The sequence below is a fragment of the Nipponia nippon genome, unplaced genomic scaffold, assembly GCF_047370975.1.
Source record: "Nipponia nippon isolate SJK-2023a ecotype South Korea unplaced genomic scaffold, ASM4737097v1 scaffold_22, whole genome shotgun sequence".
NCBI lineage: Eukaryota > Metazoa > Chordata > Aves > Pelecaniformes > Threskiornithidae > Nipponia > Nipponia nippon.
The window spans coordinates 5,975,128-6,043,488 of NW_028262339.1; the positions used below are offsets into that span (position 1 = coordinate 5,975,128).

Sequence of the window (68,361 nt, forward strand, 5' to 3'; positions counted from 1 at the left end):
TTTGCTTGTGACTGTTACTCTGTTTCTCACTGGAGACTTGAATGCATGTTCTCTTTTTCAGCAAAATGAATGCAACAGTTCACTAACAGAAGTTTGCTTTGGAGAAGACATTTCTTTCACAGTAAATCTTAAACTTTTGTTTTTAAATGCCAGGGATTTAAAATTGGATGTGTACAAAGTACTGAAGTGACTATCTGTCATTTATATTGAATGCATTTATGGTATGTCCACTGTTAGAAAAATTTGCAACTGGCCTGTGCCAACTGAGGAGAGAGGCTAAGACGCAAAATATAGAATTACAAGGTTAAATATTTATTCATGCACAAGAGGTATCCCAGCCAAATTGGGGCACCCCTAATGTGGTTTTACATAGGGTTTTTATACCCTTCAAGTGTACAGGTACAATATGAATTGACCAATCACTAATTAATACATACTACCAATCATAGTAAAACTTCACAAAGCAACTATATTTCTGCTGCGTCATCATCTATCAGCATCCTTGCTGCTTGTCTATTGATCCAGACGTCCCTGGAGTCAGTCCTGCAATAGTTACTTATCTATTCAAGGATATGTTAGAGGGGCTAAGGTGCTAGCATTATCTTGGTTGTCCAGGGGTATCTTTTATCCTTCATGGACAGCTCTAAGATTCCAAGAAGTGAAGTCCCTTTCTCCATGGCCGGACTGTCCTTCTGGTCCTTGCAATGAGCTGGTGTCCTTTAGTTTGCTTACTCAAGCATGACTAATCAGTATACAATGTGAACTAACTATATATATATTAACAAAGTTAACACATTTTCGTGCTACAAAGACTGATTGGCATAATATTTAGGGAGGAAATTTTTCATAACACCACGAAAGCTGAGTTGTTTGTTTCCAATTTTTATCTGAAAATCAGTTATACTAGACACATCCATAATCATAAATATCAGGACTTTCTCAGTTGAATGACTAAACCAACCAATTTTGTTTTCCCTATCTAAAATCCTTCAGAATTTGATGGGGAAAAATCTCATTGCAGGACTCACCACAGTGAACTGCCATTTTGCTGTTTAGACTGTGACTTGACAGTGTCATATTTTGAAAATAATTTTCTTAAAAACATAACATTTCTATGCACACACAGACATACAGGCATGTACATATTTAGTCGAGAAATGTACAATACCTCCCACTAATACTGATTGTACATTTGATCAATCATTTAAAATCAGTGAAATTTAAGAGATGCTGCTGGTTAACCCCTCCGCAATAAATCTACCTGTATTCATACAGCATCTATCAATACATATCAAAAGCTTTCTCATTACTTCCAAAAAATTAAATCAATTGACATATTATGAAGACCATTCATTTTTTACAAATAGTTTTTGTTTATTCTAAGAAAAATAAGTACAAGTGGGAACATTTATTACCCTGAATACAGATGTTGAAAATAGCAGATTTGAGACATCTATTATCATACATATCAGCCATCTGGTATTCTTATTAACATATCTTTAATCCAATTAGACATAACGGCATTGAAATATTTAATAAATAATTCACATTTTATCAGCTTTCTTAATGATTCCCTAAGCAATGCATATTTTGTAATCTTTCTTAACAGATCATACTATGAATTCATCTATTTGCAATATAAAAGTGTTACACAGTTTAAAGGTAATGTATATTGAATAATATCCTAATTAACAAGAGAAAGGTTAAATGCTTCTGGGTAAAACAATCCATAAACTTATACTTTCTTCATACCTCCCACTAAACATTTGCAAAGGAAGTTGTGAAACTTTTTATGTTTTGTATTCATTTACTAGTGTAATAAAAATAATCTTTCTATTGGGTATTTTAAACCCTAGAGTGATTAATGTCCATTAAAACAACAACAACACAAAATGACTAGGTAATGAGGTACATAAAAGATGTGCTTTACAGAAAATTACAGAAAATAGTGCATACTTATCAAAATATGCACTGAGACACTGTTCACAAATATACAGATAAGCTAATATTTATATACATTCTCTTGTAGAGTTAAAAATTTACAATTTTCCATTTATTGGAATTATTTCTTTCTTTATGTCCCATTATTAAATAGCCTTAAATCAGGTGCACTGCACTGATAGGCATGATATTGCAGCACTGTGAATGTCATCATGTTATATGATTCTGTTTTATTCACCTTGACTTTTATCTGTGGAACCCTATGCATATGGAACCCCATAAAGCAGGCAGCATACAATATCTTACAGGCTTCTAGCACATGAGTTACTACAGATGTAATCCTCTGTAAATTCAACCAAAATATCAATTTTTCTCTTTGCTTTACCTTATCTTTCTTTTATTTTTTATCCTGGTATATGATCCAGCACTCCCCATCATTAATGTAAAAAAGCTTGTAGGACTCCACAAACTGGACGCAACCAAAATCTTTAGCTCCTTGAGTAATTGCACCAGTGACTTTTGTAGGAACAAGCAGGTCAATCTATAAAAAGGAAAACGGAAATAAAACAAAACACAGGAGAAAAGAATTAGAACAGTTTCTGTTCACAGTCTGACTGCATATCACACAAAAGCAAAATGGTGCATCATGTCACACATGATTAGCAGACAGTATTTGGAAGAGAGCAGGAAAACCCAGGGTTGAGAATCCCCTTAACACAGGGTGAGTGAGGACCCAATCCAAGTGGTGGCTTTGCACAGCTTTGGAACTGTGACCACTGCAGGGTGCAGTTCACCAGTTCACTTTGGTTAGGGAAGGAATTAGGATTAATTAGGGAGGATCATGCAGTACTTTCCTCCAGCATTGCTCTTCCAGCTCAGATGCAGACACAGTATACAATAACTTTCTTTTTTCTTCTCCAAGCTCCAAGTCAATGTTACATAATAAATAATTTTGCTTTTGTTTTCTGTTTGTTACTTACTATTCATACTACCTTATGGCATAACAGTACTAATCTCGTACCATTTTTTGCTGTGCTAGGTGCTGCACACATTCCCAACAAAAGGGCATTCTTTGTTGCAAAGAATTTTTAACCCAAAAGTGTTCCCATCTGCTCCTAATAATAACACAATAAGCCAGAGGTTGAGTCCTCCATGGCCTTTTCAATTCCTTTACAATAACAGCAGCTGTGCTTTACTAACTCATTAAAAACACTTGTGATCACACTTCTTTTTATACTGAACTTTTATTGTCTCTTTTCCTCTTTAAGCGTCTATTTCTTTTTCTACCTCTAAAGCTCTTTTTCATTCCCTGAGTTTTTGAGTTCTTTATTTTGTAATCTTAGCACAAGATTCTTAAAAATGCAAGGCAGAAAACCTAAAATGTAATAAAATATAGGCATTCAAGTGGCTTTCACATGGATCAGTTGTATGTAATTAGTGTTGTGTTTCTTGGGGACTCATCTGCACAGTTATCTTGAATTAGAACTCAACGCTGAACGTAACAGATCTGTGCTAGACTCCTTGGATTGAAGTGGAATTTTGGGAAGCTGAGGCCCTCAGAACAGGCCAGATTTTGACTGGAATCTGGGGAAAACCAGAAGAACAGATGTGATACAGAGCACAAGAAATGAACCATAAGAAAAGAAGAAAAAATAAACAAGGAAAAGAAGTCATCTAGCCCAAGCTGATGCTTCTGAAAGGTGGACACTATAAATAAGAAAACACAGAAAACTGTGAGAGTACATTTGTAAGAAAAAAAGGAAAATAATGACTCCTGTCATGGTTTAACCCTGGTAGGCAGCTAAGCCACACAGAGCTGCTGGCTCACTCCCCCAACATTGGGATGGGGGAGAAAATCAGAAGGATAAAAGTGAGAAAACTCATGGGTTGGGATAAAGACAGTTTAATAGGTAAAGCAAAAGCTGTATACACAAGCAAAGCAAAATAAGGAATTCATTCACTAGTTCCCATTGGCAGGCAGGTATTCAGCCATCCCCAGGAAAGCAGCGCTCCATCACGCGTAATGGTTACTTGGGAAGACAAATGCCATCACTCCGAATGTCCCCCCTTCCTCCTTCTTTCCCCCAGCTTTTATTGCTGAGCATGACATCATATGGTATGGAATATCCCTTTGGTCAGTTTGGGTCAGCTGTCCCAGCTGTGTCCCCTCCCAACTTCTTGTGCACCCCCAGACTACTCACTGGCAGGGCAGTCTGAGAAGCAAAAAGGCCTTGATGCTGTGTAAGCACCATTCAGCAGTAACTGAAACATCCCTGTATTATCAACACTGTTTTAATCACAAATCCAAAACATAGCACCATCTGAGCTAATATGAAGAAAATTACTCTATCCCAGCCAAAACCAGTACAACTCCATAGACCAATCAGACAAGGAAGACTGATGATCCCTGCCCCTACATTTAAAGGAGGATAGCAAATAATGAGTAGCAAATCCTTTTAAGAAAAAGAATAAATTAGAGGCTTCAGTATTGAGATAGTATGACAGTAAATGCAAAATTACATTGTTCACTGACGATCCAAGGGTTTTCGATCTGCCAGAATGAACTAATTTATCATCATCCGACGGCTGGAATGTTGCTCAGAGGAGCACCCCAGAATCTAAGGGGAGTATCTTTGGGAGGCAAAACTCTGTTTTCTCTTTAGTCAATGGAGAAAGAGAGACACTTAAAAAATGATCATTCAGAGCAGGGGTCTATTATAGATGCTCTCAGGCACTGTTTGAAAGATGAGAGGAAGACTTGCTTCCACAGCCTAAGTTGGCCTCTGTGAATTGAATGCTGCTAATTAGGTAGTAGAAAGATATGTTACATGTTTTAAAAATCTGGGTATATTATTGCTACTGTTGCTTTTTATTTATTAACTGAGAAAAAAATTGTGGGGAACTGCATTTAGAAAAAAACTCAAATTATTGAAACAGATTGCCGAGACCATGCTAATTCTGATCACTCTGGCACCAAGAGGAAGGCTCCTGCTCTACCCAAGAGCATACAATTGAAAAATAGGTTCACCACCCTCAAAGTTGAAGAGGAGCCAGATGTGCCCACAAGCAAAGGACCTGGTCCACCTAACCCCAAACTATGCAAGACTACCAACAAGTCATTGTAATTGGTGACTCCCTGCTGCAGGGGATGGAGGAACACATCTGTTGGCCCTACCAACCATCTAGAGAGGTTTGCTGCCTGCCGGGGGCCTGGATCTGGGATGTTGTGGAGGGACTGCTGAGGCTTGTCTGGCCCTCTGAGTACTACCCCCTGCTGTTATGCCATGTGAGCACAAAGGATACTGCCAGGGGAAACCTGGACAGTATCAAAAGTGACTACAAAGCTCTGGGGGCCAGTAGTCAAGGGCATGGGGGCCCAGGTGGTATTCTCCTCAATCCTGTTGGTGATGGGAAAGGGTGTGAGGAGAAAGGCACTAATAGAACAAGTTAATAATCGGCTGCGGAACTGGTGTTGGTGGCAGGGTTTTGGGTTCTATGACCATGGGACCCTGTTTGCAGACCAGCGTCTGCTTGGGAGAGATGGGATCCACCTTACTAAGCAGGGAAAAACTGTTTTTCACCAATAGGATGGCTGACATAATTAGGAGGGCTTTAAAATAGGAAAGACAAGGGAGGGAGAGGGCAATCAGCAGTCCTGTGAGGGAACGATGAACAGGTTTGCTGAGCAAAGGGCATGGGGTGGTGTGACGGGAAGGAATCACAAAGTCACCAAAATGGGGGAAGGGTTACCTCCAACACCTGCATGTGGGCAAGGAGGTGCCTACAAGGCACCATTGTGGAGAAATCCCCCAAAGCCTCTCCAAGAACTCAACATGCTGTGGTGCCTCTCTTAAGTGCCTGTATACTAATGCATGCAATATGGGGAATAAACATGATAAGTTAGAGGTCTGCATGCAGTTGCAGGGCTATAATCTTGTTGGGATAGCAAAGACATGGTCAGATGGCTCCCATGACTGGAGTGTTGCAATGGAGGGACACAAGCTCTTTAGGAAGGACAGGGAGGGAAGATGAGGAGGGGGAGTTGCCCTTTATGTGAGAGAGCAGCTGGAGTGCATGGAGTGCATCTCCCTGGGGATGGATGAGGATCCAACAGAGAGCTTATGGGTAAGGATTAAAGAGAGAAGAGGCAAAAGTGACAATTATACTGGGTGTCTGCTTATAGGCCGCCTGACCAGGAAGAACAAGTGGATGAGGCCCTCTACAGACAGATAGGAGCAGCCTCACATTCACAGGCCCTGGTCCTCATGGGGGACTTCAACCACCCCGATATCTGCTGGAGGGACAACACAGCAGGACCTGGTTTGAGGCAATTCCAGACATGAGTACAGACTGGGAGAAGAACTCATTGAGAGCAGCCACGCAGAGAAGGACTTGAGGGTCCTGGTGGACGAAAAGCTGGATATGAGCCAGCAATGTGCACTAGCAGCCCAGAAAGCCAACCTTATCCTGGGCTGCATCAAAAGAAGCATGGCCAGCAGGTTGAGGGAGGTGATTCTCCCCCTCTACTCTGCCCTCGTGAGACCCCACCTGGAGTACTGCATCCAGCTCTGGAGCCCTCAGCACAAGAAAGATGTGGACCTTTTAGAACGGATCCAGAGGAGGGCCACAAAGATGATCAGAGGGCTGGAGCACCTCTGCTATGAAGACAGGCTGAGAGAGTTGGGGTTGTTCAGCCTGGAGAAGAGAAGGCTCCGGGGAGACCTTATTGCGGCCTTCCAATACTTAAAGGGGGCTTACATAAAAGAGGGGGAGAGACTCTTTATAAGGGCAGATAGTGATAGGACAAGGGGGAATGGTTTCAAACTGAAAGAGGGGAGATTTAGATTAGATGTTAGGAAAAAATTCTTTACTCAAAGGGCGGTGAGGCACTGGAACAGGTTGCCCAGAGAGGTTGTGGACGCCCCGTCCCTGGCAGTGTTCAAGGCCAGGTTGGACGGGACCCTGAGCAACCTGGTCTAGTGGGTGGTGTCCCTGCCCAGGGGGATTGGTGTTAGATGATCTTTAAGGTCCCTTCCATCCCAAGCCATTCTATGATTCTATGATTCTATGATTCTATGATTCTATGATTCTATGATAAGTAATCCAGGAAGGTTCCTGGAGTACACTGATGATAACTTCCTCACCCAAGTGATAGAGGAGCCAAGGAGGAGAGGTGCTCTGCTGGACCTCATACTCACCAACAAGGAGGGGCTCGTTGGGGATGTGAAGGTCAAAGGCAGCCTTGGCTGCAGTGACCATGAGATGGCAGAGTTCAGGATCCTGAGGGCAGGGAGCAGGGCAAAAAGCAAGCTCACAACTCTGGACTTCAGAAGAGCAGACTTTGGCCTCTTCAAAGATCTGCTCGGAAGAGTCCTGTGGGATAAGGCCCTGGAGGGAAGAGGGGCCCAAGAAAGCTGGTTAATATTCAAAGATCACCTCCTCCAAGCCCAAGAGAGCTCCATCCCAATGAATAAGAAGTCAGGCAAAAATGCCAGGAGGCCTGCTTGGATGAGCAAGGAGCTCCTGGCCAAACTCAAACACAAAAAGGGAGCATACAGAGGGTGGAAGCAAGGACAGGTAGCCTGGGAGGGATACAGAAACATTGTCCGAGCACCCAGAGATGATATTAGGAAAGCTAAAGCCAGAATGGAATTGAATCTGTCCAGGGATGTCAAAGGCAACAAGAAGGACTTCTCTGAGTACATAGGTGACAAAAGGAAGACTAGGGGAAAATGTGGGTCCATTGCTGAATGAGACACAGGGCATGGAAAAGGCTGAGGTACTGAATGCCTTCTTTGCTTCAGTCTTTACTAGCAAGACTGGCCTTCAGGAATCCCAGGTGCCAGGGACCAGGGGGAAAGGTTGGAGCAAGGAAGATGTACCCTCAGTGGCAGAGGATCAGGTCAAGGAATACTTAAGCCAACTGGACATACATAAGTCCATGGGCCCTGATGGGATGCACCCATGAGTGCTGAGGGAGCTGGCAGATGTCATTGTGAGGCCACTCTCGATAATCTTTGATTGATCATGGTGACTGGGAGAAGTGCCTGAAGACTAGAGGAAAGCAAATACCCTCATCTTCAAGAAGGGCAAGGAGGAGGACCCAGGGAACTACAGGCCAGTCAGCCTCACCTCAATCCCTGGGAAGGTGATGGAGCAGCTAATCCTGGAAACCATTTCCAGGCACATGAAGGATGAAAAAATCATCAGGAGTAATCAGCATGGATTCAAAAAGAGGAAGTCATGCTTAACCAACTTGATAAACTTCTAGGATGAAGAGACTGGCCTTGTAAATGAGGGGAGAGCAGTGGATATTGCCTACCTGGACTTCAGGAAGGCTTTCGACACTGTATTCCATAAGATCCTCATAGGAAAGCTGTTGAAGTATGTGCTGGATGAGCAGTGAGGTGGATTGAAAACTGGCTGAACGGCCGGGCCCAGAGGGTGGTGATCAGTGGCACGAAGTCAAGTTGGAGGCTAGTAACTAGGGGTCAATACTGGGTCCAATCCTGTTTAACAGCTTCATTAATGATCTGAATGATGGGGCAGAGTGTACCCTCAGCAAATTTGCTGTTGAAAGAAAACAGGGAGGAGTGACTGATACGCCAGAGGGTTGTGCTGCCATCCAGAGGGACCTGGACAGGCAGGAGAAATGGGCTGAGAGGAACCTCATGCAGTTCAACAAGGGGAAGGGCAAAGTCTTGCACCTTGGGAGGAACAAACCCAGGCACCAAAGCTGGAAAGCAGCTTGGCAGAAAAGGACCTGGGGGTCCTGGTGGACACCAAGTTGAACATGAGCCAGCAATGTGCCTTTGTGTCCTGGGTTTGCGTGGCAAGGTTTTGGTAGGGGGGGACTACAGGAGTGGCTTTTGTGAGAAGATGCTAGAAGCTTCCCCGATGTCTGATAAATGAGGGGAGAGCAGTGGATATTGTCTACCTGGAATTCAGGAAGGCTTTCAACACTGTCTCCCATAAGATCCTCATAGGAAAGCTGTTGAAGTGTATGGGCTGGATGAGCATACAGTGAAGGGAATTGAAAACTGGCTGAATGGCCAGGCCCAGAGAGTGGTGATCAGCAGCACCAAGTCTAGTTGGAGGCCAGTGACTAGCGGTGTACCCCAGGGGTCAATACTGGAACCAGTCCTGTTTAACAGCTTCATTAATGACCTGGATGCTGGGGCAGAATGTACCCTCAGCAAATCTGCTGATGACACAAAACTGGGAGGAGTGGCTGATACGCCAGAGGGTCATGCTGCCATCCAGAGAGATCTCGAGAGGCAGGAGAAACGGTCTGACAGGAACCTCATGTAGTTCAACAAGGGGAAGTGCCAAGTCCTGCACCTGAGGAGGAACAACTCCATGCCTCAGTATATGCTGGGGGCCAGCCAGCTGGAAAGTAGCTTTGCAGAAAAAGGACTTGGGGGGGGGTCCTGGTGGACACCAAGTTGAACATGAGCCAGCAATGTGCCCTTGCTGCAAAGAAGGCTAATAGTATCCTGGGCTTCATTAGGAAGAGTGTTGCCAGCAGGTCAAGGGAAGGGATCGATCCTCTCTTCTCAGCACTGGTGAGACCACACATGGAGTCCTGTGTCCAGTTCTGGAGTCCTCAGTACAAGAAAGAGATGGTGTCCTGGTTTCAGCTGAGATAGAGTTAGTTTTCTTCTTAGTAGCTGGTAGAGCGCTGTGTTTTGGATTTAGGATGAGAATAATGTTGATAACACACTGATGTTTTGGTTCTTGCTGAGCAGAGTTTACACTAGTCAAGGAATTTTCAGCTTCTTGTGCTCTGCCAGGTGCATAAGAAGCTGGGAGGGAGCATAGCTAGGACAGCTGACCCAGACTGGCCAAAGGGCTATTCCATACCATATGATGTCATGCTCAGTATATAAGCTGGGGGAAGAAGAAGGAAGGGGGGGACATTGGGAGTGATGGCGTTTGTCTTCCCAAGTAACCGTTATGCGTGATGGAGCCCTGCTTTCCTGGGGATGGCTGAACACCTGCCTGCCAATGGGAAGTAGTGAATGAATTCCTTGCTTTGCTTTGCTTGTGCGTGCAGCTTTTGCTTTACCCATTAAACTGTCTTTATGTCAACCCATGAGTTTTTCCACTTTTACTCTTCTGATTCTCTCCCCCATCCCACCGGTGGAGGGGAGTGAGCGAGTGGCTGTGTGGTGCTTAGTTGCTGGCTGGGGTTAAACCACGACAGATGGACATACTGGAGAGAGTCCAATGAAGGGCCATGCAGAAGATATGCACCTCACATATGAGGAAAGGCTGAGACGGCTGGGACTGTTTAGCTTGGAGAAGAGAAGGCTCGGAGGGGAACTCATCAATGTGTACAAATACCTGAAGGGAGGGTGCAAAAAAGACAGAGCCAGGCTCTTCTCAGTGGTGTTCAGTGACAGGAGCAGAGGCAATGTGCACAAGCTGAAAGAAAGGAGGATCTGTCTGAACAGCAGGAAACCCTTTTTTACTGTGAGGGAGCACTGGAAAAGGTTGCCTAGAGAGGTTGTAGAGTCTCCCACCTTGGAGATATTAAAAAATCTTCTAGACATGGTCCTGGGCAACTTGCTCTAGGTGGCCCTGCTTGAGAAGGGGGGTTGCACAAGATGACCTCCAGAGGTGTGACTGTTCACTAAACTCCTGCTCAGATTTTGGCAAACCCAGCTCATGCTAAGGCCTGATGTATGCTGGGAGCAGCGCCATTAGGTCAAATTGAGAGCACCATGTAGCAGGACAGGTAGCCAGAAAGAGCTAAAAGGCCATTATGCAGCAATGTGGTAGCAAGGTCCTTCGATCTGCCATTTCAGTGGAGGTAGAGGATGGATAACCATGCAGCAGCAAAGACACAAGGGTTACTGATGTGTTAGAAACCACGGAAGCACCCGAGAATGGTCACGTAGGAATTAGGGCTTCTCAAAAAGGTGGCAGGAGCAATAGCCCAACTGAAGTGCATCTACGCCAATGCATGCAGCATGGGCAACAAACAGGAGTTGGAAGCTGTTGTGCAGCAGGAAAACTGTGATGTAGTTGCCATCATGGAAACATGGTGGGATGACTCGCACAACTGGAGTGCTGCAATGGACAGCTATAAACTCTTCAGAAGGGATAGGCAAGGAAGGAGAGGTGGTGGGGTAGCCTTGTATGTTAGGGAGTGTTTTGACTGTCTAGAGCTCGATGATGGTGATGAAAGGGTCGAGTGTTTATGGGTAAGAATCAGGGGAAAGGCCAGCAAGGGAGATATCATGGTGGGAGTCCGTTACAGACCACCCAACCGGGATGAAGAGGCAGACGAAGTATTCTATAAGCAGTTGGGAGAAGTCTCACGATCGCTAGCCCTTGTTCTCGTGGGGGACTTCAACTTACCAGATGCCTGCTGGAAATACAATATGGCACAGAGGACACAGTCTAAGAGGTTCCTGTAGTGCGTGGAAGATAACTTCCTGACACAGCTGGTGAGGGAGCCAACTAGGGAAGGTGCCCCACTGGACTTGTTGTTTGTGAACAGAGAAGACCTGGTGGGTAATGTGATGGTTGGAGGCCGTCTTGGGCGTAGCCATCATGAAATGATAGAGTTTTTGATTCTTGGAGAAGTAAGGAGGGGGGTCAGCAGAGCTGCTACCTTGGATTTCCGGAGGGCAGAGTTTGGCCTGTTTAGGGGCCTGGTTGACAGAGTCCCTTGGGAGGCAGTCCTGAAGGGCAAAGGAGTCCAGGAAGGCTGGATGTTATTCAAGAAGGAAGTCTCAAAGGCGCAGGAGCAGGCCGTCCCCATGTGCCAAAAGATGAGCTGACGGGAGAGAAGACCGGCCTGGCTGAACAGAGAGCTTTGGCTGGAACTCAGGAATAAAAGGAGAGTTTAAGACCTTTGGAAGAAGGGACAGGAAACTCAGGAGGACTACAAAGATGCTGTGAAGGTTATGCAGGGAGAAAATTAGAAGGGCCAAAGCCCAACTAGAACTTAATCTGACTACTGTCGTAACAGACAGTAAAAAATGTTTCGATAGATACATTAATAACAAAAGGAGGGCTAAGGAGAATCTCCATCCTTCATTGGATGCAGGGGGAAACATAGTGACAAAGGATGAGGAAAAGGCTGAGGTACTTATGCCTTCTTTGCCTCAGTCTTTAATAGTCAGACCAGTTGTTCTCAGGGTACCCATCGTCCTGATCTGGAAGACAGGGACGGGGAGCAGAATGAAGCCCCCATAATCCAAGGGGAAATGGTTAGCCACCCGCTACACCACGTAGACACACACAAGTCTATGGGGCTGGATGGGATCCACCCAAGTATATTGAGGGAGTTGGTGGAAGTGCTCACCAAGCCACTTTCCATCATTTATCGGCACTCCTGGTCAACCGGGGAGGTCCCAGATGACTGGAGGCTAGCAAATGTGATGCCCATCTGCAAGAAGGGCCGGAAGGAGGATGTAATCATTCCTCCCTCCTCATCTCATTGTTTCAGTTCCTCCTTATCACATCCTGCTTTCAGTCTGTCAGGCTTTACAACCCAGGAGATGCTACTATTGAGACCTTTGACATGCAGACTCCTTTATCTTACAAATTTTATACCTTACAAACTTAACACAAAAGGACAAAAAGGGGCCTGATCTTTTACTAAATTGTTTAAGTCTTTGGTATCAAGCTTACCCAAAAAGCTTTTGAAGGGAATGCAATGGGAAAAGAGACTGACCCCCACCTCACTACAACCTCCCTTCAGGTAGATGTAGAGAGCTACAAGGTCTCCCGTGAACCCCAGTTCCCTCAGCCACTCCTGATAAGTCTTGTACTGTAGACCCTTCACGAGCTTCGTTGCTCTTCTCTGGACATGCTCCAGCACCTCGATGTCCTTCTTGTAGTGAGGGGCCCAAAACTGAACACAGTACTCGAGGTGCGGCCTCACCAGTGCTGAGTACAGGGGCACTATCACCTCCCTGGTCCTCCTGGCCCACACTATTCCTGATACAAGCCAGGATGCCATTGGCCTTCTTGGCCACGTGGGCACACTGCTGGCTCATATTCAGCCGGCAGTCCACCACCACCACCAGGTCCTATTCCTCCAGGCAGCTCTCCGGCCACTCTTCCCCTAGCCTCTAGCGATGCATGGGGTTGTTGTGACCCAAGTGCAGGACCCAGAACTTAGCCTTGTTGAAACTCATACAGTTGGCCTCGGCTCATCGATCCAGCCTGTACAGATCCCTCTGTAGACCCTTCCTACCCTCCAGCAGATCGACACTTCCACCCAAATTGGTGTCGTCTGCAAACTTCCTGAGGGTGCACTCAATCCCCTCATCCAGATCATCAATGAAGATATTGAACAGGACCAGCCCCAACACTGAGCCCTGGGGAACACCACTTGTGACTGGCCGTGAACTAGATTTAACTCCATTCACCATAACTCTTTGGGCCTGGCCATCCAGACAGTTTTAACCCAGCGCAGAGTGCACTTATCCAAGCCGTGAGCAGCCAGCTTCTCCAGGAGACTGCTGTGGGAAATGGTGTCAAAGGCCTTACCAAAGTCCAGGTAGACAACATCCACAGCCTTCCCCTCATCCACTAAGCAGGTCACCTTGTCATAGAAGGAGACCAGGTTGCTCAAGCAGACCTGCCTTTCATAAACCCATGCTGACTGGGCCTGATCCCCTGGTTGTCCTGTATGTGCCACGTGATGGCACTCAGGATGATCTGCTCCATAATCTTCCCCGGCACCGAGGTCAGGCTGACAGGCCTGTAGTTCCCCAGATCCTCCTTCCGTCCCTTCTTGCAGATAGGCATCACATTTGCTAGCCTCCAGTCATCTGGGACCTCCCCGGTTGACCAGGACTGCTGATAAATGATGGAAAGTGGCTTGGTGAGCACTTCCACCAACTCCCTCAATATACTTGGGTGGATCCCATCCAGCCCCATAGACTTGTGTGTGTCTATGTGGTGTAGCGGGTGGCTAACCATTTCCCCTTGGATTATGGGGGCTTCATTCTGCTCCCCGTCCCTGTCTTCCAGATCAGGACGATGGGTACCCTGAGAACAACTGGTCTGACTATTAAAGACTGAGGCAAAGAAGGCATAAGTACCTCAGCCTTTTCCTCATCCTTTGTCACTATGTTTCCCCCTGCATCCAATGAAGGATGGAGATTCTCCTTAGCCCTCCTTTTGTTATTAATGTATCTATCGAAACATTTTTTATTGTCTGTTACGACAGTAGTCAGATTAAGTTCTAGTTGGGCTTTGGCCCTTCTAATTTTCTCCCTGCATAACCTCACAGCATCTTTGTAGTCCTCCTGAGTTTCCTGTCCCTTCTTCCAAAGGTCTTAAACTCTCCTTTTATTCCTGAGTTCCAGCCAAAACTCTCTGTTCAGCCAGGTCGGTCTTCTCTCCCATCAGCTCATCTTTCGGCACATGGGGACAGCCTGCTCCTGCGCCTTTGAGACTTTCTTCTTGAATAACATCCAGCCTTCCTGGACTCCTTTGCCCTTCAGGACTGCCTCCCAAGGGACTCTGTCAACCAGGCTCCTAAACAGGCCAAACTCTGCCCTCTGGAAATCCAAGGTAGCAGCTCTGCTGACCCCCCTCCTTACTTCTCCAAGAATCAAAAACTCTATCGTTTTGTGATCGCTATGCCCAAGACAGCCTCCAACCTTCTCTATTCACAAACAACAAGTCCAGTGGGGCACCTTCCTTAGTTGGCTCCCTCACCAGCTGTGTCAGGAAGTTATCTTCCACGCACTACAAGAACCTCTTAGACTGTGTCCTCTGTGCCATATTGTATTTCCAGCAGGCATCTGGTAAGTTGAAGTCCCCCACGAGAACAAGGGCTAGCGATCTTGAGACTAGTAAATATGTGACACTTAACTAGTGTATTGATATCTCACCTTTTGGAAAGATTCTGTTTCTTAACGAAGTCAATAGAATATGTATTCCATATTTTGACAGTAATGAATCAACAAATCATTTTCTGAAGATAATTGTGCTAAATGTATTCTGGACAAATGCTTCCCACAAATGTCACTGAGGAGTAAAATGCACTTTGCCTGTATTTTTTCCACACAAATAGCTCTTTTTACTTTGCTTGTAATAATGTAATTCCTACACCTTGGAGGTATATAATCACATTTTAATGCCCCTCATTAGAGCAGCATTAGAGAGTGTGGGGCTTTAAAATGTGATTATATACCTCCAAGGTATATAGTACATCAGTATTTTATTGTTCTATTATATTACTTTCCAAACTAACTGCTTTTTATTGCCTTATTACCATTTTTATTATTCCTAATATAAAAAGTGTACTGTATTTTCTTAAGTGCCACCATCTGAAGTCTTAAAACTCAGATTCTAACTTGTAGGTTTCCATTTGTTTTCTATTCTATTCTATTCTATTCTATTCTATTCTATTCTATTCTATTCTATTCGATCAAAATCTGATTATGTATGTAGTTCCATCCTGAAATGCAGTTATCTTTAGCTTAATATCTCACAAGTATGCACATTGGCATGGCTACTCCACATTCAAACTCTTTTTGAAAGCCTTGCCGCTTTTTAACATGCTTTAAAACAATGCTCTGTCAAGCCTTGTTTCATTTTGAGCTAATGAACCCTGAAGATTTGTTAGACAATTTATGGGAATGGAGAAACCAAGGGCAAGTATTGTTGGATCTGCACAGAGACCCTCTATTCTGAGTTTATGACAGGAGGCACAGCTAGGCACATATGGAGTTGCTGGAAAGAAGAATACAGAAGGAAGACTGCACTCTACTTAAGGTAAGGGAGCACAAAGCTTTAAAATCAGCTCATGTTCAGTATTATGAAAGGTCGAAGGGTAAGATCTTTCACTAAAGATATACTATGGTCTGCTATGGTACTGTTACAAAACTCACAATTGGCCCATGCAACTGGGGAGAGAGGACAGGACGCAAAGTATAGAACTGCAAAGGTAAATATCTATTCATGCACATAAGGTGTCCCAGCCAAACTTGGCACACCCCAAGGGATTTTTCTTTAGGGGTTTTATACCTTATCCTACAAGGGTATGATATGAATCATCCAACTACCTACTAATGCATAGTCATCAGCCATCAGCATCCTTGTGGCTTATCTGTTAATCTAGATGTTTCCGTTGTTGACTTCTGTAAAGTCATCAGGCATCAGCAACTCATGTTTCTCTTATATATGGATCCTTCAGTTTATTTTGCGAGAAGAGAGGTTTCCTTATCTTAGTAGGTGATGGGTCTTGGGTCTTGAGATAATGATGCAACAATTATATGCTAATAACATTTCTAGCTCCTAGTGACAGTGTGGTCTCAATAATTTATATCACAGTACTGAAATATAGTATGATGAGGTGGGGACTCAGTATTTTTCTGTTTTATTACATCTGAAGATGTAATTTTTACAGGAACTCTGTCCTCTTCGTGCTGCTGCTATATTTTCTGACATCTAGTGGTAATAAGTGTAAACTACTAAAACGCGATTAATGAGCATACCACTTTACTAGCAATAAGTTCTTAGCGGAGGAATGAAGCCAATCCTATGGTTGAGACAGAATGCATTTAATTGCTAATCCTCTGAAAAATGACAGTGAAGGTTTTAAGAAGATAGTATAATAGGTATTTTTGCTCCCGTAACATCCTTCACTTGGGGAAGAACAAGAAAGGGCTGTCCATGACCTTCATATATAAAAGCTCCGTGGGATAGGAATGAGTTTATTTGGTAACATAACTCTGATGCTGAATAACAGAACATTTAGAGAAAACAATAGATATGATGGGAAAGGGGTTAAGTAGTGACATGAGAAATTTTTCTGCTGATACAGTGTTAGTCAAGTTTATAAGGGTGACTGAAAGTTGCAGAAGGACATCATGAGACTGGGCGGTGAAATGACAAAAATTTAATTGTAGATCAGTATAAAGTAATGCAGATGGGGAACAACTAAATACCATGTGCTCTCTCTCTTTCTTTTACTCACTCACAGTACAGAAAACATCATGATGCTGTTTCATAAATCCACATTTTGGCCACACCTTTGATAGCGTTTGAACTTTTGGTCCCCTTAATATATCTCAGAGGTACAACAGAACTGAGAAAGCTTCATCAAGGGTAAAAAGGATGATCAATGTATGGAATATCTTCCATGTGATAACTGAACTGAGCTGGTTAGGACTCTTCAACCTAGAAAAGGTACAACTGAAGATGAATATGATAGAGGTTGATAAAATCAAGAGTTTGTGGAGAAGGTGGATGGGAAGTTTTATTGAATGCAAGAAGCCGAAATGAAGCTGAGAGGATCCAGGCTCAAAACAAATGACAATCATGAGTGAGAGCTCTGTAACTCCTTACTAACGTGTTGTGGATGCAAAAAGTTTCCATGGATTTAAGGAGAGACTTGCCAAATAATTTAGAGATCCAGAAAGGTTACAAAGTAGGACTATGTTAGTTGGATATTACCTAAGCTAAGTCCTAATTTCTGAGATGCTGGAAGGGGTTTGCGGGAAAGTCATAGAATCATAGAATCATAGAATGGGTTGGGTTGGAAGGGACCTTTAAAGGTCATCTAGTCCAAACCCCCCTGCCATGGACAGGGACATCTTTCACTAGATCAGGTTGCTCAAAGCCCCATCCAACCTGACCCTGAACACTGCCAATGACAAGGCATCCACAACTGCTCTGGGAAATTTCTTCAAGTGTCTTACCACACTCATCATAAAAAAAATTTCTTCCTTATAGCTAATCTAAATCTGCCCTCTTTCTGTTTAAAACCGTTTTCCCTTGTCCTGTCACTTACAGGCCCTATTAAAAAGTCTGTCCCCATCTTTCTTGTAGGCCCCCTTTAAGTACTGAAAGGCTGCAATAAGGTCTCCCTGTAGCCTTCTCTTCTCCAAGCTGAACAACCCCAACTGTCTCAGCCTTTCCTCATAGGAGAGGTGTTCTAGCCCTCTGATCATTTTTGTTGCCCTCCTCTGGAACTGCTCCAACAGGTCCATGTCTTTCCTGTACTGAGGACTCCGGAGCTGGATGCAGTACTCCAGGTGGGGTCCCACCAGAGCAGAGTAGAGGGGCAGAATCACCTCCCTCGACCTGCTGGCCATGCTTCTTTTGATGCAGCCCAGGATATGATTGGCTTTCTGGGCTGCAAGTGCACATTGCTGGCTCATGTCCAGTTTTTCATCCACCAGTACTCCCAAGTCCTTTTCTCCTCAGGGCTGCTCTCAATCCTTTCATCCCCCAGCCTGTATTATTACTGGGGACTGCCTGAACCCAGGTGCAGGACCTTGCACTTGGCCTTGTTGAACTTCATGAGATTTGCATGGGCCCACTCCTCAAGCCTGTCAAGGTCCCTCTGGATGGCAGCCCTTCCCTCAAGCGAATCAGCTTGGTGTCATCTGCAAACTTGCTGCAGGTGCACTTGATCCCGCTGTCTATGTCATTAATGAAGATATTAAATAGTATTGGTCCCAGTGTGGACCTTTGAGGGACACCACTCATCACTGGTTTCCACTTGGACATTGAGCCATTGACTGCAATGCTTTGGATACAGCCATCCAGCCAGTTCCTTGTCCATCTAACAGTCCATTTCTCAAACCTATATCTCTCCAATTTAGTGGCACGAATGTTGTGGGGGACCATATCAAAGGCCTTACAGAAGTCTAGATAAAGGACATCAGTATCTCTTCCCTTGTCCACTGATACAGTTACTCCATCACAGAAGGCCACTAGATTATTCAGGCATGATTTGCCCTTGGTGAAGCCATATTGGCTGGCTGGTAGGTCCCAGGGTCCTCATTTTTACCCTTTTTAAAAATGGGTGGGATATTCTTTTTTTCCAGTCCCTGGGGATTTTGCCTGACTGCCATGACTTCTGAAATATGGTGGATAGTGGCTTGGCAACTACAGAAGCCAATTCCCTCAGGACCCTGGCATGCATCTCATCGGGTCCCATAGACTTGTGTATGTTCAGGTTCCTCAGGTGGTCTCAAAACTGATCTTCTCCTACAATGGGAGGGACTTCATTCCCCAGTCCCCATCTTGAGTTTCAGGGGCTTGAGAGATATGGGAAGAGAGATTACTATTGAAAACTGAGACAAAAAAAATTCTTGAGTACCTCGGCCTTCTCCATGTTGGTTGTCACTAGTTCTCCTGCCTTATTTATTGGGGGGGATACATTTTCTTTAATCTTCCTTTTCTTACTAACGTACTTGTAGAAGCCCTTTTTATTATTCTTTGCATCCCTCACCAAATTCAGGTCCAACTGTGCCTTAGCTTTCCTAATCCCATCCTTACACATCCGGGCAGCATCCTAATATTCTTCCCATGATACATGTCCCTGGTTCCACTGCCTGTGCATTTCCCTCTTGTGTTTCAGTTTGACCAGGAGGTCCTTACTGAGCCATGCCAGTCTCCTGCCTTCCTTGCCTGATTTCTTATGCATGTGAATCGAGAGCTCTTGTGCTCTAAGAAAAATGTCTTTAAATAGCTGCCGGCTCTGTTCAGCTCCTTTATCCCTGTGGGCAGTTTCCCAGGGGGTCCCATTCACTATTTCCTTAAACTGAAAGTTCAGTCTCCTAAAATTCAGGGGCCTAACTCTACTCTTCACCTGGCCCATATGCCTCAAGTCTTGGTTTTGGCCAGGATAGAGTTCATTTTCTTCCTAGTAGCTGGTATAGTGCTGTGTTTTGGATTTAGGATGAGAATAATGTTGATAACACACTGATGTTTTGGTTCTTGCTGAGCAGAGTTTACACTAGTCAAGGACTTTTCAGCTTCCCATGCTCTGCCAGGTGCACAAGAAGCTGGGAGGGAGCACAGCCAGGAGAGCTGACCCAGACTGGCCAAAGGGCTTTTCCATACCATATGATGTCATGCTCAGTATATTGTATATTCTTTTATTATTATTATTTCCTCTTCCTCTGCTTTCCTATTAAAACTGTCTTTATCTCAACCCATGGGTTTTACTTTTTTTTTTCCTGATTCTCTCCCCCATCCCACTGGGGGGGGGCAGGGAGGGTGAGTGTGTAGCTGTGTGGTGCTTAGTTGCCGACTGGGGTTAAACCACAACAACTGAATTCCACCAGGGCATGATCACTGCAGCTCAGGCTGCCACCAATCTTGACACCCCTAATTAGTTCTTCTGTGATGGTGAGCAACAGGTCCAGTAACATTTCTCCTGTGGTCAGGCTGTCTATCACTGGGATTAAGAAATTATCCTCAACACTCTCCGAGAGTCTCCTGGACTGCTTGCAGCTTGCTGTGCTGCTTTTCCAGCAGATGTCAGGGTGGTTGAAGTCCCCCAGCAGGATCAGGGCCTGCGACCGTGATGCTTCCTGTAGTTGAAGTAAGAATTCTTCTTCAACAGGCTCCCCTTGATCAGGCAGCCTGTAGTAAACACCAACCACGAGGTTTCCTTTGTTGGCTTGGCCCCTAATTTTTACCCATAAGCTCTCAACTTGTTCATCACTGTTTTTCAAAGACAGCTCTGTGCAGTCAATCCATTCTTTTACATAGAGGGTAACCCCCCCACCCCTCCTTCTTTGCCTGTCCCTTCTGAACAGTTTATAGCCATCGATTGCAGTGCTCCAGTCATGTGATTCATCCCATCACATTTCAGTGACAGTCATTAGATCATAGCTTTCTAGCTGCCCAGTGGCTTCCAGCTCCTCCTGCTTGTTACCCATGCTAAGTGCATTGGTATAGAGGCACTTCAGCTGGGCTATGGACCTTGACACCTTTTTGGAGGAACACACCCTAATTCCTTTGAGGCATTGCACAGGTATTTCCCTGTTGGTTCCTAATGCATCAGCAGCTCCTGACTCTTCTCTATTGCCCAAAACTCCATCCCCTTCCCCTGCTAAGTCTAGTTTAAAGCTCTCCTTATAAGTCTGGCCAGCTTGTTGGCAAAGACCCTCTTGCCTCACTTGGTCAGGTGAATCCCATCAGCTCCTAATGGGCCTGGCTTCTCAAAAATAGATCCATGATCATAGAAGCCAAAACCTTGAGTATGGCACCAGCCATGCAGCCGAGCATTCACCTCTTCAATTCATCTCCTCCTTCCTAAACCTCTTCCTCTGGGAGGATAGAGAAGAACACCACCTGTGCTCCAGATGCTTTTATCATTGCTCCGAGGGACATATAGTCTCTTTTTATGGTTCTAAGTTGCCTTGTCACAGTATCATTGGACCCTATGTAGGAGCGGATGATAATCTGTAGGGTTCACCAGGCTTGGCAGCCTTTCGGTGACATCATGGATGTGAGCTCCTGGTAGGCAGCAGACTTCTCTAGAGAAGTTGTCTGGACAGCAAATGGGCGCTTCAGTGCTTCTCAGTTAAGGAATCTTCAATTACTAATACTTTACATGCTTTTCTGGTGGCACTAGTTCTAATGCAGGTGGGTGGTTGGATCAACTTTGCATGGTCAGCTTTTCCTGGATCCTATCTGTTACTCATGTGCTCTTCATTCACGTGCTCTTCATTCTCCACCCCCAGAGCATCATATCTGTTATGCAGGGGCACTTTAGGGGAAGGGGGAAGGTTCTTCCTTCTGCCCTGAGCAGACACAAGGGTCCAGTCTCCTTCATCTCATGAGTTACTTGTATCAGCCAGCTCAAAGTTGAATTCAGGCTTACCTTCCCCTTGCGCAGCCTTAAGGCCAGGCTGGCGCTCAGCCTGGGACAGCATGCAATATCACATATCAATCTCCCAATCATATTCCTGGATACTGCGCTGTTGGTTGAGCTCCTCTTGTAACATAGCTACTTGTTTGAAGAGTTCTTCTAGCTGGGCACACTTGCAGCTATGACATCCACTGCTGCTTTCAGGTGTTAGGAGGACTTCCAGGTGCTGGACCTCCATGCAACCTGAGGTCTGGACAGCTATTTCAGTCCTTGCGAGGTCTGTTTGGGTGGAGATGTCAACATAGCTAGGCTGTAGTGCTTCCATTTGGGTTTCAGCTTCAGCCTTGCAGTTGCAGTGGGTGGACACAATTTTCTCTCAGCAGGTCAATCTCTCCTTTTAGTTCTCAGAAAAAAGGCCCACTTACTTATAAAATGGTAATTCTTTTGAGAAATGTTGTTCTTCTAATTCTAGTTCCCTGGAGACCTCAAACTTCCGGGTAGGTTTGCACAGCCACCAGCTGGCTGGGGTGACCATCGGGGCTGCAGACTAAGCCTGTGGGTGAGCAGAGCAGGCAGGAACCCAACAACGAGCAGAGTGCACTGCCCTTTGCGCATGCCCCTTCACGCGAACTGCCGCGTAAACTGCCAATGCCGCTCCAAATCGACGCCACTCCCTGTTTGCGTACCCTGATCGCTGGCGCTCCCTAGGGTCCGGTTATATGTGGCTTCCTGCGGTTAGAATTGGTCGCAGGGATCGCCAGCACCGCCCCACTCCCGCCTGTCCCTCTCTCGAGACCTGGTGGCTGGTACCTCCACACACACAGCCTAAGGGTGCCAGGGTCCCAGAAACCCCCTTCAGACGCTCCTAGGGGCCTCACTGCTGTTGCCGCTGCTGCCACTGCTGCTAGCGTCAGCTTCCTGCCGGTATCATATATTCTGTCCCCATTTTTACTCTTCTTTCAGCATCCACTTACAAATTGGTGGAAAACAAAACACTGGCCTGGATGAATCCTTGATATGAGCCAGACATTCTTCTGTTATAAGACTACTAGAACAGAGAAACAAGGCTTAAATCCTGGTTAATGTTAGGAAATACATTGTTATAACCTGTACTTTGGCTTAAAGCAATACGTACATGCGGATTATCTGAATAATGGAAGTTTTACATCATATATCTGGGTAACATATCTGGGTAATTTTTTGGTTTTATAGAAATGTTTCAAAGAGTAGCTAACAGTGAACGCATTTTTCATAATTTCAATTAGCATGTTTTCAGTCAGTACTTTTATGTAAAACTTAGTAGTTCAGGATTAGCACAGGCTTTATTATGAAGATGGAAATGGTACATAAACTGTGTACCGACTTTCAACACTGATGAATTTCATCCTTACAGAAAAAAAATTTCTTTTGTGCTCACGCATCTTGCTTCTTTTTATAATATGACTTCTTCTTACAGGATACTTAGATTGAACATTATAGATTATATTATGATAAGATATTTTTATGTATCTTTAAAAAAACCCAAACAAACGGAACGGAAAATTAAAAAATGGTACCACAGTTATTGATGATTCTTACGCTTGCCCAGATAAACTGTGCATCATTTCATACTCCACAGGAAAAAAAATTCTGACCTTTTACTGCTGTAAAGATGCATATTGTTCAGCCTTGAGAAAAGGAGGCTTAGAGGTGATCTCACCACCATGTACCAGTACTTAAAGGGTAGTTACAAAGAAGATGGTGACTCCCTTTTTACAAGGAGTCACATGGTGAGGACAGGGGATAAACCAGGCTTCCTAGGGGTGGCATGCCTGTGTTGGAGAAGAGATCAATAGCCCAAATGAAGTGCATTTACACCAATGCACGCAGCATGGGCAACAAACAGGAGGAGCTAGAAGCCATTGCGTGGCAGGAAAACTACGATGCGGTCGCCATCACGGAAACATGGTGGGATGACTCACACAACTGGAGTGCTGCAATAGATGGCTACAAGCTCTTTAGAAGGGACAGGCAAGGAAGGAGAGGTGGTGGGGTAGCCTTGTACGTCAGGGAGTGTTTTGACTGTCTAGAACTCATCGACGGTAATGATAAGGTTGAGTGCTTATGGGTAAAGATCAGGGGGAAGGCTAATGAGGCAGATATCCTGGTGGGAGTCTGTTATAGACCACCCAACCAGGATGAGGAAACAGATGAAGTATTCTACAAGCGGTTGGCTGAAGTCTCACAATCTCTAGCCCTTGTTCTCGTGGGAGACTTCAACTTACCAGATATCTGCTGGAGATACAACACAGCAGAGAGAAAGCAGTCTCAGAGGTTCCTGGAGTGTGTGGGAGATGATAACTTCCTGACGCAGCTGGTAAGCGAGCCAACCAGGGGAGGTGCCCTGCTGGACCTGCTGTTTACGAACAGAGAAGGCCTGGTGGGTGATGTGGTGGTCAGAGGCTGTCTTGGGCACAGCGACCATGAAATGATAGAGTTTTTGATTCTCGTAGAAGTAAGGAGGGAGGTCAGCAGAACTGCCACCTTGGACTTCCGGAGGGCAGACTTTGGACTGTTTAGGAGCCTGGTTGACAGAGTCCCTTGGGAGGCAGTCCTGAAGGGCAAAGGAGTCCAGGAAGGCTGGATGTTATTCAAGAAGGAAGTCTCAAAGGCGCAGGAGCAGGCCATCCCCATGTGCCGAAAGACGATCAGGTGGGGAAGAAGACTGGCCTGGCTGAACAGAGAGCTTCACCTGGAACTCAGGAAAAAAAAGAGAGCCTACCATCTTTGGAAGAAGGGGCAGGCAACTCAGGAAGAGTACAAGGATATTGTTAGGTTATGCAGGGAGAAAATTAGAAAGGCGAAGGCCCAGCTAGAACTTAAACTGGCCACCGCTGTTAAAGACAACAAAAAATGTTTTTACAAATATATCAGTGACAAAAGGAGGGCCAGGGAGAATCTCCATCCTTTGTTGGATGTGGAGGGAAACATTGCCACAAAGGATGAGAAGGCTGAGGTACTTAATGCCTTCTTTGCCTCAGTCTTTAATAGTCAGACTGGTCATCCTCGGGGTTTTCAGGCCCCTGAGCTGGGAGATGGAGATAGGATGCAGAATGAAGCCCCAGTTGTCGAAGAGGTGGCAGTCACTGACCTGCTCCTCCACCTGAATGCCCACAAGTCCATGGGGCCAGACGGGATCCACCCAAGGGTACTGAGGGAGCTGGCAGAGGAGCTTGCCAAGCCACTTTCCATCATTTACCAGCAGTCCTGGTCAACCGGGGAGGTCCCAGATGACTGGAGGCTAGCAAATGTGATGCCTATCTGCAAGAAGGGACGGAAGGAGGATCTGGGGAACTACAGGCCTGTCAGCCTGACCTCGGTGCCGGGGAAGATTATGGAGCAGATCATCCTGAGTGCCATCACGTGGCACATACAGGACAACCAGGGGATCAGGCCCAGTCAGCATGGGTTTATGAAAGGCAGGTCTGCTTGAGCAACCTGGTCTCCTTCTATGACAAGGTGACCTGCTTAGTGGATGAGGGGAAGGCTGTGGATGTTGTCTACCTGGACTTTGGTAAGGCCTTTGACACCATTTCCCACAGCAGTCTCCTGGAGAAGCTGGCTGCTCACGGCTTGGATAAGTGCACTCTGCGCTGGGTTAAAACTGTCTGGATGGCCAGGCCCAAAGAGTTATGGTGAATGGAGTTAAATCTAGTTCACGGCCAGTCACAAGTGGTGTTCCCCAGGGCTCAGTGTTGGGGCTGGTCCTGTTCAACATCTTCACTGATGATCTGGATGAGGGGATTGAGTGCACCCTGAGGAAGTTTGCAGATGACACCAATTTGGGTGGAAGTGTCGATCTGCTGGAGGGTAGGAAGGCGCTGTAGAGGGATCTGGACAGGCTGGATCGTTGGGCCGGGGCCAACTGTATGAGATTCAACAAGGCTAAGTTCTGGGTCCTGCACTTGGGTCACAACAACCCCATGCAACGCTACAGGCTTGGGGAAGAGTGGCTGGAGAGCTGCCTGGCAGAAAAGGACCTGGGGGTGTTGGTCGACAGCCGGCTGAACATGAGCCAGCAGTGTGCCCAGGTGGCCAAGAGGGCCAATGGCATCCTGGCTTGTATCAAGAATAGTGTGGCCAGCAGGATCAGGGAGGCGATAGTGCCCCTGTACTCAGCACTGGTGAGGCCGCACCTCGAATACTGTGTTCGGTTTTGGCTCCCTCACTACAAGAAGGACATCGAGGTGCTGGAGCGTGTCCAGAGAAGGGCAACGAAGCTGGTGAAGGGTCTAGAGCACAAGTCTTATGAGGAGAGGCTGAGGGAGCTGGGGTTGTTTAGCCTGGAGAAGAGGAGGCTGAGGGGAGACCTTATTGCTCTCTACAACTAGCTGCAAGGAGGTTGTAGCGAGGTGGGGGTCGGTCTCTTCTCCCTAGTAACAAGTGATAGGATGAGAGGAAATGGCCTCAAGCTGCGCCAGGGGAGGTTTAGATTGGATATTAGGAAAAACATCTTCACCGAAAGGGTAGTCAGGCACTGGAACAGGCTGCCCAGGAAAGTGGTACAATCACAGTCCCTGGAAGTATTCCAAAAAAGTGTGGATGTGGTGCTTAGGGACATGGTTTAGAGGTAGACCAGGCAGTTAGGTTAACAGGTTGGACTTGATGATCTCAGAGGTCCTTTCCAACCTTAACGATTCTATGATTCTATGATTCTAAGTTACTCCCAGGGAGATTCTGACTGGACACGAGAGGAAAATTTTTCACAATGAGAACAGTCAATCATTGGAATAATCTCCTCAGGGAAGTGTTTGACTCCGCTACACTGAACACATTTAAGACTCAGCTGGATAAGGTGCTGGGCCATCTCATCTAGACTGTGCTCTTGCCTAGAAAGGTTGGACCAGGTGATCCCTGAGGTCCCTTCCAACCTGGTATTGTCTGATTCTATGATTCTGTGATGATTCTATGATATTCACAAATATTCTCAACTGCCAGGATTTGCAAATATTGCACTCTGACCCTTTCTCCTTTCTCAGCCCTGAAATTGTGTGTCTGCTGAATAGATCTTGATTTACTGTTAGATTGTTGTGTGCTGAGTGTCTCTTCCCTGTAAATGGGACATGTATGCCAATCTGTAGCTTATGGATGGACAGAATGTCCAAATAGGCGTCTTAATGTTTGCAATTAAAAGCAAGTTATATAGTAGGTGTTTAAAGATGTTTCATATTGATGTTGTCAGATACAAGCATTTAAATAAGTGGTCTGACTTTCTACAAGTGCTGAACAAATTCCATCTGCCATTGACCATGCTGCATTTAGACAGGAAAGGGGTTTTTTTGTTTGTTTTGCTGGGATTTTTTAAGCCGCTTGGACAAAGTACTCATCTATATACTCATGCTTGACCTTTACCTCGTTTTAGCACTACTTTCTCTGAGCAGGCAGTTTTTCTTCCTGATTTCGTATGCTCTTTGGGATACTTTTTCTCATCCTCGGTTTGAAGTTGGAAGGTGTCATAGCATGTTTTGGGTATATTTTAAGCATAAATCCTGCAGATGCTTAGGAACCTAAGTATTCAAGGTATAATTATCGTACTATTTGAACCCCACAGAATATATTTAATGTTAATTTAGCAGAAATATTCAGGATAGGAAAGGTTTTCACGGAATCATTTTTAATTGGTATTTTAATTTTTTTCTTATTTCTTCTTTTCTTATAATTGACTCAGATTTTTGATCCTAGTGACTTTGTTAGATCTTCTGTCAATTGTCAATAACAAATTTTGCCCTTGCTTTTACTTACATTGCAGCATAGGAGGCAACTTCCAAACATGGATACTGAAATTAATGGATTCCTCACATCTGATGATGAATTTTAAAATATTAAATTACAGTTCAAGAAATTATTATAATTCAGATAGGATTTGAAAAGAATATTTATTGTTTTCTTTTAGCTTCACTTATTTTACTTTGAAAGTTTAAAAGATTAATTTAAAACACCATAATATTGTTTATGTAACAATAGTACTATTAAGACTGAAGATTATCTAAGTATCTCTTTTTGTCTTCTTTCTCTTTAACAAATATGGGTTTGCTTACTAATTCTGAACATGCTTTATCATGCTGCCAGGAAAGAAGGTTTGATTACATATATTTTTGGAATGTATTATTTGATTTGAATAATTGAATAATTGAGAAGAATGCATATTTATTGTCTATAAATCAGTTTTTCAGTGACATAGAGTGGAAATTGGTCAAAACCGAGTCTTGGTTAGGTATCCAATTACAGTACAACACCATTTACAGTGTCCAAGGATATTCTTTTGTGTGAGGGCTTGAATCACCTACTTGCACAAACATTTCTTTCTATACAGCAATAGGGACAGTCAAAAAAGCAAGACTAAAGTTCATGGAAGCCTGTCTCTTGGCTTCTTTGGGAAATTTTGATCAAGTTACTGTGAATGTTAAGATAAGTAAATGAAAGAGTGAATGCACATGCAAGGTAGAGAGAAATAAGAAATCAGCCGATAGCCGAGAAGTAGTGAAAGCTCTTTTTTGCTTGTCTGAATTTTTTTTCAGTGACTTGAAGTCAAACTATAGGAAAACTTCAAACAAAAGGAGGAAAAGGTCAGGTGGTGTTAGAGGAAGAGAAAATATAACATTCCATTTATGAATATACATCAGTCTTCAAAGGCAGCTTTTAAAATATTTCTGGGTTGCTTGAATGTGCCAGTCAGTCACAACTTGCTGGATTAGGTTTTGCTGTATCACAAGTATGTGGGAGAAACAAATTGTTTATCCTGACTGTGCTGGAGATGCATTTAAAAATATTACTTCACCAAAATTTTTCCCTCAACTTCCAAACTAACACCTATTCTATATCCTAGAAAAATCACTCCCCTTCTCCACTTGTGTCAATATTAGAAGTTTCAACTTACTTGCATTAACAAAAAAAAAGTATGCACTTACCCTGCTGGTAAGACTATTTTTATACAGCTGTTTAGGATGAGGATCATACAAAAGAACTAGATTTCTATTCTTGTAGGTTAGCTTGTTTTTTAAAATACCCTAGTAAGATACAGTGCATATGCTTGCAATTAACAATAGATTTTTGTAGCAGTATGAACAATGATTTTTTTTTTCCTAAGGAGAAAAACAATACTGTGTAAAAATGAATTTCAGAAAGTGGTCCTCATGTTGTATCTCCAAAAAAATTCTTGCTTTTTATTAGTAATAAACTAGTATCTTTCTGTTTTACAAATTTGCCCTGGCACAAGTGTTAGTGTCAGCAAAATTAACATTAGTCTAACCAGAAGTACTATACTGCTAAAAATTAATTCCACAGGACATGTAATTTACTTACCTCAAAAAAGTGAAATGCAAAAAGACAAGTGCAATAAGATGTGACTTGGGAATTACTGCAGGAACCCATGTAACTGGGACAAATGGAAAACACAGTAAAAAATAATTATTGGTTGACTTCATTGGATGGTTGCAGCTGATGATGTGGAATATGGCAAAACACAGTTCGTTCTTCTCTGCAAGTTTTAAACCTTAGCAGAGAAACCATTACTCATGGCAGATGCTTTATTTTAAGAGTTATTTGATAGTATTAACATTACTATATGCTCTTTAAAGCACTTCTTAATTGCAATCAAATTTAACTTTAAAGATGCAGTACTTTGGTAACTGATTTTCATTGTACTAGCATTAATGCAGGTGAGAAAGGACTAGAATTTATAGACAGTCTAGATGTATTTTTAGCAGTTTACTTTATAGTGACACTAATTCAAAACATTCCAAAATATATTGCATCCTCATTCATAACGGACATGTTTAATCATGTTCCAGTGCACAAAGTCCATATATAGGCATTCCTAAATGGAGGTTTCAATCTGATTTCCCAGGGAAATGGGACTTATGTGACCAGATTAATTGTATCTGACTTTGGGCCTTCTGTCTGATTTTGGTTGAATTCAACAAAGAGGTTGAATTAAAAAATTAAAATTCTCTGCCTCAGTGAGTTTAGTGCTGCTAGATGGTTAAAATAGATAAAGGAGGGAGTTTCTCAAAGTACGCCAATTGAGATAAAAGCAAAGAATCAACAGAGGAGGCTCCTTTCAAAGTACCTACTGTAGGAACCGGGGTTCAGTCAGTCACAAAATATAACTGTGGGAAACCAGGGAGTCATTTAGCTGTCCACACATGAGCATGTAGCATCATATGCTTAGACACCTGGGGGCATACAACATCTGATTTTCTGCTTGCTCCCTGGAAGTCCATAGGTTTCTCTTAGATTTTATATATTATCTGCCAGCCTTTATCTGCAAGTATCATCTCCAGTACTCTGTGGTATGTAGAATGGCATGAGATGCTTCCTTGTAGGCAGCTAAATCATCCCCCAGGTCCCCATGATCCCCTAGTTTTATTGCCCATATAGCAGTGTGTTTCATATTTTTATTAGATTCATCTTTCTGCGGGAGGGGAAGAGGATAAGGAAGTTACTTTTGAGTGAGAAGATTGCCTAATTCTAGAGCAAGGAGATTATCCACGTTGGGGATTAAAGTTGTGTGATGTTTTACATGAACAAATATAAATCATGTTGTGTGAATTAATAGCTCTCCACTTGGAAGTCAGGAAGTCACTTCTCGGACAATCACCTTCCCTTTCTTCCCTGCCACACAAAGAGTGTGCATGTGTTTGGTTGTGGGTTGTGTACATGTTTGTTGACATAAGAATATGCGAGACCTTTTGAAGGATTTTTTTTTTACACTAAAATTCTTCAGCATGTCTTCTTATATTTAAAAATTGCCAGATGACTAATGGGACTGTTTCCAAGTAATACCACTCCCTTGAATGGCAGAGGTCACATTCTGGTTTAAGTCATAGTACAAGTATGTATTAATAATAATTAGTAACTAGCATTACTGTTTATAAGGAGACCTAAGGGAGTGTTCTGCGTTCCTGCAAATACATGGACCATGGCTTCCTTTTACTATAAGAACTTCTAAGTTTCTCTAGCATGGCATCTTTTTGATGAGGTAATGTACTGGGTTTACGTGTCAAGGTTTTGGTAACGGTGGGAGGAGCTGCAGGGATGGCCTCTGTGAGAAGAGGCTTCAAAATGGACCTACAGCTGGTCAAAGCTGAGCCAATCAGCAAAGCTGGTGGTGCTTCTGTGAGAACATATTTAAGAAAGGGTAAAAGTGCTGCGCAGCAGCTGTGAGAGAAAGGAGTGAGAAAGAGTGAGGGAAAAAAAATGTAAGAGAAAATCCTGCAGACACCAAAGTCAGGGAAGAAGGAGGGGAGGAGGTGCTCCAGGCACTGGAGCAAAGATTCCCCTGCAGCCTGTAGAGAAGGCCGTGGTGAAGCAGGCTGTCCCCTGCAGCACATGGAGGCCCATGGTGGAGCAGATATCCACCCTGCAGCCCGTGGAGGACCCCATGCCAGAGCAGGTAAATGTGCCCTGAAGGAAGCTGTAGCCCATGGAGAACCCACATAGGGACAGGCTCCTGGCAGTAACTAACTGTGGCCTGTGGGGGAGCCATGCTAGAGCAGTCTTTTCCTGAAAGACTGTAGCCCATGGGAGGGACCCCATGCTGGAGCAGGGAAAAAAGTGTGAGGAGGAAGGAGTGGCAGAGGCAGTGTTATGATGAACTGACTGCAAACCCCCCTTCTGACTCAGTCCTGTGCTGCTTGGGGTGGGAGGGAGGAGGCAGAAAAGTTGGGAATGAAATAGTGAAGTTGAGCCTGGGAAGAAGGGGGGAGGTTGTGTGAAGGTGTTTTTAGTGTTGTCTTTGTTTCTCACCATCCTACTTTATTTTTAATTGGCAATAAATTAAATTAATTTTTCCCAGGTAGAGTCTGTTTTGCCCATGACTCCATGACTCTGGAGTTCCAGTCTCTTTACCAAAATTAGGAACTTCTGATGATAATTTGTTATGTATTTTTAAAAAAATGCCAGATCTGTACCTTCTGGAATCCTTTGAGGCTCTTTCTCTTGACATGGTCTTTCACCTAAAATGTTTTAATTTTATAATTCTTATTTCTATGCAGCATTTAACACACATAAATGCACAAGCACATAACACCTAAGTAACCAGGCAGAATTTTATTGCATTATCAATAATTGGGCAGCAGCCCAATTGGGCCAGTAGTTAATTCATTGCACCTAGTTCTCCTCTCACTTTACAATGATATAAATCATATTGGCATAAGGAAGACATAAAAAGAAGTGATCTGATAATAAAAAGGAAGGACTGTGATGATAAAAAAATAATTAATGATAATTAAAACTAATAAATGATGACTCCAGACTTAAGTTTTGTATTTTGAAATAAAGGATTGCATATACATGCAGATACAAGAAAGATATGTACAAGTGGTTAACATTTTTTTGCTTTTTAGAGTAATAATACTTTAATATTTTAAGACTTGAATATTCTGCAGACCAGACATCGTTTCTGCTCCCCATACTCCAGCCTTCTTTGTGGCTGTGAAGGCATTATTTATTGGCAGCTGAAATGAAATGAAGATTAGTAAACAAATCTGTTAATGGTGCACAAGATGGAGCAGAGTCCAGTTCACTCATTCTTTGTACTTTGCTTTGTGTGAGAGATAAAAAGTGTTAAAACATTATTCTAGAGACTGCAACAAAGTCACTGAAAGGCTGTCATGGCTGAATATGTTATCTCACCCAGCTCCTCTGTCAGAAGTTGCTGCTTCTGTGTCAGACTCAGCATGGGAAACATAGGCCTATGGCTCTGCCACCTGAGTTCAGATTGGCAAATTTGCATCTGTAATTGTCACAATAAAATTAGCCAGAGTTCGTGTCTCAGAGTCCTTGGTCAGTAAAATAAGGAAAAAATTACTCTGAATCAGAGAGCAACTATAAATTGACATTTTTATATGATTCATGTCTCAAAAGCTTTAAGAATCTAATGGTTAAAACAACATAAAATTCTGCATTTTCTGATTTGGCATCAGGAGACACAAACTGAATCAGTCCTGAGAGGAAGATAGTTGAAAATGTGTGTTGCAGGTGGAGACTTTTGATATCTCCACACAACTGACTGTATAAAAGATGTGTACTCTGTGTGAAAGATTGTCAGACTCTTTTTCCTGACAGCTTTTTCCAGTTAATGAAGTTTCATTGTGCAGTCTTCCTTGCATACTTTATGTTTTATTAAAAAATAAATAAGTGTATGTGTGTATACAGTTGAAAAATCCTTATTCTTAAAAGACAGACATATTTACTGGCTCCTTCCAATGGAAATTTAAGAATTTTTTAATGGAAAGTTTAATGGGTATTTTTCTAAAGGAAAATTGGCAAATTTCTATGCTGCTGCAATTAAATTTTTTAATGAACAAAAAAACCCAAATAAATGGCAGATGAAAAGACCAATTAGTAGCAACCCAGCCAAAATCACTTAAATCAGCATCTGCTGTCATGTTAAAAATGAAAAAGCCACTTCAGAAAGGGAAGCAGCTGGAAAACTCCTCTAGGCCTGCTCTTTCCTTAGTGTCTGTGACGCATTTTGTGAATATATGATCTGCTGACAAAATTATTTTTTGGAATAAATTTGCCACAATGAAGAAGTGGTTTTAGTGTTAGTCTATTTCCTAGCAAACACCATGATGCCATTTTTTTACTCTTTTTCTTTATGTGTATTGAAACATGATGCACATTGTTCTTTTCATGAACTTAATTTAGATATTGTTATTTTGTATAAAGTGATTCTAAGGACCATTATAAAGATGCTGATCAGCAAGCCCATTTATCTGAACTTTTTCCTGGGAAAGATAAAGAACGCTTTTTAGTACAGAATATGCTACTATCTGACTGATTGTCTCTTTGCATGCAGTCAGTTTATTTTCTTATGAGCCACTTCCGCAACCTCTGTGTTTGACTGGGAGATGAATTTAGAGGCATGAATGCCTGCTGCTGTCTGGAGTCTGCACTGCCAACACGCAACAAGGAGGCTCCTCTAATGAAGCGGGGCTGAGGGTGCTTGGTGCTTTTTTTGGATGAGGACATTAAAGGAGTTATATATTTGTGAAGGCTGGATAACTCTGATTAGGTGTTATGCTCAATAGCTATCAATTAAAGACTCTACAAAGGCCCAACAAGCGGCTTAATAAGATAACTGCTTTAATAAGACAGAATAAGAAGATTAATATAGATAACAAGTAAATCTTATGTTCCTTTAGATGCTGGGCACCCTGATTTTGTGCAGCATCGGACAGAGCCTGGATGGATTTTCCCACAGCATACTGCACAGAGCAGATACTGTCCTTGGAGATAAGCTCTCCCTTTTGGTCATTCGAGCTATTATATAATTCCCTTACAAGAAAACAACTCTCTTCATAAAGGATGTTCACATGACAACTTCTTGCTGCACTTTTAGATAAAGGCAAGGTCACGCAGGTAGCATAATCACAGGTACCAAGTAGGAGCTGCCTCCAGGCTCTTCTGTTACAATGAGCTGTCTGAGTTTATTCTGCAGCCAAGGAATTTGTGCAGCACAACACAGGCCTGAAAGCCATGCTGTCCATGCAGCACAGCACAGGCCTGGGTCTACTCAGGTTAACGACTGTTATATGGATCACTAACTCCTTGATGTGCAGTGGTATCTCAATCAGGATCAATACGGGGGGAGAGCCCCGAAGACTCAGAGCAAGAGAGAGAATGAAAGACTGAGACATGTAAAGAGTTTGAGAGAGATGGAGGCAGAGACCAAGAGAGTGAGAGACGCTGAGAGACAGAGAGACTGGGAGAGACACCGAGAGAACCTGAGAGGCTGAGGGACCAAGGCACCAAGAAAGTGAGACACAGAGAGACAGAGAGGGACTGATCGGCTGGGAGAGAGCAAGCCCAAGACAGAGAGGGAGATGGAGACAGAGACAGAGAGGGAGAGAGAGGCCAAGAGAGTGGCTGAGAGACCAAGAGAGACTGAGTGAGAAAGAAAGAGAGCCCGAGACAGAGGGAAAGAGAAAGGGAGGCAGAGAGAGATGCAGCGGGACAGAGAGATGGAGAAAGAAAGAGAGAAACCCAGAGAGCGCCGGATAAAGAGAGAGATGGGGGGGGGGGGGGGGGCACTGAGTGGGAGGGCCCAGGGGCCACGGAGAGAGAAAAAGAGAGAGGCCAAGAGAAACTGAGATATCAAGAGAAACAGGCCAAGAGACAGACACAGAGAGTGAGGCACCGAGACAGAGTAAGAAAGAGGGAGCCACAGAGAGAGAGAGAGAGAGAAACACCAGGGGGTGAGTGGGTAAGTGGGCGGGCGAGCGAGATTTAGAGATCAAGAGAGACAGACATACAGGGAGAAACAGAGAAAAGCAGGGAGAGTCAGGCAGAGATACTGACAGGCAGAGAATGAGAGGGAAACTGAGAGAGAGACTGAGAGAGAGAGGGAAAGAGCGGGGGAGAGATTGACAGGCAGAGACAAAGTAACACAGAAGGACACCAAGAGAGAGACTGACTGATAGTGAGAGGACGAGAAAAAGAGAGACCAAGACAGTGAGAGACTGACAGGCAGATAGTCAGAGAGAGAGGGCGACCAAGAGACACCAAGAAAGAGCCTGAGTGAGAAAAACTGGCAGAAAGACAGAGAGACAAAAAGCAAGGACGAGAAAGAGAGAGGCAGAGAGAGAGAGAGAGAGAAGAGACTGTTTTTCACCAGGAGGTACTGGTCCATTATGATCCCATTAAGAATGCCACTCAGACACTGTAAGGTATCATTTAAAATGCTATTTGTTAGAGCTAACACAATAAGAAGAGAATAGTATAGATAATCTTACATCCCTTTAGATGCTGGGAACCCCGGGCGGTGTACATTGAATGGGCCTCCAATCCACATGCAGCATGCTGGGCAGACCTCGTCCATAGAAGAGATTCTCCTATTTTGGTCATTCAAGCTATTATAGGATTTTCTTACAAGGAAACAACTTTATTCATTGTTTCTACTGTCAAACAGAAATTATGTTCTCATGAGAACTTCTTGCTGCACTTTTAGATGAAGGCAAGGCCACGCAGGTGGCATAATCGCTGGTACCAAGTGGGAGCTGCCTCCAGGCTCTTCTGTTACAATGAGCTGGCTGAGTTTATTCTGCAGCCAAAGAATTTGTGCAGCACAACAGGACTGAAGGCCATGCTGTATGTTGTCACAAAAATTTTGCAACTGGCCCATGCCCAACCGAGGAGAGAGGCTAGCATGCAAAGTATAAAATTACAAGAGTAATTCTTTATTCATGCACATGAGGTGTCCCATTCAAATTGGGGCACCCCGAATGTGGTTTTACACAGGGTTCTTATAACTTTCAAGCATCCAGATACAACATGATTTGACCAATCACTGCTTAACACACACACACTACTGTTTTGAAAAGCAACTATAATTCTATGACGTCATCGACCATCTGCTTCTTTCTTGATCTAGATGTCCCTGGAGTTGGTCTTGCTGCAGTTACTTATCTATGATTTCAGATAATGGGAGGGTTTCACAAAGATGTTAAGAGGGACTAGGATGCTGGCGTTATCTCAGTAGTCCAGGGGTATCCTTTATTCTTCAGGGTGGGGGCTGTCCTTCTCCTCATTGCAATGAGCTGGGGTCCTTTAGTCATGCTTACTTAACCATGACTATGCAGTATACAATGTAAACTATATATATCTTAAGAAAGTTCATACAATTTCACACTATAAAGACTAATTGATACAATAGTTAAGGAATGAGATTTTCCTAACAGTCCCTCCTTTTCTTTTGACTGTCAGGGTCACACTTTATTATTCATTATTTTAGTAGTAAGTTGAGTACATAAGATAATACAACACTGCAAACACACATATATAATTACAAAACAAAGTAAGATAGCAAACGCAACAACTACAATCCTTTTAGTCCATAATCCTGTACCTAAAAGTCTGGGAACCAAGAGATTAACCATCTAAATAGATTTAGGGGAGATCCCTGTCTTACTTCATGCAATATTTTTAAATTAGTCTTTATCTTGATTATATCAGTTTTATTTTTTCTGGTCTTGATTTACATAAAACGAGCAGCTATTATTCAATAATGCACATACTCCGCCCTGTGCTGCTAACAGGTAGTCTAAGGCTAATTGATTCTGTATTACCATTTGTGATAATACTTTGATTTCTTCCTGTGAGGCTATAATACTATCTGTGGTTTCATTAATGGCTTTTTCTAATTCTTTTGACACATTTGCAATAGTTCTTTCTAGTTTAGCAACCCCCTAACCATGTGATAAAAGCTCTTAGAAACAGGTGGAACTTAGTGCCACATTCTATCAGAGGGCTGTAACACTTTTTCCTATATATATCTGTAGTTATGAGCTACAGGGGCAGAAGAGACAGTGATTCTAATCTGTGTGGATGGTACTAATGCACTTAGAATACACTTTTCAGCTCAGGTTGAGGGTAAATACTCAAATGCCCTTTCTTCACATATCCAATATTGCCCTGGTAGTTGTGAAAATAGGGTAGTATAATCTTTAAATAAATCTGAATCATGTAAATTATTTCCTGTAAAAGGGTTAGCATGTGCCAGATTTGGTTGTTTAGGTAAATCAGTAAGGTTCGGACCCAGATTAGATGACTCAGAGCGATTGGGATCCTATAGGCCCATAGTGAAAACCAAAATTTTATAATTATCTTTAGTTTGATTATAGCTTCCTACAAAATACCAAATTAATCTGTCTGTGAATATCCACATTGTCTCAGAGTCTGCAGGGCCTGATAAACTCCATCCAAGAACAAATCTACAGCGTGATGTCTTATTAGAATAGGTTTTATGTAAGGGCTTTTGGAGAATCTCCCTTTCACACTCAGTGGATGTAGTATATAAGTAAGGTTTTGAAAGAATCTGTGGAGGAATACCAATTGCCTTTAGGCATAGGAACAGAATCGCCTTTTCATCTATATGGTCCCAAGATCTGAATTGTCCATTTCCATTAATTCTATTAATTTTAAATATATATTGGCATTTTCAATTCCCAGCCCCTACAAAGTGAGTATGCTTGTCAATAGGTTTGCTCTCCAAGCATATCCAGGGGTCTCCTTTCAAAACTAGTGACAAATCCTTCTTGGTGGAGGGGCGGTATCCTTCCTTTCTTTAGTGAAAATCCATAACATATATGCCCATCCTTGTACCATTGAGAATTCAATGGGACAGAAACCCAGGAGAGCTGATTTCCGATAGAGGATAGGCTTTTAGCACATATCCAACAGTCGAGCTTATTTGCCACTGCTGCTATAGTTTGGACTGTTGCTATGGCTGAATTGTGTATAATCAATATTCCCCCATATGTTTATAAGAAAGGCTATCATATTAAAATATATATCAAGCTATTAGAAATTACAATCAGCAATCACCTTCTATGACAAGGCGACCCGCTTAGTGGATGAGGGAAAGGCTGTGGATGTTGTCTACCTGTACTTTAGTAAGGCCTTTGACACTTTCTCACAGCATTCTCCTGGGGAGAAACTGGCTGCTCATGGCTTGGACGGGCGTACTCTTCTCTGGGTAAAAAACTGGCTGGATGGCAGGGCCCAAAGAGTTGTGGTGAATGGAGTGATACAAAGATTGGTGTTCTCCGAACCCCCTTGCTTTCTAACTTTCCCCACCTAGGTGGGAAGCTAGGTGCGTCTGGGTAAGGAAACCGATGTAATGAAACTCAATAACAACAGTGTTATTAAGCAGGCATTTTATTGCAGCGCTGGCCAGCACTGGGGATTCTCCACCATGAGTGCTCCACCGATTTGGTGGACTTTCAGAGATTATATACTATACAATCCTACATATTCACAGGATTTCCAATAATTCATTTACATAAACATGAGATTTCCTGGAATTTATTAACATATGCAAATGTCCGATCCGCATGCGCAGTCATCTCCCGTGGTGGTCTTTGGGTGGTCGTCAGGGTCTTCAGATGAAGGCTCATAGTCTTCTTCACTGTGTTCGCTGATTGACCTTTGCTTCAGTTCTGGGACCATGTCCTTCAAGGCTGTTGTTGTCATCCCCTTGCAACTTCCTTATGTTCCCTGCATTTGTTCTCCCAAGGCCCAGTTGTCTGAGGTGGGATTATCCCGGAGCCCCCTTATCTTACAACCATTCTAACTACTCTCTAAATCACAAAGGTCTTTCTTTTGTTTAGTTAAGTGACTAAGATATTTAAAATATCCTCCTTGCCCCTAGGCTTTAATTCTTTCAGGAGGCATTTTGATGCAGTGGCTTTGTCTATCTTGGCTTTAATCCTTTCATTCCCCCCTTTTCTTTAAACTTTGTAAATTTCTTTACAAAGGTCTTAAGTTTTCATATTTTATCACCTTAGGCAAGGCCCAAACTCTCATAGCCAATTTCTTCAGCTTATACCACAAAAGGCAATTGACGACTATTAGTATAATAACAAACACCAATAATATCAAGAGTGGGTGGACTAGAACATTTCAAAGTTTTCTCTGCAGAGGGTGAGTATCCCGATAAGATATCCCACCAATGATGGGCGGTATCCTTAGTTATTACTGTTTTAATGATGGACTCAGCTAGTGTCTTATTTCGTTTCTTTAAATGTTCTCTGAGTTCCTGAGATTGGTTCAAGATTTCATTTAATTTTTCCAGAGATATGCTTGCACGACTTATATTTAGGCTCTCAATGCCAAAACATTGTCACTTGTTCTTCTGTATATGCGAAAAATGAATATGTTTCACATAAAGGGAGTGATTAGGTGATATTCTTCAATTACAGATCATTTATTAGTCACTAAACACACACGTCTGGCATTAATTTCTACAAACATTTCAAATGCATCAGGAGACAGGATTGTCCATTTGCAATTGTTAACAGAATGTTATAATAAGCATGGTTCATATAATTGAGATTGTTGTATCTAAATCATATGTCTTGTTATTGTCCCCAATATACTTATCTTAATTAACTGATTCATTTTCTCCACTTGCCCACTTGCTTGTGGGTGGTAAGGTGTATGCAATTTCCAATCAGTTTCTAAAAATTTACTGACTTGTTGAACTACTTGTGACACGAAGTGTGATCCCCTGTCGGAGGAAATTACTTCTGGCACCCTGAATCTGGGAATAATTTCCTTCAGTAAGATTTTTGTTACCTCTCAGGCTTTCTTTGTTCTACAAGGGAAGGCCTCAGGCCATCCGGAAAAGGTATCAGTTAATACCAATAGATACCGGTACCTCCCTCTTCTGGGGAGTTCCGAAAAATCTATCTGCCAATTTTGACCTGGAACATTCCCTTTACTAACACTTCCAAATTTTACACGATTTTCTACCTTTGGATTATTCTTTAGATCTTCCAGCTATGGTTTTTATAGTTTGATACAATCTTCTGGCTGCTATTTGCTTGATAAGGGAATTATACAAAGCTTTAGTTCCCCAGTGTGTTTTATCATGTTCTGTTCCTACAAGCTTCCATAATATTCTAAAGAGAACTATTATTCTGTTATCTTTTAACACTGCCCATCCTGATGGGCCAACCTCAGCTCCTAAATCAGTAATTAACTTCTGATCCCTTTCATCATATTCGATCATCTCAGGTAGTGGCAAAGATTTTTCAGGAATTATACTTAATACCTCACCTTGTTCCACAGCTCATCTTGCCTCGTGATCAGCCAATTTATTTCACACTTCCCTGTCAGTGTTACCTTTCTGATGCCCTTTACAGTGCATAATTGCCACTGCTGACGGAAGTTGTACAGACTTTGCTTCCACCAGTTGGTCTGTGGTGATCACAGCGTATCCCACCATTCGAATTCCATTCCTTACCAAACTGCTCCCATCAGTATACCACCTGTGGTCGGCTTCCTCCAGTGGCTCCTCCTTCAAGTCTGGTCTGCTTGCATACACAGTCAAAATGGTTTCTATGCAATCATGCACGACAGTCTCCATTTCTCATTTATTGCTCGAAAAGGAAGCAGGGTTTATAAGAGTAGATGTGACAATTTCTATCTTTTGTCCCAGAGTGAATTTTCGGGCTTTTACTGTGGTTGGTTCTGGGGTTCTGCAGATGGCTTCCTTTCGGTCATTCCCAAGCTGTCTTTGTCCCTTAGAAATCACAAATCCCAGGTATATTATTTCTTTTTTCAAGATCTGGGCTTTCTGTAATGAGACTCGGTAACCACTTAGTCCAAGAAAATTTAACAAACTCACAGTCTATTCTTTGCATTCTTCCTTCTTTTCTGTGGCTATCAAAATATCATCCACATATTGCAAAAGAATCCCATTTCCTGGAGGCCTCTCCCAAGTCTCTAATACCTTCACTAATTGATTTCCAAAAATGGTAGGGCTGTTCTTAAATCCTTGAGGTAACACTGTCCAGGTTAGTTGGGTTTTCCGTCCTGTATCCCGGTTTTCCCATTCAAAGGCAAATAAACTGCGGCTTTCAGGAGCCAAGGTGAGGCAAAAGAATGCATCCTTTAGGTCTAATACAGTAAACCATTCATAGGTTTCCTTTAAACTAGTCAGCAGAGTATATGTGTTTGCCACTACCGGATACAGATCTTCAACTATATCTGATTTATTGCCTGCAAATCCTGCAATAATCGATAAGTTTTGCCATCAGGCTTTTTGACAGGCAGAATAGGAGTGTTATATTCTGAAGAGCATTCAATTAATAGTCCAAATTTTATAAATTCTTCTGTAATGCTCTTCACTCCTCACCTGTCTTCCAATTTCAGGGGATTGCTTTACCCTAACAGGCCATGCTCCCTCTTTGAGTTTAACAACAACCAATTCTGTATTTTTAGCCTTTCCAGGTATTCCTGAGGCCCGCTCTCCTGGGTATACCTAGTCTTTTATTTCTTGTATAATTACTTCTTCCCTAATTTGGGGTTCAGTAAGAGCCAAACTTCAGCATTCAATTGTTCTAATAAATCTCTTCCCAAGAGTGGTCTAGGGGCTTCAGGCAGGTAAAGAAATTTGTGAATCCCTACACTTTTCCCAATTTTAAATTTTAATGGTTTCAAAAAGAAAGCTTTCTCGACCTGTCTGGTTGCTTCCACAATATTAACGTTTTGTTTACTTCCAGGCAATAAAGTCTGATTTAATACTGAAAATGTGGCACCTGTATCTACTAAAAATTCTACAGGTTTCTCTTCTTTCCCTAGCTGAATTTTTACCAAGGGTTCTGCTAGGGAAGATTCCCCTGGTTCCCGTCAATTAGCTTCAACGTCAGTAATCATCACCGACTTGCCCAATCTCTGGCAATCCTTTTTCCAATGCCCCGTTTGCTTACCATAAGCACACTGATCCTTCAGGAGGGGTTGACTTCCTTTAGGTGGGACGCTTACACCGCTTCTCACAGCTCCTCTCCCTCCATTAGCGCCGTTTCCTGATGGGTTCGGAGAGGGTACTTGGCCCCCCGTGGTGCGCAAAGCAGCCACTGTAGCATTGGCAATTGTTTTGCCCATTATTCTCTCTTTCTGACTATCTATTCCGATATACTTGCCATGCAATCGCCAGCAATTTCTCTAAATCTCTTGCATCTGTTCCTTGCACTTTCTGTAACTTTCTCCCGAAATCATCCGCCAATTGTCCCAAAAACAAGAATATCAACTGACCCTTTCCCTCCTGGGAGGTAGGGTCTAAAGGAGTGTATTTCTGCATTCCTTCTTTTATTCGGTTCAGCTTTTTTTATCTTGTTTGATCTCATACAATTTGGACCAATTTACTGATTTTGGGACAGCATTTCTTATTCCATAAGCAATCCATTCCCTATACCACACTAATAGGTCCCAGGCTCCTGTCTGGTTAGGGTCCCAACCGGGACTGGTATCAACTGTTCCCGGCAAAGTCCCAGCCAGAATCAGAGCCTGTACTTGTGTTCTGGCCGCTCTCACAACCATCTGTTTCTCTGACTCACTAAACACTGCATCCAACATTGCATCCACATCGTCCCAGTCAGGGTCCTGAGTTTTCACAATCAATTAAAATCCTTTAGAATTCGCCAACCATCTAAATCTGCTAGACTTCAATCCTGACGGTTCCTCCCGTCTCCATTGCCTGCCTTAGTGGAGCCTATATAATAGGTCCCACCTTACTTCGAGTTCTGGCAGTGATGGGGGAAAATCCAATATCATTTTCTTCCCTTTCCCTTGCTCCTTTCACTTCCTACGGCACCAGCATCTTCTCTCTCACCTTCTCTTTCTGGTGGAGGCAAACAATCCTCTAATCTCTCATTCTGTGAACCAACCTTTAAACATCTTTGTCCAATGCTGCAAGCCAACATCTTTTTAACTTGCTGTTTTGCTTATTTTTCTCTTTTTCTATCGCCAGGACCATAGGGTCCTGGGGTGCTAAATTAATTCCACATTCCTTTTGCCACTCAGGGTGATTCTGCAGAGTAAAAAACACATCTGCATAAACCACTTCATCCCATTTTCCTTCTCGTCTTAAGAATAGCATAAGTTGTAACAAAGTATTATAATTCAGAGTTCCATTAAAAGACCATTTTTCTCCATCATCCAACTTATATAATGGCCACCACTGATTGCAGTATTTTATCAAAGTTTTCCGATTCACACTTGCTCCAGGTGGTCCCCCAATATCTTTCCAGTGAGCCAAAATGCAGCCCAAAGGGCTCTTTTTCAAAACTTCACTCTGTTGGTTTCCCATTTTGGAATTTGTAAAACACAAGGACAGGGACTAAAACTCAAACAATTGCACACAACTGACAATTATTATAAACACAACATTATAAACACAACAATAGCTGCTACTCCCAGATAATAAATGTCGACATAAGTTAATCAAAGATTTTCAAATAAGCGTATATCAGACATATACGTATATCACATACGTATATGTAAACCAAAATCAGATACAGATGCACAAACAAACGATCGTACTAACCAGATGATCAAGACAAATCGTACATGCAAATGTATGCCACCCGGCGGGGTTCTCACGAACCGCGACTTATGAGCAGCTTCAAGTGACCGGTCCCAAAACAAAATAAAATGCCTAACTTACTAGTGGTCCTTGTCTGCCCCCGCCTGGATCCGCTGAATCGGGGAGTCCCTCCAGAAAAGTCTCCAGGGCCGGCCAAGGGACTCTCCGACTCAGGGGTTCCTGCAGCCGGACAGAGGGTCCCATCTGGGTCGCCAAAACTGATACAAAGATCGGTGTTCTCCGAACCCCCTTGCTTTCTAACTTTCCTCACCGAGGTGGGAAGCTAGGTGCGGCTGATACAAAAATTCACGGATGCTTCTCACAGTCTGAATCTCCCCAAGGGAGAAACAGAGTATTCAGAGAGTCCCTGAAATGAAACTCAATAGCCACAAAGTTACTATTAAGCAGGTATCCTTTATTGCAGCGCTGGGCAGCACTGGGGATTCTCCACCATAAGTGGTCCAACGAGTTAATGAATTTTTAGAGAATATATACTTTACAATCCTACATATTCACAGGATTTACGAGAAATCATTTACATAAACATGCGATTTCCTGGAACTTATTAACATATGCAAATGTCTGATCCGCATGCGCAGTCCTCTCCCGTGGTGGTCTTCAAGTGGTCTTTGGGGGTCTTCAGATGAAGGCTCGTAGTCTTCTTCACTGTGCTCGCTGACTGACCTTGGCCCCTGCTCAAACTCAGTCCTAGGATCACATAAACCATGTCCTTCAAGGCTGTTGTCATTCTTTTGTGACTTCCTATCTTCCATGCATTTGTTCTCCCAAGGCCCAGTTGTCTGAGATGGGATTATCCCGGAGCCCCCTTATCTTACAACCATTCCAACTGCTCTCTAAATCACAAAGGCCTTTCTTTTGTTTAGTTAAGTGACTAAGATATTTAAAATGTCCTCCTTGCCCCTAGGCTTTAATTCTTTCAGGAGGCATTTTGATGCAGTGGCTTTGTCTATCTTGGCTTTAACCCTTTCAAGAGTCAAATCCAGTTGGCGACCAGTCACAAGCGGTGTTCCCCAGGGCTCAGTACTGGGGCCAGTTCTGTTTAATATCTTTATCAACGATCTGGAGGAGGGGATCGAGTGCACCCTCAGGAAGTTTGCAGACGACACCAAGTTGGGCAGGAGTGTTGATCTGCTGGAGGGTAGGTAGGCTCTACAGAGGGATCTGGACAGGCTGGATCGATGGGCCGAGGCCAATTGTATGAGGTTCAACAAGGTGTCCTGGTTTCAGCTGGGATAGAGTTAATTTTCTTCTTAGTAGCTGGTATAGTGCTGTGTTTTGGATTTAGGATGAGAATAATGTTGATAACACACTGATGTTTTGGTTCTTGCTGAGTAGTGCTTACACTAGTCAAGGACTTTTCAGCTTCCCATGCTCTGCCAGGTGCACAAGAAGCTGGGAGGGGGAACAGCCAGGACAGCTGACCCAGACTGGCCAAAGGGCTATTCCATACCATATGACATCATGCTCAGCATATAAAGCTGGGGGAAGAAGAAGGAAGGGGGGGACATTGGGAGTGATGGCGTTTGTCTTCCCAAGTAACCGTTACGCATGATGGAGCCCTGCTTTCCTGAGGATGGCTGAACACCTGCCTTCCCATGGGAAGTAGTGAATTAATTCCTTGCTTTGCTTTGCTTGTGCACACGGCTTTTGCTTTACCTATTAAACTGTCTTTATCTCAACCCATGAGTTTTCTCACTTTTACTCTTCTGATTCTCTCCCCCATCCCACCGGTGGAGGGGAGTGAGCAAGCGGCTGTGTGGTGCTTGGTTGCTGGCTGGGGTTAAACCACGACAGTCCTTTTTGGCGGCCAACGTGGGGCTCGAAGGGTTCGAGATAATGACAGATTTGATTGGAGTGTGCTAGATCGAATTTATAGCTGTTATCACTGTTTAGCTATTAATTGGCAGCCTTCTGTGCTTGCCACGGGGCTTGCTTGCCTTACTGTATATTAGAGTCTAGTGCTCGTTAGTGGCTGCTTTTTGCTTTTGCTGCTTGCTGTACTGCTGAACTGCTCATCATCTTACTCTGCTGTGCATGGGAACATTTTTATGACAGCATTGGCCATGCACCTGGGCTGGCAGATGGCCAGGGCATCTCTGCTGTTTCTGTGCTGCTGTACTGGACAGGCTGGAACTCCAGTGTGATGTCGATAAAGATTAACCTTGCTAAGATTAACCTAATCCGTACTTACAGACTGTAAGGACCAAATCCGTAAAAGCCAAACTACTGTAATTGGTGCCACCGGGAAAAGAACTCTAAAATAATTTCTGCAACCAATGGAGTGCACAATTGGAAATACTATGGTAACTCATTCTTTTCTCTATATGCCGGAGTGTCCCCTGCCACTGTTGGGGCAAGATTTATTGTGTAAATTGAATGTGCAAATAACTTTCTCTGAAAATTCTGTACAGTTACATATTCCCCCAGAAAATGCTTGGAAAGCACAGATATGTTTGCTGATTCAAGAGGAAAACGATGAAGATGCGAATATTCCAGAAGAGCCATTTAATGCAGTAATACCGTTGGTATGGGCATCTGGAAAACCCGGACGAGCAAAGAAAATGACTCCAGTCAAAACTGAATTTAAGCCTGGAGCACAACCGATAAGAAAGAAACAATACCCAATAAAATTGGAAGCGAGGAAGGGAATGCCAATTGGAATTTAATACTCCCATCTTACCGGTAAGAAAACCTAATTCTCAAGAATATAGATTAGTGCAAGATTTATGAGAAATTAACATTTGGACAGTTGATGTCCACCTTGTGGTACCAAATCCGTATACGTTGCTTGCTTCTGTTCCTGAGAATAACATGTATTTTACAGTTCTAGACTTGAAAGATGCTTTCTTTTGCATCCCGGTGGATGAGCAGAGTCAACTCATTTTTGCTTTCGAATGGGAAAACTCCACTACCGGAAGGAAAACCCAGTTATATTGGACTGTATTGCCTCAAGGATTTAAGAACAGCCCCACATTATTTGGTAACGTATTGGCAAAAGAACTGGAACAATGGCAAGGTGATAATGAACGTATAACTTTGTTACAGTACGTTGATGATTTATTAATTGGCTCAAATGATTACAGCAAGTGCCTTGAAGCTACAAGTAGTTTATTGAATTTCTTAGGACTTGCAGGATATTGTGTTTCCAAGAAAAAGGCACAAATAGTAAAAGACAGAGTTCGATACCTGGGATTTGACATAATGCAGGGACAGAGGGAGTTAAGTGCAGAACGAAAAGAAGCGATTTGCAGAATTGCGGTACCCACTTCAAAGAAACAATTGAGAGGGTTCTTGGGTATGGCCGGATGGTGTAGGCTATGGATCCCTAATTTGGGGTTGATTGCTAAACCATTATATGCTGCTATTATTAAAGGGCCAGAAGGGCTGCTGGAGTGGACTGCTGAATTCCGAAAAGGGTTTGATGAAATCAAGAAAAGACTAATGGAGGCTCCTGCATTAGGACTTCCAAATTTTCAGAAACCCTTTCAGCTATCCTAAATTCACAAGAAACCCCTGTTAAATATGGCGCTGAAATTATGAAATTCTTACAAGTTGTTTTACAGCCAGAAAAAGTTGCAATAATCCATTGTAAAGCACACCAGAAGGGAAACAATGAAGCAACCAGAAGAAATCGGAGAGCAGATGCAGCTGCCAAAGAGGCAGCCCTAAAAAACCTAAAGATAGAAGGAGCTCTAATTCCTGAACATTGCCTAAGCCTGACCCCTCCACGATATACAGAAAGAGAAGATCAACTAGCTGAACAACTAGACTGTACCAAAATTGAACAAGGATGGTGGATGACACCATTAAAACAACTCCTAATTCCTGAAAGGACAATGGAATTTGTATTGAAGAAATTATACCAGGAAACACACATGAGCTCTGATGCATTGGTTCTCGTTGCAAAGAAATATGTTATAGGACCAAAAATGCAGAGCCTTGCAAATATAGTGGTAAAGAAATGCCCAGTATGCTGTGCCAATAACCCAAAAATTGAAAAAAAGAATGCCAGGAGGAAATGTAAAACAAAGAATAGCGCTCGGAGAGTATTGGCAAATAGATTTCTCAGAGTTACCTAGATGTAATCAATATAAATATCTGCTGGTTTTAGTAGATACTTTCTCTGGTTGGCCTGAAGCTTTCCCCTGTCGCACCAATAAAGCTAGAGAGGTGGTTAAGGTAATGCTAAAAGAAATTATTCCAAGATTTGGTATTCCAGAGGGAATATCTTCGGACAATGGACCCCATTTCATAGCAGAAGTAGTACAGGGAGTGTCTAAATTTCTAAAGATAAAATGGGATCTCCACACTCCATGGAGGCTTCAGTCCAGTGGTAGAGTAGAGCAAATGAATCAGACTCTCAAAAGACAAATTTCATAATTATGTCAGGAAGCCCATCTTAAATGGGTAGAGGCCCTGCCTCTAGCCCTATTGAGGATGACTCTAAGAATTAAAGAAAAAGTAAGTCCCTCTGAGATATTATACAGTCACGATAAGGGGGGATCAGATGCATATTAAAGGACAAGAGACAATCAAAGAGTACTTAATCTCTCTATCGCAGGTTTTATCTTCTTTACATAGATACTTGAACCAGAAGACACCGCTACCATTGGATACCCCTGTTCATTCCTTTCAACCGGGAGACTTAGTCTACATACGGACTTGGAAGGATGAACCATTAAAGGAAAAGTGGAAAGGACCATATACTGTGTTGTTAAGAACTTACACCGCAGTAAAGGTAGAAGGAGTGGATTCTTGGATTCATTATACGAGAGTGAAGAGGGCGCCACTTCCTGAGCAGAAACAGTGGACTTTGGAGCCCACAGGGGAACTGAGGTTGAAGATTTCCAGGAAAAATTGATAGTCATCAGGAATTGTTATGTTGAATGAGAAAGCATTTAGAGAATACTGTTTATAGTAGTGTGAACTTGAACATGGAGAAATTAAAGATAGCATTAGTAGTATTGATTTACCAATGCATGATTACTTGTGAAAGCAATTTGGTTTTGCAACTAGTCCAATCTTTCGGGAGAATCCATAATGCTAGCCAAATTATACCATGTTAACCAGGGGGACAGGAATATTACAATTCAACTTAAAGAAAGAGAAAGTATTCAGATTAGGCAGATGGAAAATTTTGGGAAATTAATCAGAAAATTTATGTTGGCATATTAACGAGACTCAACAGCCAGGAATAATAAAAGTGGCTGAACCTCGTGATTGATTCCCTTGGGGAACACAGTTTCCACCTGTTTGGAAGACCGCTGCAACTTCTTCGTGTATTGATTGGATAGGAGACCAATCGAAAGAGAAGATTAGGAAGTTAATTTTACTTTCAAATTTAACTGAGACTAGAATGGAGGTTCCAAAAGCCTACAATTGGAACTGTACTCGAGTTTTTAATTGTTCAGCTGATATATCAGAGATTCAAAGAACTGGACTGATAGAGCTTTAAGATTAGGGTGTTTATGCCGATATTATTCAACATCCCTAAAGGACACATGGAAAATGACCTTTGAGTTGTGGGGAAAAGTCAAAAGGTCCTATGGGAATCCCTGGCAACACCCATCAACTGGAACAAAAGTAGGGTGGATATCAGAGTCCATATTCAGCCCTCAGATTACTTCTTTTAGAAATAGGGTATGGTTACGTAATTTAACCGGGCAAATTGAGGCACTAGCAAATGCCACAAAAATTGGCTTACATGATCCAAATGTACAGTTACAAACTAAGAGAAGGTATGGAAACTGGGTAGTTAAATAAGATCTTACATGGTTTAGGATTCTCCCTGACAGGATGGTTGCAAAGCCTACTGCAAAATTAGATTATTTTTCTCATTATTATGATAATTGTTTGTATCATGTTTGGATGCTTGAAAACTCTTATTCCTAGGCAATTATCCCAATCACATGTATTAGTGGTGCAAAATGGAGGTGAGACTTGTCGAAGATTGGAGCTTCGATAAGTCTCAAAGGGGGGAAATTGATGTCGGTAAAGATTAACCTTGCTCATTTTACCCTAACAATACTATGGCATCATGAAACAGGATATATGTCTCAGAACAAAGAAACCTGAAATAAATGATAGTTTGCTTCGCTAACAGTCCGTAAAGGACTGCTTAGTGTTGCCAAAGTTAAGTGAACTTAGGGGAAAGATAATTCCGGCAGGGGGAGATCATGACCACCGACTCAAGGACCACCCACTCAAGAAACCCACCAACCCAAAAGATTAAGGAAGTAAAGGTCTCGAGAATTGTAGTGAGCATGCATAGTAATTGTTAGCAAATAGTTAATCGAGGCCTTGAATATTATTGTGCATTTAAGAATAGTTATTGTACAGGGTAATTTAGAAAAGATAAATTACATGACTTGTATAACTACAGGTGTTTTAGATTAATCTAAGTCCATGCTATACTGCTCATTTTGTCCCTGTATAGCCCTATCCCATGACTGGATTAATCACCAGCCAAGTTAATCAGTAGATAAAGATAGATGTAGTAAGAAAAGATGAATAATTGAACAGCTGATTAAGACATTTTAACTGATGTAGACATTAGATAAGAATAAGGGTAAGGTAAGCATTTATAATATAAGTTAAGAGGTCAGATTCTTAGAATTTAAAGACGGTTTTAAATAGAACATTGTGAAACTAGACATAGAAGGAAAATAAATGACTTTTATGATCTTGCATTGGACCAGTGGTTGAAGTGGTCTACGTGGTCAATAAACAAGAACTGAAACGGAACACAAAGAACTGGTTTACCAATGGAAAATCAAGAACCTTCTGATGGTCAGAAGAATGAAGAATTGAGAACACAGTGGAAACCTTAGGTGGACTTTGATAATCATGTAATTGTTACAGAAACATATATAAGGTGACAATTGTAACACTTAGTTGCCACTCACTGAGGTGATGGCCCAACTCTGAGTTGTTAATAAAGCAAACCTAGAGATACCCACTTTCTGGTGAAAATTCTTCAACAGTAATTTACATGGCAGGTGAAGAATTTTAACCAATCATTTAATAAAGGACAATGAATATGTATTAGATGATTGTATAAATAACTGTCAGTTTACATCAACGGTGTGCTGGTTTGTACCATGCACCCATATTTGTGCATTTACGTAATAAAGGAAAATACCTCAACTCTGTGTGTGAATTGGGCAATGCACACCAGGTAATGGACCCAAGTTTCTGGGACAAGTGTGAACTCGAGTCAAAGGGACTGTGACCTGTGGATGAGTCCATGCAGGAGCAGGACACCCCGAAGCGTCTGTGGACATGGATAATCCCATGCCAGAGCAGCCCATGGAAGCTAAGGGTGGAGCAAATATCCACCTGCAGCCCGTGGAGGACCCCATGCTGGAGCAGGTGGATGCCCAAAGGAGGCTGTGCCCCCATGGAAAGCCTGCGCTGGAGCAGGCTCTTGGCAGGACCTGTGGACCCGTGAAGAGAGGAGCCCACGCTGGAGCAGGTTTGCTGGCAGGACTTGTGACCCCGCAGGGGGCCCACACTGGAGCAGTCTGATCCTGAAGGACTGCACCCTGTGGAAAGGACCCATGATGGAGCAGTTCGTGAAGAACTGCAGCCCATGGGAAGGACCCATGTTGGAGAAGTTCACGGAGGACTGTCTCCTGTGGGGGGGACCCCAAGCCAAAGCAGGGGCAAGGGGAGGAGTCCATTGCAATGTTAAACCCTATAACCTGGCCCAAAGGGGCCAGGAGTGGAGATTGTAATGGAAATACCTTTAAATTGTTGTAACCCATGATTTGAGTTGCATGTTGCGGGAATTACCATAGCAGGAACCACCTGAACCCATGGAGGAGAAGCCTTACAAGAAGCAGTGCAAGTGCAGCAGTGACCCGACCTGAGCTGGCTTTGGTGCCCAATAACTCCATGCAACACACCACCTCTCCTGTCCTGAGCGACCACCATCACAGATGGAGCCCAAAGTCATGGACTAAATGAACTCAATGGATGTTATGTGGACATTTGAGGATGTTTATGGACATTTTACAGACATTTCACAGGGGTGGGCCATAGACTAAGGGAATGATACCTGTGTATTGTATCAAAGCATGGGAAGAGGGTTGGTGGTTAATGAGGATGTACTGGATAATGTGGGACCTGAGCATGATGTAAATGACATGGAATAAGGGGTGGATACTGTCCTGGTTTTGGCTGGGATAGAGTTAATTTTCTTCTTAGTAGCTGGTATAGTGCTGTGTTTTGGATTTAGGATGAGAATAATGTTGATAACACACTGATGTTTTGGTTCTTGCTAAGTAGTGCTAAGTTGTTGCTAAGTAGTTCTTACACTAGTCAAGGACTTTTCAGCTTCCCATGCTCTGCAAGGTGCACAAGAAGCTGGGAGGGAGCACAGCCAGGACAGCTGACCCAGACTGGCCAAAGGGCTTTTCCATACCATATGACATCATGCTCAGTATATAAAGCTGGGGGAAGAAGAAGGAAGGGGGGGACATTGGGCATGATGGTGTTTGTCTTCCCAAGTAACCGTTACGCGTGATGGAGCCCTGCTTTCCTGAGGATGGCTGAACACCTGCCTGCCCATGGGAAGTAGTGAATTAATTCCTTGCTTTGCTTTGCTTTGCTTTGCTTGTGCGCGCGGCTTTTGCTTTACCCATTAAACTGTCTTTATCTCAACCCATGAGTTTTCTCACTTTTACTCTTCTGATTCTCTCCCCCATCCCACCGGTGGAGGGGAGTGAGCGAGCGGCTGTGTGGTGCTTGGTTGCTGGCTGGGGTTAAACCATGACACAAGGCTAAGTGCCGGGTCCTGCACTTGGGTCACAACAACCCCATGCAATGCTACAGGCTTGGGGAAGAGTGGCTGGAAAGCTGCCTGGCAGAAAAGGACCTGGGGGTGCTAGTCGACAGCCGGCTGAATATGAGCCGGCAGTGTGCCCAGGTGGCCAAGAAGGCCAAGAGCATCCTGGCTTGTATCAGAAATGATGTGGCCAGCAGGACTAGGGAAGTGATCGTCCTCCTGTACTCGGCACTGGTGAGACCGCACCTCGAATACTGTGTTCGGTTTTGGGCCCCTCACTACAAGAAGGACATTGAGGTGCTGGAGAATGTCCAGAGAAGGGCAACGAAGCTGGTGAAGGGTCTAGAGAGCAAGTCTTATGAGGAGTGGCTGAGGGAACTGGGGTTTTTTAGCCTGGAGAAGAGTAGGCTGAGGGGAGACCTTATCCCTCTCTACAACTACCTGAAAGGAGGTTGTAGCAAGGTGGGGGTCGGTCTCTTCTGCTAAGTAACAAGTGATAGGACTAGAGGAAATGTCCTCAAGTTGTGCCAGGGGAGGTTTAGGGTGGATATTAGGAAAAACTTCTTCACCGAAAGGGTAGTCAGGCATTGGAACAGGCTGCCCAGGGAAGTGGTTGAGTCCCCATCCCTGGAGGTATTTAAAAGATGGGTAGATGTGGTGCTTAGGGACATGGTTTAGTGGTGGACTTGGTAGTGTTAGGTTAACAGTTTGACTTGATGATCTTAAAGGTCTTTTCCAACCTAAATGATTCTATGATTATATGATCAAAAGTGTTACAACAGTGAATAATAACAGTAATCAATCGTATAGCAACAACCAATAACAGCAACAACCAAGTAGGTATATACTATGATGGATTACTACAAACATCATTAGTGAAGCAATTTATCAGCAATGAAGTAGCGAATATATTTATGATAGATTACTTATATGCATATATATATAAAATCAATATTAAGTGAATTAGACAGATTTCAGAAGGGGACCCAACCATCCCAGCAGTGGGAGGACAAATCCAGCTGACCCCAAAGGGGAAGAAACGGCCAAAAGGGGAACCAGTAAAGTAACAGAGTCTCACTTCAAAGATAATCTGCATCACAGAGTTTGGAGTCAGCTGGGTATCCCCAGAGAGAGTCCAAGATCTCATAGAAAGTTCATGCAGAGAATTCAGCCTGTTTAGGAAAAAGGAAATGTATGTGCAGCATTGGAAGTTCTCGAATAGACAGGCTCCATTTTGGATAAAAATTAAGTCCTTTTTATAACACAGAGACATAAGAGGGCATAGGACATCGTATTTTGAGCAGCCAATAGATGTTGCTAATATCTATTTTTCACCTGGAACATCCAATAAAGGATGATGCTTTCTGTTCTTTCAGAGCAATTTTCTTTTTCCAGACTTTTTTCCACCTTTTCAGATGATAAGATGCCGTTACAGTCCTTTGTTTTTGTGCTTATATCAGTGGTATCTCAGGATGTCTCCTGTTTCTAAGTACCCCAGCTGTACTTCAAAGAGGCCAGCTACACTTTTCAAGGATGTTAATGGTTCACAGGCCTAGTTCCCAGGTTCACAGTTCCAGGCTGGCAGGCCTTTCTCTTCCAGTATTTTTCCGCAGACATTTTATTTGGCTCAGTAATTTTCCCCTTCTAACCAGGCCACCTTTATGACTGCTCACATCAGTCAGTCTCTCTCTTCACATCTCTCACTCCCACTGTTTTCTCTGTCTCTTGCCATCTGCCCGTCTCTCTCAGTGCCTCTCTCCCTCTCTCGAGGCATCTCTCCCCAAGACTGTTGCTCTCTCAGTCTCTCTTGGTCTCTCACACTCTGTCTCGGTGCCACTCTCTTTCTCTCTCAGTTGCTCTCTCACCATCTCTCTAGGGCTCTTGTTCTTGGGCCCTCTCTCACTCACTCAGTCTCTTTCTGTCTTTTTCTTGGCTTCCCCCCCATCCCTCTCTCTCATGTTGTGTCTCCCTCTGTGCCCCTCTCTCCTGGTCTCTCTCCCCCCCCTCCTCCCTCTCCCTTCCTCCCTCTCCCCTCTCTGCCTCTCCATCTCTCTTGCAAAAGGGAAGGGGAAGAGGTGCTCCAGGCACTGAAGCAGCTTGAGACAAGATCTAGATGATTTAGACTTTATGATAGAACCTGGAGCATCTCAAAAGAAAAAATGTTTTTCTTTCCCACAACCCTCTCAAAATCATATATTGTCTCATTCTTAAGACATCTATGCATGTCCAACTTGAAAATAATAAGAAATACATTGCAGCCCTTGGAAACTCCATGTTAAGAGCACCTGGAGAAAATGGGATTTCAGGCCATCTTAAGTTTCTGCAACATGCAAAAGGAACAAAACCCAAATATAGTACAGTTCCACTGATTCCTGTCAGGACACAATGATGCATTTCCATAACCACTCAGTACCTAATAATGACATAAAACATCACTCAATCTCTTGTTTTTAAACCAACTGGACATTTTTAATGTATTTGACAAGCCACACCACACCTCAATAATTCATATTCATTCATGTGTGGCCCTACTAATGTACTTACACTACACAAACTATTTGTAGAAATGTTTGCAAAATATGGACATTTATTTTTGGGTGTGCTTCATTAAGATGTATAACAACTTCATCAAATAGAGCTGAGTGGGATTATTTTGACAACAGTGAGAAAATTACTGAGAACAAGACTGATTTAACATTCAGTATCATAAAAGATGGCTCTGGGTTTTCAATTTCCCTTTCTCAGAGTCTAGCCTTCAATATATTCAGAGACAAAGGAAATGGGAGATGCAGGTCTTGATAGATTTGGTCTTTGTTTTCTTTTTAAAACTCAGTTCTGACTAAGGACATAACATGAAATGCATTAAGATAAAGATAACATTTCTCAGTGAAAAACACTCCATATTAAATACTCTCATTCATTCAGTATACAGGGGAATGTGAAAGAAGTAAAGTAAAAATGCATCTTGAAGAAAACTTAGGCCTCAACTGGCAATAGTCTAAATATGCTGGATGATTCCCAAAAACCTTATTTTAGTTTATGAGATTATCTTTAACATTTTAGTACTTAGTATTAACATTTTAGTGATACTGCACTACGTACTAGGCTGGTTCTTCCAATTTCTTCCCACCTTCTTTTTTGAAATACTGAATCAACCATCATTACACAGTGATGCAGAACTGTAATTTCTAAAGAATTTTAAACTCTGGCAGTAACCAGATATTTATTGTTATAGATATTGTTAGATATCTAGCAATCTGCTTTACCAGATTTCCATAATTAATTTGGATGAACTCCAAGTTTTTTGATGTTCACCCATTATTAAAGCCTGTTTTTAAGGACAGTGTCCTTGGAAGTACATGCTTTCCCACTGAGCCAAGCTTCTCAGCTGTCTAATTTTCTTGCTAAGTTAATTCCTTGGATATTATCTAAAGTGGCACCGTATGGGTACACTGTGTTGTACAGCAGGTGAATGCCGCCAAACATAACATGTTCCTGCCCTGTTTACATTCTATAGACACTTCAGACACTTCACTGCCTATATGAACATGACATGCCTTATACCAGTGTGAAATGTTTCCTCCTTAACCCCTTCTTCTCATGTAGGAAATTAGATAGCACTATTCATTCCAGTACCCATCTGATAAACAAGAGAAGAAAACTCAGCAAAATGCAATAATTTCTATTATTTTTATCCCTGTTTAAGACTACATCTTTTGTTAGCCTTCTGTTAATACAATTATTTATTAGTGTTTCTCTCCTCAAGCTCTGAAGATTTTGCATTTCTTCCATTTCACTTATTATATACTTGGTTTAAGTAATGAATAGTCCCAATAGACTTTAAATAAAGAAATTAATTCCACATTTTCATGAAAGTAATTTTCTGTTTGTTACTCTCCACTAGCGCTTTTAAAATCCATAGATATGAAAGTTCAGCAGTCTTTTCTTTCCCCACATTTGCCCAAATATGGGGAAGCAGAGAGTTCTCCATTTTGGTTTTGTTTTTTTGAGAAGCAAAAGGAAAAGGATGAGATGCATTTTAATTTCCTTTTTAGGTAATGAGATCTTCTACCTGAAGAGACTTTAGGCTATAGCACAGCTCCCAGTTGCTCCTAATTATTCTCTCAGCTCTCTTTATCAGCAGAGGCACTGGACAATGAAATCCTGCTGCCACATTTCAATTACTATCACAGTCCAATTTTTCTAAAATATAATCCAAGTTCATAGACTCTAGCAAACAGAAACCCACCTTCTTCACAAACACCTTGATGGTTTCATATCTCCTGAGGAAAATACTAGATATTAGAAAATACTGTCAATTGAGCATCAAAGTTATGTATTGCTTGAAAAATCTGGGTTGTTAAGAATGATATGGCAGGCCAGAAATGCATCTTAAATGCCTGCCCAGTTTCTTAATGATTTACTGTGACAAGGGAAGACAGGGGGAGAAAATAATCTGAAAAAGCTCATGGGTCAGGGAGATCATGTACCAATTACTGTCATGGGCAAAACAGACTTGACTGTTAATTTATTGCCAATTAAAAATAGAGTAGGATGGTGAGAAACAAAGACAAAACAAAAACCATCTCCCTCCCCTTCCCAGGCTCAACTTCACTCCTTTTTGTTCTCTTCTACCTCCTCCCCCACCCCCCAGCTGGTGCAGGGGGAATGGGGAGGGGGTGTGTGTGTTTGCAGTCAGTTCATAACAGTTCCTCTCCTTCCTCCTCACACTTTTCCCCTGCTCCAGCTTGGGGTGCCTTCCACGGGGTACAGTCATTCAGGAACAGACTGCTCTGGCATGGGACCCCACGGGCCACAGTTCCTGCCAGGAGCCTGCTCCAGCACAGGCTCTCCATGGGCTCCGTGGACTGCAGCTTCCTTCAGGGCACATCCACCTGCTGCGGCATGGAGTCCTCCACGGGCTGCAGGGTGGATATCTGCCCTGACATGCTCTTCTCCACGGGCTGCAGGGGAATCTCTGCTCCAGCACCTGGAGCACCTCCTCCTCCTCCACTACCAAAACCTTGCCATGTATGCCCAATACGCCTGGGTCTTGCAAATCCTAGGTAAGGGCTCTAGTTGTGTTAGCTAGTGTGAGTTAACTCTGTGGGAGGACCAGAAGGTCTGTGTTCTGTTGTTGCAAAACTTCCCAGCAAAATGTCTAGAAAACATTTCACAAAGAACATATTGGACCAGTTCTCATAATTTTTATGCTCCCCTCCAAGTCTTACTGTTCACATAGTAAACTGCACCCCTTTATGTTTGTACATTAACATGAATTAAATATTGCTTGCAATATGGACAGAGGTCATTATTTACAAATAGTTTTTTATAAAATTATATTTACAAATACAGGACAGTATGAGCCACTGTTTTTCTTTATAACTAACTTGTTACATAGGTCTGCAAAGTAAGCATCATGAAATTTTAAGTCAGGAAATTTTTTATATTAATGAGAACTGAGGAAGAATTCCACATTTTCTCCATGTCAATCATTGATATATTTTCATTGTATATATTTTTTTATCTAAGAATACTCTACATTTCAAAGATTTGATGTCTTTGTTCTAGACTATTTTCTTACCCTGTTTACCCCAACTGCCCCAGATGTATAAACCTTTTAAAACTTACTGTCTTGCAAACTCTGTAAGAACTCTGCTTGACAAATACCTGGGTTTCATGGCTGCTCATTTATTACTTCCTGGTAACTCAATTTTCTTTTAAGAATGAGAAAATGTAGTCATAATACTTTCCACCTGGGAGTGGTGGTAGTGGTGATATATAAAAATCCACAACCGTCTAATAAATAAAGCTGTACATGAGCTCCCACAGAAGAGATCTCATGCTGTTTCATCCAACAATAATCTTGGGCTGAATTCCACCTCCTTTCCACGATGTGAAACCACTTCCCTCCTCTCCAGCAGAGTAGAAACACTGATCTCTAGGTGATGGGGTATTTGAGAGAAGGACACTTTCTTTTCTAGTCTTTTACACTCAAAGTCATGTTAGCAGAAACAGAAGAGGAAAAACAGATATTCCACCCACCTCCTAATTTGCTTGAAAAAGAGAGACCTAAAGTTTATGCTCTGCTGGGTACTAAGCATTTATGAATGTTGCTGTTTTATAGTACTCCATGGAAAGTGTCACAGCTCCAACAAGAGAGGCGTTTAGGATTGTATCTTGCTCAATATGTTGCACTTAAGTTGTCCCTGTAACAATTATTGATTTCAACAGAAATTGCATTCTTACGTTAAGGAACAGGACACATCCCTTCATGCACAAAAGGCCTATTGCATATAATAAACTGGAAAAATTCATGCTATTATGTTTTTTTTTATTATGTTTTTTCTTCACGACCACCTGCTTCCATGGCAATTTTCAGCAGACGTTTTTTCCTAGTGTATGCTAGACTCCTCTAGACCACAGAGGCTTTTGTAAAAGGAAGAGGTAGCCATTGCTCAGAGAGTGGCTGAGCATCAGTTTACTTGTGGGAAGTGATGAGTGATTGCCTTTACATCACTTGTTTTGTGTTTTTTCTTCCTCTTTCCTTTTCTTATTGAACTATCTTGGCCTACAAGTTTTCTCACTTTTGCTCTTATGATTCTCTCTTCCATCCCACTGCAGGGGGAGTGAGCAAGCAACTGGGTGGGGGCTTAGCTGTATCAACCCACCACAACAAAGAACAAATTCATCTTTGTGAGAATGGGAAAGTTCTAGATGTGCCATCAAGGTTAATTTTTTTCATGCCACTCGACAGGCTGGTGTTCATAGATGTGGTAAAATATAACTTACTATTTTTAAGTAGTGGCATAGGAATAAGAAATGCATTCATGGTGAAACCAATTTGAATTTGCATGAGTCAAGAAGATATGGAGTAAGCTAATACATACATATCAATTTAGTGATGATAGAGTAAATTTTACCAAGCTCTCAGTAGATCTGTCTAGATACTTGTTAATCTAAACTATCAAACTGTACAGATTAACCTGAAATAAATGCCATATTAGAGCTGAAGCTTTTCTCCTTTGGGTTTAATGTAAGCTCACATAGGCAGGATTGAGCATCTAGAATGAATAGGATTTTTTTTCTCAGTACACCAATGGCATTGCATGTTGATTTGTCAGTTTTCTATCATAGCTGTAACTGGGTTGTATGTACCAGAAACTTTTTTGCTTTTGTTTTGAATGTGGTTTTTATGTATCATTTTTATTACCACCTGTAAACAGATCTGTTATGAATGGCTAGTGAAAAGCTTAAGGGCTGAGACTGAATTTGAGTTACTCAGTGAGAGTGACTGTGCCTGAATCCATGTGGGTGTCTTCATGCAGTGCTACAGGGTACAGTCAAGGCATCTTAGTCTGTGGAACTCAGTTCTTCATTGCACATACAGACATGAGACAGATCCCTGCTGTGCCTCAGCTTCTCACTGTTAACTGGCAATAATGGCACTTGTTTATCTTCCCAGGATAAGTATACTAGAGGAGTGCTTATATCTTGTGTCATGAGGGCAACCTTAATGTCATTTTCTTCCCATTGTGTGATATCTAATAGTGATTGCTTGCTTTTCTGCAGTCTTCCCCACCAAATTGCCTGTGTTGATATAGACTGGCTTCTGTGAACAGATTGTATATAGAACTGAGGAGCCCATCTACTTGCCTACTTGGTAAATTTGTTCTTTTTCTTTCCTAGCTGTGTGAAAATTAATACCAAGTAGGCATACTGTAAAACTAATCTAATTTGAATGCATGGAACGAGAGGAGGCTGTTTCCATTTGAAGAATAATCTTGTATTAATGTGGTTAATTGTTGTTCATTTTGTTTGTTTTAGTAGTTTGCTAACAGAGGATCCCCAAAACTGACTCTCGAGAGAAAACTGATACAATGAGCAAGTGTTGGATACGCCTTAAGATTCTGATTGATTGTGTACTTTGGTTTCTGAGATTAAATGAGATAATCCATTTCTTTACAAGCTAACCTGAACAAATACCCGATATAAATCAATTTTAATAGCCATAAGCTTCAGTATGATGGGCAATTGTAAAATATTAATGAACTGTTTGGTTCGTGCATGCCTGACTTGCATTATGGAGCATGAAATCCGGTGACCATTGTGGAGCATTGGAACAAGCTCCCCTGGGAGGTAGTCATGGCGCCAAGTCTGACAACATTCAAGAAGCAATTGGACAACACCCTCAGACATATGGTATGATTTTTGGGGTTGTCCTATGTAGGGACAGGAGTTGGACTCGATGATCCTTGTGGGTCCCTTCCAACTCAGGACATTCTATGATTCTATGATTCTATGACCATGTGACCCATCTAATTATCATTACATTTTAGGGGGAAATGAATGGCATGGAGCTGAATGTTAACTATTCCATTTTATTCCTTTACACATGTAGTTTGGCATATTATTCAGTAAGATTCTTTTTTTTTTTTTAAGAATCCTTGATTGGTGGGGGGAGTGTAAAGAGGGGTGGAAGATGCAATTAGATCTGGGTGTTTGTTCCTTTCTCTTTCCCGCACACACACATACATACACACACACACAAAGTGACAAAGTGGTTAATGTCTTTGCAGGTTGGTGTTGACATCGGGTATCTTATTGCCACAGTCCAATTAGAGTACTAATTACTGCGAACGATGTCACCGTAGGCAGAAGAATAATCCCATCATTTAATTAGTTGAATGATTTAAACAAAGATTTGCATAGATGCACTAATCAATTGCCATGAATTACAAAGCAGCAGTTGCCAGCGAGGGGTAACAGATCATACAGTTGGACGGAAAAAAAATCTCATCTCCTTGAACATAATTAATTTAATTGTCCTCATTAGCTGTACCATTTGTTTTGATTTTATTTCTCCCTTTCCCCACACATAACTTCTCCCTCCCTCTTTTCTTCTTCTCTGAGTGCATTGGTGAAGAGAGGCACACACACACTCACACTGCTGTATTTTCAGAGTGGTTGTGGCAGAGGTAGTCTATAAACACAGGGAAGTGAGGCTCTTCTGAGCGTATGAGTGTGTGCAGGAGAGAAGCAGGTTTCTGTCAAGTTTGGCTATTCTCTATGTGCAGATCAAATCAGCAGAAAGGGGCTCTGTTAGTCTGCTGCCTCTGGTTGTGCTTTTCGGGTTCATGCTCAGGTTGGTTGTGGCTGAGTTTTGTTACTACGTATAGGGAGAAGGGGGCAAGAGATTCAGGAATTGTTCATTGCACAGTATGCTTGTTCCAGGAACCTTTATATATATCTACGAGAGAGAGAGAGAGAGAGAGAGAGAGGCAGGCTTACTTTAAGGGGGGGAGGAGGGAACCTGTCCTAAACATATGCATTTCTGAGGTGGCTTTGATTTTTATCAGAACTGCTGGATTATATGAGGGAGGGGTGTAGATGGCTTTTAAATCTTTCTTGGGTCTTGAAAGACTTCTATAATATGAATGTCATTCAAATTTAGGGTATATTGTAACTTGGCATCTTTCAAAGCTTAGTGGAAATCTAGTGTGGTGCTTCTAATAGCAGACAACAGATATTCACCTTGAAGTCTGAAAACTGTATTCATAAATTCTTAATCTGGTCTTTCTCCAACTGCAGATGTCTCTTAGAGGAAGATGCTTTGGATTTTTTTAACTTCATTTACAGTAGGCTAGGCTCAACATCTTGATTATAAAACACAAAGAAACAATCATCTGTGAGTGTGACTGAATATCAAAGTGTGCTATATCTCTTCTATGTTCGCATGTCTGTCTGTCTCTTGGTCAAGGGTGCTCAACACCTATAACACACCTGTGTCTTCTTTTTTTTTCTCCCCCTCCACCACTCGGGAGAGAATGAGGATTTGTCTTCAGCTCCTGGGATGAGGAACCTGTAGGGGGGAAACGGCTTCCCTCCCTTCAGCATTCAGCTTAAAAAGTGCAGTGAGGGTGGTAGCATGTGGCAAGCGGTGCCCGGCATGGGGCAGGGCCGGGGCGTATAGAATCATAGAATTGTTAAGGTTGGAAAAGACCCTTAAGATCATCGAGTCCAACCGTTAACCTAGCACTGCCAAGTCCACCACTAAACCATGTCCTCAAGCACCACGTCTACCCGTCTTTTAAATACCTCCAGGGATGGAGACTGAACCACTTCCCTGGGCAGCCTGTTCCAATGCCTGACTACCCTTTCGGTGGAGAAGTTTTTCCTAATATCCAACCTAAACTTCCCCTGGTGCAGCTTGAGGCCATTTCCTCTCGTCCTATCACTAGGGAGAAGAGACCGACCCCCACCTCGCTACAACCTCCTTGCAGCTAGTTGTAGAGAGCAATAAGGTCTCCCCTCAGCCTCCTCTTCTCCAGACTAAACAACCCCAGCTCCCTCAGCCGCTCCTCATAATACTTGTGCTCTAGGCCCTTCACCAGCTTCATTGCCCTTCTTTGGACAGGCTCCAGCACCTCGATGTCCTTCTTGTAGTGAGGGGCCCAAAACTGAACACAGTACTCGAGGTGCGACCTCACCAGTGCCGAGTACAGGGGCATTATCACCTCCCTGGTCCTGCTGGCCACACTGTTCCTGATACAAGCCAGGATGCCATTGGCCCTCTTGGCCACCTGGGCACACTGCTGGCTCATGTTCAGGCGACTGTCAACCAACACCCCCAGGTCCTTTTCAGCCAGGCAGCTCTCCAGCCACTCCTCCCCAAGCCTGTAGCGATGCATGGGGTTGTTGTGACCCAAGTGCAGGACTCGGCACATAGCCTTGTTCAATCTCATACAGTTGGCCCCGGCCCATCGATCCAGCCTGTCCAGATCCCTCTGTAGAACCTTCCTACCCTCCAGCAGATCAACACTTCCACCCGACTTGGTGTCATCTGCAAACTTCCTCAGGGTGCACTCAATCCCCTCATCCAGATCATTGATAAAGATATTAAACAGAACTGGCCCCAATACTGAGCCCTGGGGAACACCACTCATGACTGGCTGCCAACTGGATTTGACTCCGTTAACCACCACTCTCTGGGCTCGGCCGTCCAGCCAGTTTTTAACCCAGAGCAGAGTGCACCCATCCAAGCCGTGAGCAGCCAGCTTCTCCAGGAGAATGCTGTGGGAGACAGTGTCAAAGGCCTTACTAAAGTCCAAGTAGACAACATCCACAGCGTTCCCCTCATCCACTAAGTGGGTCACCTTGTCATAGAAGGAGACCAGGTTAGTGAAACAGGATCTCCCTTTCATAAACCCATGCTGGCTGGGCCTGATCCCCTGGTTGTCCCGCATGTGCCGTGTAACGGCACTCAAGATGATCTGCTCCATGACCTTCCCCGGCACCGAGGTCAGGCTGACAGGCCTGTAGTTCCCCGGATCCTCCTTCTGTCCCTTCTTGTAGAGGGGCATCACATTTGCTAACTTCCAGTCATCTGGGACCTCCCTGGTTGACCAGGACTGCTGATAAATGATGGAGAGTGGCTTGGCCAGCTCCTCTGCCAGCTCCCTCAGTATCCTTGGGTGGATCCCATCTGGCCCCATGGACTTGTCCGCATTCAGGTGGAGGAGCAGGTCAGTGACTGCCACCTCTTTGACAAATGGGGCTTCATTCTGCATCCTATCTCCCTCTCCCAGCTCAGGGGCCTGAAAACCCCGAGGATGACCAGTCTGACTATTAAAGACTGAGGCAAAGAAGGCATTAAGTACCTCAGCCTTCTCCTCATCCTTCGTGGCAATGTTTCCCTCCACATCCAACAAAGGATGGAGAGTCTCCCTGGCCCTCCTTTTGTCACTGATATATTTGTTAAAACATTTTTTGTTGTCTTTAACAGCGGTGGCAAGTTTAAGTTCTAGCTGGGCCTTCGCCTTTCTAATTTTCTCCCTGCATATCCTCACAACGTCCTTGTAGTCCTCCTGAGTCACCTGCCCCTTCTTCCAAAGGTGGTCCACTCTTCTTTTTTTCCTGAGTTCCAGCCAAAGCTCTCTGTTCAGCCAGGCCGGTCTTCTCCCCCGCCTGCTCGTCTTTCAGCACATGGGGATGGCCTGCTCCTGCGCCTTTAAGACTTCCTCCTTGAATAACGTCCAGCCTTCCTGGACTCCTTTGCCCTTCAGGACTGTCTCCCAAGGGACTCTGTTAACCAGACTCCTAAACAGTCCAAAGTCTGCCCTTCTAAAGTTCAGGGTAGTGGTTTTGCTGACCCCCTTCCTTACCTCTCCTAGAATCGAAAACTCTATCATGTCATGGTCGCTGAGCCCAAGACAGCCTCTGACCACCACATTGCCCACCAGGCCTTCTCTGTTCGTAAACAGCAGATCCAGCGGGGCACCTCCCCTGGTTGGCTCGCTTACCAGCTGCGTCAGGAAGTTATCTCCCACACACTCCAGAAACCTCCAAGACTGCTTCCTCTCTGCTGTGTTGTATTTCCAGCAGATATCTGGTAAGTTGAAGTCTCCCACGAGAACAAGGGCTAGAGATTGTGAGACTTCAGCCAACCGCTTGTAGAATACTTCATCTGTTTCCTCATCCTGGTTGGGTGGTCTATAACAGACTCCCACCAGGGTATCTGCCTTGAACACTGCCAATGACGGGGCATCCACAACTTCTCTGGGAAACCTGTTCCAGTGTCTCACCACCCTCATCGTAAAAAAAATTCTTCCTTATGTCCAATCTAAACCTACCCTCTTTCAATTTAAAACTGTTGCCCCTTGTCCTGTCACTACAGGTGAATCATCGTAATGGATTAGTATAATTGCACCCTGTTTCTCATAATCTTTTTATAACAGTTCACTAATAGGCAATGTAGAAACACAGGTTATTGGACTGGGTGGACTTTTGATTTTACTTGGCAGAAGATGTTTATGATCCTTTGGGGGATTCAGATGGCTCCATTTGATTTACCACTTACATTTCTGTGGAAAAACAAATTTGAAATTACTACCTCCAAAGCTACATAGCTGTAATGGAAACATCTACTTTACCCTCAATGTTCTTTGGACTTTTTGGTCTTGGAATCAGAATTATTTTTAAGCATTAATATAAGCAACGACTTCTAATTTTTAATGTCCTATAACATACTCATGACTGTTTAAAGTAGATTTTCATTACACAACCATGCCTTCTTCAAAAAACCCCCTGACGTTATAGGGTTTTGATCTGCTTTCTCAGACCACACAGAAGTTTATTCATAAGTAAGTCTATTGGTTTAAGTGGCAAGGTTTCTCTTCTCTGTGAGAAGAGACCAGGGACTGCCTTGTGCAGGACACAGCCAGTTCCAGACAACTTGGTAACGGACCCACCGCTGGCCAAAGCTGAGCCAATCAGCAAAGCTGGTGGCACATCTGTGATAATGTATTGATGAAAGGAAAGAGCAAAATGCTGGAGGGCAGTGTGAGGAGCGAGGAAAAAAAGTGTGAGAAACAATACTGCAAACACCAAGGTCAGAGAAGAAGGAAGCGGAGGAAGTGCTCCAGGCACTGGAGCAGATATTTCCCTGCAGCCCATGGAAGAGACCACAGTGGAGCAGGTATTCCCTGCAGCCAGTAGAGAGGACCACACTGGAGAAGATATCCACAATGCAGCCTGTGGAGGACCCCATGCCACAGCAGGTGGATAGTTCCTGACAGGAACTGCAGCCCATGGAGAGCACCCACGCTGGAGCAGGTTTTTTTTAAGGACGGTAGCTCATGGGAAGGACCCATGCTGGAGCAGGGGAAAAGTGTGAGGAGGTAGGAGCAGCAGACAAGAACTTTTGTGAATTGAGCGCAACCCCCCATCCCCCATCCCCCCTGCATCGCTCACAGGGGAAGGGAGAGGAGTCAAGAATGAAGGAGTGAAGTTGAGCCTGGGAAAAAATGGGTAGGGGGTGAGGGGAAGGTGATTTAATTTTTGTCTTTCTTTCTTACCATGCAAATCTATTTTAATTGTCAATAAATTAAATTAATTTTTCCCAAGTCAAGTCTGTTTTGTCCATGACGGTAACTGGTAAGTGATCTTGCTGTCTTTATCTTGACCCACAAGCTTTTTCATCTTATTTTCTTCCTCTCTTGAGGAGAGGGAGTGAGAAAGCAGATAGGTGGGCATCTAGCGTCTGGTCAAGGTCAGCTCACCACAACAAGGAAGAAAGCCAGAACCCTTTAAGGATAAATACTTCCAAATTAATAAATGTAAATAATTTTCAGATGCATGCAGTTCCAGAAAAACCCACCCTTATAAAGTCTAACTCTTTTGCAAATTTTTAAATCACCGTGCACTTGTTTGTATTCCAATTGACAAATATAATAGAATAGTGGTGTCACATTACTGCAAATTATTGCAGGATCTTACTCACTTCAGAATTCTAGCTTGCAAAAATATGCTGCAAAATTAAACCACACAAACACCGTATGTACATAGCCTCTTTGGCATTCTAAACACCTTTTTTTAAATTATTATTCTTTTCATCCATGAATAACTAACGTCTTCAGACAGGAAAAGGGAGACAAAAAAGGGAATGTATCTTGCTTTGATTTCTCAGCTCAAAAATTGTCTCATTTAATGTGGATTTACTTTTCCTTTTAAGAAGTGTGCAACTTGTTAAGGGATGTTGAGAGTGTGGCCACATCCTCCAGCCACTTCAGCCCAGGACTCTCTCCTTGACCAGCTATTGCACCCCAGTCCAGTGCACCCAGGGACCCAGGGTCTCTGGCCAGGCTGAGAGACACGGCTGCCACTTTCCTGTTTGTAGGTTCAACCAGGAACAAAGCTGAGCATGTATCCCAGAGACACGGGCACAGACACACAGAGAGGACATTGACATGGCCGGTCACACAGAGTGCCATAGACAAGGTGCTGCCTTCAACAGCACTTACATATAGGACTCGCACAAAACAAACATAGACAGCCAAGTCCCCTTCCTCTCTGTCTCTCTCCATCTGTCAGTCTCTCTCAGTGCCTCTCTCCCTCTCTCGCAGTGTCTCTCCCCAAGACTGTCACCCCTGTGCACTCCCTCTCCCCCCCTCTCTGTCTCGGTGCCACTCTCTTTCTCTCTCAGTTGCCCTCTCAGTTGCTCTCTCACCATCTCTCTAGGGCTCTCATTCTCAGGCCCTCTCTCACTCAATCTCTTTCTGTCTTTTTCTTGCCCCCCCCCATGTCGTGTCTCCCTCTGTGCCTCTCTCCCCCACTCTCTCTCTCTCCCCCTCCCTTCCTCCCCCTCCCTTCCTCCCTCTCCCCTCTCTGCCTCTCCATCTCTCTCTGTGTCTTTTTGTCTTGGTGTCTGTCTTGGTCTCTCTCCCCCCTCCCTCCATCTCTCTCTCTCGGCATCTCTCTCTATCGGGCTCTAGGTCAGTCTCTTGGTCTTGGTCTCTGCCTCCTGCTCTCTGGCTCCCTCCCTCCCTCTCTGAGTCTTTTAATCTCTCTCTCTGTCTCTCTCTCTGTCCTTCAGTAGAGATTCCCCTGCAGACCATGGCAAAGCAGGTGGATATGCCCTCAAGGAACTGCAGCAAGTTCTCCTGACAGAAACTGCAGCCCATGGAGAATCCATGCTGGAGCAGATTTCTTCATAGTATCATAGAATCATAGAAGAGTTTGGGTTGGATGGGACCTTGTCCTGGTTTCAGCTGGGATAGAGTTAGTTTTCTTCTTAGTAGCTGGTAGAGCGCTGTGTTTTGGATTTAGGATGAGAATAATGTTGATAACACACTGATGTTTTGGTTCTTGCTGAGCAGAGTTTACACTAGTCAAGGAATTTTCAGCTTCTTGTGCTCTGCCAGGTGCATAAGAAGCTGGGAGGGAGCATAGCTAGGACAGCTGACCAAGACTGGCCAAAGGGCTATTCCATACCATATGACGTCATGCTCAGTATATAAACTGGGGGAAGAAGAAGGAAGGGGGGACATTGGGCATGATGGTGTTTGTCTTCCCAAGTAACCGTTACGCGTGATGGAGCCCTGCTTTCCTGAGGATGGCTGAACACCTGCCTGCCCATGGGAAGTAGTGAATTAATTCCTTGCTTTGCTTTGCTTTGCTTGTGCGCGCGGCTTTTGCTTTACCCATTAAACTGTCTTTATCTCAACCCATGAGTTTTCTCACTTTTACTCTTCTGATTCTCTCCCCCATCCCACCGGTGGAGGGGAGTGAGCGAGCGGCTGTGTGGTGCTTGGTTGCTGGCTGGGG

At 43.3% G+C, this 68,361-nt stretch overlaps 1 long non-coding RNA gene across 2 annotated transcripts; it reads left to right on the top strand.

The window, feature by feature from the left end:
* The first annotated feature begins 30,909 nt into the window (after nucleotides 1–30,909).
* Nucleotides 30,910–51,990, top strand: LOC148055451 (uncharacterized). Of its 2 annotated transcripts, XR_015705340.1 has the most exons (4): nucleotides 30,910–30,968; nucleotides 45,881–46,151; nucleotides 46,294–46,449; nucleotides 48,051–51,990. It is a non-coding gene; the product is annotated as an uncharacterized LOC148055451 (long non-coding RNA). The 2 variants fall into 2 exon arrangements; XR_015705339.1 differs by lacking the exon at nucleotides 30,910–30,968 and having other exon boundaries at nucleotides 45,503–46,151.
* The last annotated feature ends 16,371 nt before the right edge of the window (nucleotides 51,991–68,361 follow it).